General features: G+C 43.5%; 1 protein-coding gene across 1 annotated transcript; it reads left to right on the top strand.

Moving 5' to 3' along the window:
• The first annotated feature begins 33,331 nt into the window (after nucleotides 1–33,331).
• LOC100136379 (thyrotropin receptor) lies at nucleotides 33,332–69,570 on the top strand. The gene is made up of 12 exons (XM_014206059.2): nucleotides 33,332–33,529; nucleotides 42,271–42,342; nucleotides 45,655–45,729; nucleotides 47,100–47,174; nucleotides 47,388–47,462; nucleotides 47,735–47,812; nucleotides 48,315–48,383; nucleotides 50,919–50,996; nucleotides 61,605–61,793; nucleotides 65,896–66,145; nucleotides 68,038–68,619; nucleotides 68,744–69,570. The coding sequence occupies exons 1-12, from the start codon at nucleotides 33,336–33,338 to the stop codon at nucleotides 69,362–69,364; spliced, it is 2,358 nt and encodes a 785-aa protein (XP_014061534.2). The 5' UTR covers nucleotides 33,332–33,335; the 3' UTR covers nucleotides 69,365–69,570.
• Nucleotides 69,571–72,089: the final 2,519 nt, after the last annotated feature.

The following is a 72,089-nucleotide window of genomic DNA, read 5'->3' as shown; positions in this document are numbered from 1 at the left end:
AAATGAAATTCAAAGATTCAGAGAATGTACAGCAATATATGCATTCATCTCTCCATCTTTTCCCAATGCCAAGCCAGTATTTATTATTTGCTATGAAAATATCGCTGTTTGCAAATAATTCAATCTCAGACTAATTATGAATCTAAGCATAGAACTTTCAGTGGCCTTCCCGCCCCATATAGAGGCCCGATGCAGAAACATTGAATCGTTAACTGCAAGTTGCAAACACAGCTTTTTTCGCAGACATATTGTGTAACTTAAACGGGTTAAATCTGCAGTTAGAAGGAAGAGGGAAACAGACGTGGACATGGTGGAGAAATGTGAGGCCTTTACTAGGAAGCTTGAGTTGTTCGATTTTGATTTGTCATCTGGAAGGCTACTGCACTTCAGCACACTGAAGAAACGACAGGCAGAGGGACCAGGCCGCAGCATTGTCACAGAGGTGATGTAAGATTTCATCAAGCAGCTGAGGGACAACTTCTCCACCAGATTTGAAGACTACAGCATGCCCAAGGATATCATTGCGTTTGTACATGATCCTCTCACAGTCCGCCCAGGTAGAGAATTCTCCTACCTAGCTAAGAAAACAATACCTTCCCTGGATGAGGTTTTTTCAATTTCAATATAACCATTATTTAATAAAATGCCTCCAGCTGTCTATCACTACTGTGAATAAAAACAGAATAAGGGTCTTTTATATAATTATAATGCAGGGTTAATAAAAATATTATTCATACTTTTTCCCCCTTCCACTTGTTAAAGGTTTCAATTGATAAAGTTATTTTTTATGAATTAGTATATCTGAGTTGAACCACAATATTTGTTGTATTATTTGTCTTTTCTGGTGGATTAAACTGAAATTGCAACCAACTTTCTATGACATGTTAAAAAACTAAGATATTTTGGAAATAATTTTGTTTTAAAATAACCGAAAGTGAGCAAGAAAAAGGCCATTCTTGAACATGGGGTGAGACATTATTACTGATTTGTAAATAAAGACAGTTTGTTATTACTGGAGCGACGAACCACCCTTGCTGTCTCTGCCTAGCCAGTTCCCCTCTCTCTATTAGGATTCTCTGCTTCTAACCCTATTACAGGGCCTGAGTCACTGGCTTACTGGTGCTCTTCCATGCCGTCCCTAGGAGGGGTGCATCACTTGAGTGGGTTGAGTCACTGATGTGATCTTCCTGTCCTGGTTGGCACCCCCCTCGGATTTGTGCCATGGGGGAGATCTTCGTGGGCTATACTCAGCCTTGTCTCAGGGTAGTAAGTTGGTGGTTGAAGATATCCCTCTTGTGGTGTGGGGGCTGTGCTTTGGCAAAGTGGGTGGGGTTATATCCTGCCCGGTTGGCCATGTCCAGGGGTATCATCGGATGGGGCCACAGTGTCTCCCAACCCTTCCTGTCTCAGCCTCCAGTAATTATGCTGCAATAGTTTATGTGTCGGGGGGCTACAGTTAGTCTGTTATATCTGGAGTATTTCTCCTGTCTTATCCGGTGTCCTGTGTGAATTTAAATATGCTCCATCTAATTCTTCTCTCTCTTTCTCTCTTTCTTTCTTTCTTTCTTTCTCGCTCTCTCTTTCTCTTTTTCTTCTCTTGGAGGACCTGAGCCCTAGGACCATGCCTCAAGACTACCTGGCCTGATGACTCCTTGATGTCCCCAGTCCACCTGGTCGTGCTGCTGCTCCAGTTTCAACTCTTCTGCCTGCAGCTATGGAACCCTGACCTGTTCACCGGACATGCTACCTTGTCTCGGACCTGCTGTTTTCAACTCTCTCTCTCTACCACACCTGCTGTCTAACTCTGAATGATGAGCTATGAAAAGCCAACTGACATTTACTCCTGAGGTGCTGACCTGTTGCACCCTCTACAACCACTGGGATTATTATTATTTCACCCTGCTGGTCATCTATGAACATTTAAACATCTTGGCCATGTACTGTTATAATCTCCACCCAGCACAGCCAGAAGAGGACTGACCACCCCTCAGAGCCTGGTTCCTCTCTAAGTTTCTTCCCAGGTTCCTGCCTTTCTTGGGTGTGTTTCCTAGCCACCATGCTTCTACATCTGCATTGCTTGCAGTTTGGGGTTTTAGGCTGGGGTTCTGTATTGCACTTTGTGACATAGTTGATGTAAAAAAGGGCTTTATAAATAAATTTGATTGATTGATTTATTTCTGTTTTTAGAGGGAGAGAAACCAAAAGCCCACCGTCACATCATGGGTCTCCCGGTCGCGTAACAACACAGTTTGCACTGTGATGCAGTGTCTTAGACCACTGCGCCAATCGGGAGGCCCCATCCTGAAAGTTTTTAATGTTGATCAATTGCCTTGCACAAAGTATCTACTGTCCTGCTAATAGCCCATAATGGCGCTGTACAACGTGGCCGGTAGGAAGTAGGCTACAGTACTACAGTAAGAGCAAAATAATCCTAACATTTCCACGCCCTAATTATAGTCTAACTAATACCCAAACGGAGATTCAGTGAAAATAAAAATCTCATTGATTTATCAAGACCAGTCCCCATGCTTGTCTCAGAGCAGCGCTGTCTTGACCTCTGAATGCTGTCTTTTCCCCCTTCCACTTCAAATCAAATCAAATTTTATTTGTCACATACACATGGTTAGCAGATGGTAATGTGAGTGTAGCGAAATGCTTGTGCTTCTAGTTCCGACAATGCAGTAATATCCAACGAGTAATCTAACCTAACAATTTCACCACAATTACCTTATACACACAAGTGTAAAGGAATGAATAAGAATATGTACATTAAAAACATATGAATGAGTGATGGTATAGAACGGCATAGGCAAGATGCAGTGGATGGTATAGAGTACAGTATATACATATGAGATGAGTAATGTAGGATATGTAAACATATAAAAGCGGCATTGTTTAAAGTGGCTAGTGATACATTACATCAAGATGGCAAGATGCAGCAGATGGTATAGAGTACAGTTTATACATATGAGATGAGTAATGTAGGGTATGTAAACATTATATGAAGTGGCATTGTTTAAAGTGGCTAGTGATACATTTATTACATACATTTTTCCATTATTAAAGTGGCTGGAGTTGAGTCAGTATGTTGGTAGCAGGCACTCAATGTTAGTGATGGCTGTTTAACAGTCTGATGGCCTTGAGATAGAAGCTGTTTTTCAGTCTCTCGGTCCCTGCTTTGACGCACCAACTCAATCATCAAGTTTGCAGACTACACAACAGTAGTAGGCCTGATTACCAACAATGACGAGATAGCCTACAGGGAGGAGGTGAGGGCCCTGGGAGTGTGGTGCCAGGAAAATAACCTCTCACTCAACGTCAACAAATTGAAGGAGTTGATCGTGGACTTTAGGAAACAGCAGAGGGAGTACGCCCCTATCCACATCGATGGGACCGCAGTGGAGAAGGTGTAAAGCTACAAGTTCCTCGATGTACAATGAGGGAAAAAAGTATTTCATCCCCTGCTGATTTTGTACATTTTCCCACTAACAAAGAAATAATCAGTCTATAATTTTAATGGTAGGTTTATTTGAAAGGTGAGAGACAGAATAACAACAAAAAAATCCAGAAAAACGCAAGTCAAAAATGTTATAAATTGATTTGCATTTTAATGAGGGAAATGAGTATTTGACCCCTCTGCAAAACATGACTTAGTACTTGGTGGCAAAACCCAGAGGTCAGACGTTTCTTGTAGTTGGCCACCAGGTTTGCACACATCTCAGGAGGGATTTTGTCCCACTCCTCTTTGCAGATCTTCTCCAAGTCATTAAGGTTTCGAGGGTGACGTTTGGCAACTCGAACCTTCAGCTCCCTTCACTGATTTTCCATTGGATTAAGGTCTGGAGACTGGCTAGGTCACTCCAGGACCTTAATGTGCTTCTTCTTGAGCCACTCCTTTGTTGCCTTGGCTGTGTGTTTTGGGGTCATTGTCATGCTGGAATACCCATCCACGACCCATTTTCAATGCCCTGGCTGAGGGAAGGAGGTTCTCACCCAAGATTTGATGGTACATGGCCCCGTCCATCGTCCCTTTGATGCGGTGAAGTTGTCATGTCCCCTTAACAGAAAAACACCCCCAAAGCATAATGTTTCCACCTCCATGTTTGATGGTGGGGATGGCATTCTTGGGGTCATAGGCAGCATTCCTCCTCCTCCGAACACGGCGAGTTGAGTTGATGCCAAAGAGCTCCATTTTGGTCTCATCTGACCACAACACTTTCACCCAGTTGTCCTCTGTATCATTCAGATGTTCATTGGCAAACTTCAGATGGGCATGAATATGTGCTTTCTTGAGCAGGGGGACCTTGCGGGCGCTGCAGGATTTCAGTCCTTCACGGCATAGTGTGTTACCAATTGTTTTCTTGGTGACATGGTCCCAGCTGCCTTGAGATCATTGACAAGATCATCCCGTGTAGTTCTGGGCTGATTCCTCACTGTTCTCATCATCATTGCAACTCCACGAGGTGAGATCTTGCATGGAGCCCCAGGCCGAGGGAGATTGACAGTTCTTTTGTGTTTCTTCCATTTGCGAATAATCGCACCAACTGTTGTCACCTTCTCACCAAGCTGCTTGGCGATGGTCTTGTAGCCCATTCCAGCCTTGTGTAGGTCTACAATCTTGTCCCTGACATCCTTGGGGAGCTCTTTGTTCTTGGCCATGGTGGAGAGTTTGGAATCTGATTGATTGATTGCTTCTGTGGACAGGTGTCTTTTATACAGGAAACAAACTGAGATTAGGAGCACTCCCTTTAAGAGTGTGCTCCTAATCTCAGCTCGTTACCTGTGTAAAAGACACCTGGGAGCCAGAAATCTTTCTGATTGAGAGGGGGTCAAATACTTATTTCCCTCATTAAAATGCAAATCAATTTATAACATTTTTGACATGTGTTTTTCTGGATTTTTTTTGTTGTTATTCTGTCTCTCACTGTTCAAATAAACCTACCATTAAAATTATAGACTGACAATTTCTTTGTCAGTGGGCAAATGTACAAAATCAGCAGGGGATCAAATAATTTTTTCCCTCACTGTATACATCACTGACGATCTGACATGGTCCACCCACACAGACAGGAGGCCTCAGGAGGCTGACGAAATTTGGCTTGGCCCCTAAAACCCTCACAAACTTTTACAGATGCACAACTGCACTGCCCGCAACTGCAGGGCTCTCCAAAGGGTGGTGTGGTCTGACCAATGCATCACCGGGGTCAAACTACCAGCCCTGCAGAACACCTACAGCACCCGATGTCACAGGAAAGCCAAAAAGATCATCAAGGACCTCAACCACCCGAGCCGTGGCCTATTAACCCCTTTATCATCCAGAAGGCGAGGTCAGTACAGATGCATCAAATCTTGAACCAAGAGACTGAAATACAGGTTATATATCAAGGCCATCAGACTGTTAAATGGCCATCACTAGCCGGCTTCCACCCGGTTATGTAACCCTGCACCTTAGAGGCTGCTGCCCTATAGACACTGCTCCAAAAAATAAAGGGAACACTAAAATAACACATCCTAGATCTGAATGAATGAAATAATCTTATTAAATACTTTTTTCTTTACATAGTTGAATGTGCTGACAACAAAATCACACAAAAATAATCAATGGAAATCCAATTTATCAACCCATGGAGGTCTGGATTTGGAGTCACACTCAAAATTAAAGTGGAAAACCACACTACAGGCTGATCCAACTTTGATGTAATGTCCTTAAAACAAGTCAAATGAGGCTCAGTAGTGTGTGTGGCCTCCACGTGCCTGTATGACCTCCCTACAACGCCTGGGCATGCTCCTGATGAGGTGGCGGATGGTCTCCTGAGGGATCTCCTCCCAGACCTGGACTAAAGCATCCGCCAACTCCTGGACAGTCTGTGGTGCAACGTGGCGTTGGTGGATTCAGGTCTGGGGAACGGGCGGGCCAGTCCATATCATCAATGCCTTCCTCTTGCAGGAACTGCTGACACACTCCAGCCACATGAGGTCTAGCATTGTCTTGCATTAGGAGGAACCCAGGGCCAACCGCACCAGCATATGGTCTCACAAGGGGTCTGAGGATCTCATCTCGGTACCTAATGGCAGTCAGGCTACCTCTGGCGAGCACATGGAGGGCTGTGCGGCCCCCCAAAGAAATGCCACCCCACACCATGACTGACCCACCGCCAAACCGGTCATGCTGGAGGATGTTGCAGGCAGCAGAACGTTCTCCACGGCGTCTCCAGACTCTGTCACGTCTGTCACATGTGCTCAGTGTGAACCTGCTTTCATCTGTGAAGAGCACAGGGCGCCAGTGGCGAATTTGCCAATCTTGGTGTTCTCTGGCAAATGCCAAACGTCCTGCACGGTGTTGGGCTGTCAGCACAACCCCCACCTGTGGACGTTGGGCCCTCATACCACCCTCATGGAGTCTGTTTCTGACCGTTTGAGTAGACACATGCACATTTGTGGCCTGCTGGAGGTCATTTTGCAGGGCTCTGGCAGTGCTCCTCCTGCTCCTCCTTGCACAAAGGCGGCGGTAGCGGTCCTGCTGCTGGGTTGTTGCCCTCCTACGGCCTCCTCCACGTCTCCTGATGTACTGGCCTGTCTTCTGGTAGCGCCTCCATGCTCTGGACACTACGCTGACAGACACAGCAAACCTTCTTGCCACAGCTCGCATTGATGTGCCATCCTGGATGAGCTGCACTACCTGAGCCACTTGTGTGGGTTGTAGACTCCGTCTCATGCTACCACTAGAGTGAAAGCACCGCCAGCATTCAAAAGTGACCAAAACATCAGCCAGGAAGCATAGGAACTGAGAAGTGGTCTGTGGTCACCACCTGCAGAACCACTCCTTTATTGGGGGTATCTTGCTAATTGCCTATAATTTCCACCTGTTGTCTATTCCATTTGCACAACAGCATGTGAAATGTATTGTCCATCAGTGTTGCTTCCTAAGTGGACAGTTTGATTTCACAGAAGTGTGATTGACTTGGAGTTACATTGTGTTGTTTAAGTGTTCCCTTTATTTTTTTGAGCAGTGTGCATAGACTTGGAATCAGTGGTCAATTTAATAATGTAATACTAGTCACTTTAATAATGTTTAAATTATGTTTACATACTGCTTTACTCATCTCATATGTGTATACTGTATTCTATTCTACTGTATTTTAGTCAATGCCACTCTGACACTGCTCAATCTAATATTTATCTATTTCTTAATTCAATTTTTTTACTTTTAGATTTGTGTGTATTGTTGTGAACTGTTAGATACTACTGCACTGTTAGAGGCCTCAGGCTCAGACACCTCCTCACACAGCCAACACAGCTTTGTCTGGAACACACACACAAAACACTCAAGGCGTCCGCATGCTTTCCAGCCAAAACATTTCAGAAGAGTTTGTGCATATATTATGATGACATTTTGTGATGTTTTTGTAAGTTTTGAACTTCGGTAACAGTTTTTCATCTGTTTGGGCACACAAAGTTGGTAGCCGAAGTCTACACCCCTTTGTATGTGATTTGTAGGGATTCTTCAATAAAGTCTATGTTGTCATTCAATGAGGGATAACTCGTTTCATGCACATTTTTTCATTGTTAAAAACAGCACCAAACATTTAAAAAAAATGTAATGGGTAGATGGGCTTTAATAATGTAGATAGATTGTAGCTTCTATCAATGTAGTTTCGACAGATTCAAAATTAAACTTTTTTGCTAAGAGTATTATTATATTATTGTTCGATTGACTATGACTTTTCAAATCACCCAGCAGTGCTATTTGCAGAGTTAGCTCCAAGTAAATGTTGAAATTTGTCAGCCAGTACTGAATCTGCAACCAAAACCAAGACACATATGGACAGTGCTCCTTCGCACCCCAGTATCTTTACTTGCACATTGATCTTCTGCACATCTATCACTCCAGTGTTTAATTGCTCAATTGTAATTACTTCGCCACCATGGCCTATTTATTGCCTTACCTCCCTTATCTTAGCTCATTCGCACACACTGTATATAGACCTTTTTTCCTATTGTGTTATAGACTGTACGTTTGTTTATTTCATGTGTAACTCTGTGTTGTTGTTTGTGTCGCACTGATTTGCTTTATCTTGGCCAGGTCACAGTTGTAAATGAGAACTTGTTCTCAACTGGCCTACCTGGTTAAATAAAGGTGAAATAAAAAAAATGTAAATAAAAAAATTCATCCCAAACCATCTCAATTGGGTTGAGATTGGGTGATTGTGATTGTGGAGGCCAGGTCATCTGATGCAGTACTCCATCACTCTCCTTCTTGGTCAAATAGCCCTTACACAGCCTGGAGGTGTGTTGGGTCATTGTCCTGTTGAAAAACAAATGATTGTCCCACTAAGTGCAAACCAGATGCGGCGTATGGCGGCAGAATGCTGTGGTAGCCTTGAACAAAAAAAAATCACAGACAGTGTCACCAGCAAGGCACCCCCACACCATCACACCTCATCAATCTGCCGTTGTTCACAAAACATCTTAGTTAGATCTTAGTAAAATTTCACGACTACGATGTCCTCAGCAAAAATGTACAAATTAATGACGGATTTCTTGAGTTATCTATTTTGAGGAAGTGGCTATGGTGTCTCAAAATGGGCAAACGGTGCTATTGGAATAGAATATTGGAATAGGTCAAAGTTAATGTGTTTGTACAGAATAGGTAAAGGTTAAAGTGTTTGTATGGAATAGGTGTGTGTGTAGAAGTGTGTGTGTGTGTGTGTGTGTGTGTGTGTGTGTGTGTGTGTGTGTGTGTGTGTGTGTGTGTGTGTGTGTGTGTGTGTGTGTGTTTTTGTGTGCCTTACCTTGAGTTTGTCATGTGCGTCCTTGGGGAGTGCTCTATGTCCTATCCTACAGAGGTGAGGATGAACTCCTGTTCTGCTTCTAGATGAGACAGTCTGTCCTCTAGACCAGCTACAGCCTCCTCAGACCCTCTACTACACTCTCTCGCAGCCACACACTTCACCTGGAGAGAGAGAGAAGAGAGAAAAGAGAAAGAATTAAAATGTGCACATCTTTGGAACCCCAGGACCAGGATTGAGAAACACTGTTCTAGACCAGCCACAACTTTCTCTGTCCTTTGGTCCTCTTCTCTGACCCTGTTCTTTGGCCCTGTCTTTTGACCCCCTGCTTTGGTCCTCTCCTCTGACCCCCTCCTTTAGTCCTCTACTCTGACCCCCTCCTTTGGTCCTCTCCTCTGACCCCCTCCTTTGGTCCTCTACTCTGACCCCCTCCTTTGGTCCCCACTCTGACCCCCTCCTTTGGTCCTCTCCTCTGACCCCCTCCTTTGGTCCTCTCCTCTGACCCCCTCCTTTGGGCCTCTCCTCTGACCCCCTCCTATGGTCCTCTCCTCTGGCCACCTATTTTGGTCCTCTCTTCTGACCCCCTCCTTTGGTCCTCTCCTCTGACCCCCTCCTTTGGTCCTCTCCTCTGACCCTCTCCTTTGGTCCTCTCCTCTGACCCCCTATTTTGGTCCTCTCCTCTGAACCCCTATTTTGGTCCTCTCCTCTGACCCTCTCCTTTGGTCCTCTCCTCTGACCCCCTATTTTGGTCCTCTCCTCTGACCCCCTCCTTTTGTCCTCTCCTCTGATCCCCTCCTATGGTCCTCTACTCTGACCACTTATTTTGGTCCTCTCCTCTGACCCCCTCCTTTGGTCCTCTCCTCTGACCCCCTCCTTTGGTCCTCTCCTCTGACCCCCTCCTTTGGTCCTCTCCTCTGATCCCCTCCTATGGTCCTCTACTCTGACCACTTATTTTGGTCCTCTCCTTCTGACCCTCTCCTTTGGTCCTCTCCCTCTGACCCTCTCTTTTGGTCCTCTTCTCTGACCCCCTCCTTTCGTTCTCTCCTAGAGCCATGCACTTCACCTGGAGGGTGACAGAGTCAGAGTCAGAACAACTCTATGGCAACAGCATTATCAGTCAGAACAACTCCATGGCAACAGCATTATCAGTCAGAACAACTCTATGACAACAGCATTATCAGTCAGAACAACTCCATGGCAACAGCATTATCAGTCAGAACAACTCTATGACAACAGCATTATCAGTCAGAACAACTCTATGGCAACAGCATTATCAGTCAGAACAACTCTATGGCAACAGCATTATCAGTCAGAACAACTCTATGGCAACAGCATTATCAGTCAGAACAACTCTATGGCAACAGCATTATCAGTCAGAACAACTCTATGGCAACAGCATTATCAGTCAGAACAACTCTATGGCAACAGCATTATCAGTCAGAACAACTCTATGGCAACAGCATTATCAGTCAGAACAACTCTATGGCAACAGCATTATCAGCTGCAGTTCATTATCTAAAGCTACTAATCCAAGGCATTGTGACTATTTCATTGTGATCAATATCTCTATCGATTCAAAACTGTGGAAGAAGATTCAAGAAGAGGTTAGGCTATGCTCCCAGTTACAATAACGTTCCAGTCATAATAGACCAGAGACTGACCATCTTACCGAGAGCTAGACACACAACCTTAAACGTCTGACCTCTCTCTCTTTTCCATTTAACCCCCTTCTGAACCATTCTAGTGTCAACTCTTCTTCCCCTCCATAGTGAACTGAATCCATACTCTCAGGGTCTCTATGGGGACACATGAATCAATACAGACATGTGTGTGTATCTATCTGGGACAATACATGGAGTGTGGTAAGGGCTAATAAGGCCTGGAGCGCTCAGTCAGTACATTGACCTTGAGATAGTTCAGTCAGATAAATAAACTGAGGCCCTGACAGAGGGGTTCTTTTGTACACTGTATAATACAGCGGTCATCAAGGGTGTGTAACCCAGCACGGACACATCTGATTCAGCCACTCAGCTGATGGAGTCAGGTGTGTTAGTGCTGGGCTGGAAGAAATGCCTGCACACCATGTAGTTCTCTAGGGGCCTCATTTAGAAACCTTTTGCTACGTACAAAATATGCCCCAAAACATGCGTGTGTGTAATGCCCTGGCCATAGAGAGGGATTTTTGTTCTTTATTTTGGTTAGGCCAGGGTGTTACATTGGGTGGGCGTTCTATGTTCCTTTTTCTATGTTTTTGTATTTCTTTGTTTTGGGCCGTGTGTGTGGCTCCCAATCAGGCACAGCTGAAGCTCGTTGTTGCTGATTGGGAGTCACACATAAGGAGCATGTTTTTCCTTTGGGTTTTGTGGGTAATTGTTTCTGTTTAGAGTAATTTCCAACAGGACTGTTCTGCTGTCGTGTATTTGTTATTTTTGTAGTGTTCTCTTCATTGTAATTAAAATTCTAATGATGAACACATCCTCTGCTGCACCTTGGTCTAATTCTGACGACGGCCGTTACAGTGTGCCAGTTCACGCAAAAGTTGGCATCTATTAAAACTAAACTTGACGTGAGGATGTACTTATCCTCCCGCTAACTTTAGACCATGCATGCACACCGTTTCCAGTGGTTGAAGTATTGCATTGCAAGATGGGCAAAATCAGCCCAAAAGCCTTGAGCAGGAGTATATGGTGACACTATACATATACAGAACAAAAGGACAGGAATCCTAACTAAATATAATAACAAGATGCATTCATTTGCCGTTATCGAGAAGAGCAAGCGTTCTAAAATAACTAAAAACAGCGATCTATTTCTATCGTTTATTTAATTCACATGATCATTGCAGAATAAATTCCTCACCTTTTCTGACTGTGATGGTTTCATCCTGGTGAAATAGCTTATAGGCCTATAACAAGGTAAGATAGGCTACCATTCATCCCACCTGTCATTTAATTGGACCCACTTCACAGTAGTAAATAGATAAACTATTTCAAGCAGCCTATTTTGCTTGATCCGAAGTACCGTTTAGAACAGACAGTTCACCTTTTCCATAGACGTTTGTAGGCTACGTCTGAATACTGAAGTAGAAATTACCATCAGCATCTCTCATTATATTGTGCCCATTAGAAGGGCTATTATAATTTCAAGCTTTTTCTCTATGCAGATGACAGGGTGAGCCGTTTATAACATACAGGTGAACAGAGTTGATATTTTGCATTGAAGTGTGTAGGCTACCACTACAAGCAGACCTACTGTAGTAAAACATTTTCAGAGTAGACAATGTTTCGGAATTCATGGCAGTGCAGCATACAGGAAAAGGAGGAAGGAGCACGCCCCCATTCTCATCGACGGGGCTGTAGTGGAGCAGGTTGAGAGCTTGAAGTTCCTTGGCTTCCACATCACCAACAAACTAACATAGCCCAAGCACACCAAGACAGTCTTGAAGAGAGCACGACAAAACCTATTCCCCCTCAGGAGACTGAAAAGATTTGTCATGGGTCCTCAGATCCTCAAAAGGTTTTACAGCTGCACCATCGAGAGCATCCTGACGGGTTGCATCACAGCCTGGTATGGTAAACGCTCAGCCTCCAATCGCGAGGCACTACAGAGGGCAGTGGGTATGGCCCAGTACATCACTGGGGCCAAGCTTCCTGCCATCCAGGACCTTTATACCAGACGGTGTCAGAGGAAGGCCCTAAAAATTGTCAAAGACTCCAGTCACCCTAGTCATAGACTGTTCTCTCTGCTACTGCATGGTAAGCGGTACCGGAGCGCCAAGTCTAGGTCCAAGAGGCTTCTAAACTGCTTCTACCCCCAAACCATAAGACTCCTGAACAGCTAATCAAATGGCTACCCAGACTATTTGCATTGCCCCCCCCCCCCCCCAATGCTGCTGCTACTCTCTGTTATTATCTTTGCATAGTCACTTTAATAATTCCTACATGTAGATATTACCTCAATTACCTCGACACCGGTGCCCCGGCACATTGACACTGTACCGGTACCGCCTGTACATAGCCCCGCTATTGTTGTTTACTGCTACTCTTTAATTATTTGTTATTCTTAGCTTGAATTTTTTTATTTTGGTATTTTCTTAAAACTGCATTGTTGGTTAAGGGCTTAAGGGAAGTAAGCATTTCACTGATAGGTCTACACTTGTTGTATTCGGCGCATGTGACAAATACGATTTGATTTGATTTGATCTACGTTCGGGAAATAGTGAATGCAAAACATTGCATTAAACAATCTGTTCAATGGTCCACAACAATTTGTCTTGGCCTAATTCCAATATTTCCAAAGTATTCAGCAAATAAGGGCCTACGGTACGTGTAGAAAGGGGCGTGTGTGTTCTGTGCTGTCCATGCATGTATGCATACCTTGTCTTCCATTTCCTGTTTGAGCAGTGTGTACTTCCTGTTGAGGTGTGAGTGTTGCTCCTGTCCTCCGCTCAGTTCCACTGTCATCCTGTTCAGCTTCCCACACAGAGCCCTCACCAGCTCCTTGTCCCCCTTGGAGAGGACCACGCAGGGCCATACCATAGATGGAGGATGGGAGAACACTATGTCCAGATAGTGTTTTATAACCCAGGCTAATGTTGGCTGAAGGGTGCTCCATTAATTCACAGAGATGTGTTCACATTTAAATCACCTAGGATGTGAACATGAACCAATTTAAACAGAAGAAAAGGAAGGAGTTCTCTTACAGCTAAAAGATTGAAGAGTTTGAATGAGGCTCATTGGACAATAGAGAGATGTGTTCAAATTGGATGAGGTGGGCCACTGCGTCTGGAGTGGACCATGAAGATGGAATTGTTTTATCACTATGGTCTGGAAATCTGTCTTCCAAGGCGTGTTCTAAGGAAGATTCCAGCCTTGTTCTAGGGGAGATTTCAACCTTGCCCTAAGGCAGATTTCAGCCTTTTTGTAAGGGACATTTCAGCCTTGTTCTAAGGTACATTTCAGCCTTGTTCTAAGGAACATTTTAGCCTTGTTCTAAGGGACATTCCAGCCTTGTTCTAAGGGACATTCCAGCCTTGTTCTAAGGAACATTTCAGCCTTATTCTAAGGTACATTTCAGCCTTGTTCTAAGGGACATTCCAGCCTTGTTCTAAGGAACATTTCAGCCTTGTTCTAAGGAACATTTTAGCCTTGTTCTAAGGGACATTCCAGCCTTGTTCTAAGGGACATTATAGCCTTGTTCTAAGGAACATTTCAGCCTTGTTCTAAGGGACATTCCAGCCTTGTTCTAAGGGACATTTTAGCCTTGTTCTAAGGGACATTCCAGCCTTGTTATAAAGAACATTTCAGCCTTGTTCTAAGAGAGATTTCAGCCTTGTTCTAAGGGAGTTCAGCTTTGTTCAAAGGGAGATTTCAGCCTTGTTCTAAGGGATTTCAGGTTTGTTCTAATGGCGATTTCAGCCTTGTTCTAAGGAAGATTTCAGCCTTGTTCTAAGTGAGTTCAGCTTTGTTCTAAGTGAGATTTAAGCTTTACTCTACAGGAGATTTAATCTTTGCTCTAAGAGAGGTTTCAGCATTGCTCTAAGAAAGATTTCAGCTTTGCTCTAAGAGAGATTTGCTCTAAGGGAGATTTAAGCTTTGCCCTAAGGGAGATTTCAGCTTTGCTCTAAGGGAGTTTTCAGCCTTGGTGTGTGTGTGTGTGTGTGTGTGTGTGTGTGTGTGTGTGTGTGTGTGTGTGTGTGTGTGTGTGTGTGTATTCAGGGTGCCCAAGCACCTATCTGAGCAGCCTTGCCCTGATAAGCCAGTCACACTGAAGGGAAGGGAGATAGGAGTAGTGTTTAAATATTCAGGCCTGGAGGGAGCCCCCCTGTCAATCTCTAACCTGTAGGAGCCTACTGGGTTAGCTAACCACATTAGGAGAGAGGGGAGGCTGTCCTAGATTCACCCTAGCTCAAAGCACTTTGAGGTCTGGGACTGCATGGGTAGAGGAGTAAATTGAAATGACAATAAAGGAAAAGGGAGCCGAACATTTTCCTTGAGAAATTCCCACTTCCACCTCATGGGACCAATGCCAGATAATTATTAAAAACTTTACAGTTGGGTTACTTACCTTTACTTTTTCATAAAACATTTTTGAACCACCAAGTTCCACCAAGGTTAATTACATGGACTCTTAGATGTTAAATAAAAATACTGCTGCATACAACCCCAATCCCAATGTACTTGAAAATGTATCAATTTACCAATTAGGCACATTTAGGCAGACTTGATACAAAATATTGTCCAGTATTGCCATGCTTTACTGGATCGAGCTGACACTTTGCACACACACTGCTTCCATCTAGTGGAAACATCTATATTGCGCCTAAACGGCAATATTATATTATGGCCTTTCTCTTGCATTTCAAAGATGATGGAACAAAAAATTTTTTGTTTGTATTATCTTTTACCAGATCTAATGTGTTATATTCTCCTACATTCATTTCACATTTACACAATCTTCAAAATCAAATCAAATCAAATGTATTTATATAGCCCTTCGTACATCAGCTGATATCTCAAAGTGCTGTACAGAAACCCAGCCTAACACCCCAAACAGCAAGCAATGCATGTGAAAGAAGCACGGTGGCTAGGAAAAACTCCCTAGGAAAAACTCCCTAGAAAGGCAAAAACCTAGGAAGAAACCTAGAGAGGAACCAGGCTATGAGGGGTGGCCAGTCCTCTTCTGGCTGTGCCGGGTGGATATTATAACAGAACATGGTCAAGATGTTAAAATGTTCATAAATGACCAGCATGGTCAAATAATAATAATCATAGTAGTTGTCGAGGGTGCAACAAGCACGTCCGGTGAACAGGTCAGGGTTCCATAGCCGAGGGCAGAACAGTTTAAACTGGAGCAGCAGCACGGCCAGGTGGACTGGGGACAGCAAGGAGTCATCATGCCAGGTAGTCCTGAGGCATGGTCCTAGGGCTCAGGTCCTCGGAGAGAAAGACAGAAAGAGAGAAAGAGAGAATCAGAGAGAGCATATTTAAATTCACACAGGACACCGGATAAGACAAGAGAAATACTCCAGATGTAACAGACTGACCCTAGCCCCCCGACACATAAACTACTGCAGCATAAATACTGGAGGCTGAGACAGGAGAGATCAGAAGACACTGTGGCCCAATCCGATGATACCCCCGGACAGGGCCAAACAGGCAGGATATAACCCCACCCACTTTGCCAAAGCACAGCCCCCACACCACTAGAGGGATGTCTACAACCACCAACTTACCGTCCTAGGACAAGGCCGAGTATAGCCCACAAAGATCTCCGCCATGGCACAACCCAAGGGGGGGCGCCAACCCAGACAGGAAGACCACGTCAGTGACTCAACCCACTCAAGTGACGCACCCCTCCCATGGACGGCATGGAAGAACACCAGTAAGCCAGTGACTCAGCCCCTGTAATAGGGTTAGAGGCAGAGAATCCCAGTGGAAAGAGGGGAACCGGCAAGGCAGAGACAGCAAGGGCGGTTCGTTGCTCCAGCCTTTCTGTTCACATTCACACTCCTGGGACAGACTATACTTAATCATAGGACCTACTGAAGAGATAAGTCTTCAGTAAAGACTTAAAGGTTGAGACTGAGTCTGCGTCTCTCACATGGGTAGGCAGACCATTCCATAAAAATGGAGCTCTATAGGAGAAAGCCCTACCTCCAGCCATTTGCTTAGAAATTTTAGGGACAATTAGGAGGCCTGCGTCTTGTGATCATAGCGTACGTGTAGGTATGTACGGCAGGACCAAATCGGAAAGATAGGTAGGAGCAAGCCCATGTAATGCTTTGTAGGTTTAGCAGTAAAACCTTGAAATCAGCCCTTGCCTTAACAGGAAGCCAGTGTAGGGAGGCTAGCACTGGAGTAATATGATAACAATTTTGGTTCTAGTCAGGATTCTAGCAGCCGTATTTAGCACTAACTGAAGTTTGTTTAGTGCTTTATCCGGGTAGCCGGAAAGTAGAGCATTGCAGTAGTCCAGCCTAGAAGTAACAAAAGCATGGATTAATTTTTCTGCGTCACTTTTGGACAGAAAGTTTCTGATTTTTGCAATGTTACGTAGATGGAAAAAAGCTGTCCTTGAAACAGTCTTGATATGTTCTTCAAAGGAGAGATCAGGGTCCAGAGTAACGCCGAGGTCCTTCACAGTTTTATTTGAGACGACTGTACAACCATCCAGATTAATTGTCAGATTCAACAGAAGATCTCTTTGTTTCTTGGGACCTAGAACAAGCATCTCTGTTTTGTCCGAGTTTAAAAGTAGAAAGTTTGCAGCCATCCACTTCTTTATGTCTGAAACACAGGCTTCTAGCGAAATTTACAATTGATTTGTCAGAGGACAAACCATTCACAGAGAAAAACTGATATCTTTCCGACAGATAAGATCTAAACCAGGCCAGAACTTGTCCATGTAGACCAATTTGGGTTTCCAATCTCTCCAAAAGAATGTGGTGATCGATGGTATCAAAAGCGGCACTAAGATCTAGGAGCACGAGGACAGATGCAGAGCCTCGGTCTGACGTCATTAAAAGGTATTTTACCACCTTCACAAGTGCAGTCTCAGTGCTATGATGGGGTCTAAAACCAGACTGAAGCGTTTCGTATACATTGTTTGTCTTCAGGAAGGCAGTGATGTTTCCTTTCAAATGGTACCAAGAATATGCATATCCTTGCTTCAGGTCCTGAGCTACAGGCAGTTAGATTTGGGTATGTCATTTCAGGCGAAAATTGAAAAAAAGGGTCCGATCCTTAAGCCTAATTTCTGCTCTGAAAATTGACCCCTGACCATAAGCGCTCAGAAATATCCACAGCTATTATAAGCTAAAAAGGAGAAATGGAGAGTACAGTATACATGAACTATGAGATTAACCCCTACCTCTATCACATCCCTCTCCTTCTTACAGAGCCGTAGTGTCTCCTGTATCTCTCTGTCCTTATTGGCCCTGCCATCCTGCATCCTGGCTCTGAGACTGGCCAGCTCTCTCTGGTGCACCTCCCACTCCAGCTGCTACCCCAGGGAAGTCCTCCGCCCCACTCCTATGCAGCTCCCTATAGGTCGCCTCCTCTACGGCCAGCCTGGAGGTTAGCTGGCCGTAGTTGAAAATGCGGGGAAAACACAGAGGCAGGGAGAAAGGACTTCGGATCTTTTCCTCCAATGCGATTTTAGAAATTGTAGAAGAGATGGGCGCAATGAATCGTGGAAAGATGAATTGAGAATAAGCAAGTACCTCCTCGTGCCATGGCCTCAGTTTTCTCCTACCGACCCTGGTTCTACTCTCTGAGCCAGGCCTGCAGGACAGACTGCCGCTGGGCCTCCTCTTCCAGGGCCTCCTCCATTACCTCCTGCTTCAGGCCCAGGTTGCCCACGTCTCCGACAGCTCGACGTCTTTACGATGCACCTCCTTCCTTGCATTAGGCCAGATGCCCTAGCAACTCTGCAAGCTCCCTACACACCCCCTCAGCCTGCTGGGTGAGGTCCTTCAGCTGGGCCTGGGACAGCTCTATGTCCTTACACACCTGGGGGATGGAGAGGGAGGAGAGGAAGGGAGAGAGAAAAGAAGGAGACGAGAGTAGGAGAAGATGGAGGGAGGGAGGACAGGAAGGGAGGAGAGGGAGGAGAAGGAGGAGGAGGAAGAGGAAGAGGAGGGCAATGAGAGCAGGAGGCAAGGAGAAAGATGAGGAGGAGGAGGGCAGTGAAAGCAGGAGGCGAGGAGAAAGGCAGAGGAGGGAAGTGAAAGCAGGAGTCAAGGAGAAAGAGGAGGAGGAAGAGGAGGGCAGTGAGAGCAAGAGGCAAAAATAAAGGAGGAGGAAGAAGAGGGCAGTGAGAGCAGGAGGCGAGGAGAAAGGAGGAGGAAGAGATGAAGAGAGGAATGAGAAAATTAAGAAAGGTATGTGAAGAGGACAAACACCAGATTGAACATAGATAGTAAAAAGCCAGGTCTCAGTTCAGCTCAGTATTAAGGATATAGTCCAGGTTTGTTTAAGGCAGATTGCTTCTCATTGCCTTTGCTGATACCACTCTAAGCCTGCTGTCTAGCCTACGAGGGACTGACTCCGCAAGGCTTTGTCCCAGCTCAGAGCTCTACGTCTAATCAGTTAATTGAGCACTTAATTCTTTGCATCCTAATTTATTATTTTAGAGGACAAATTATTTGGGGTATTCATTCACATCACATAGTCAGAGAGCCAGGTGTGAGTCAGTCAGTCAGTCAGCTGCTGCTGATGGGAAGAGAGTTTGGAGGTGACAGACTCATTTAGCAGAAACAACAGGGAGGTGACTTTCACACTAATAATGACTGGATGACTGACTACAGCTAATCACTTGTTAACCTTTTTAACAGTCACTGAGAGGAGTACATTTTATCACCTTTCAACTCGCCAACACGTCACCCACAATAGATACTTTCAAGTATCTTTACATACCTCTCACAGTACATCTCACTGCCACTGTCCTCAGTTCCTCCATCTCCCTCTCCATCCTCTTACACTTGGCCCTCCACCGTGGGCCCTCTCCGCAGAACCCTGATCAGGGCATGGGCCCTCTCCGCAGCACCCTGAGCAGGGCATGGGCCCTCTCCGCAGCACCCTGAGCAGGGCATGGGCCCTCTCCGGCGCACCCTGAGCAGGGCATGGGCCCTCTCCGAAGCACCCTGAGCAGGGCATGGGCCCTCTCCGCAGCACCCTGTGCCGGGCATGGAAAACAGATATTTCTGTATACTGTTAAACAGTATACAGTGCATTCGTAAAGTATTCAGACCCCAAGAAATTTTCAAAATTTTGTTAGGTTCCTGCCTTATTTTAAAATTAGATTAAATTGTTTTTTTCCCTCATCAATCTACACAGAATACCCCATAATGACCAAGCAAAAACATTTTTTTTTACATTTGTGCTAATTTACAAAAAACATGTAAACAGAAATATCACATTTACATAAGTATTCAGACGATTTACTCAGTACTTTGTTGAAGCACCTTTGGCAGTGATTACAACATCAAGTCTTCTTGGGTATGATGCTACAAGCTTGGCACACCTGTATTTGGTGAGTTTCTCCCATTCTTCTCTGCAGATCCTCTCAAGCTCTGTCAGTTTGGATGGGGAGCGTCGCTGCACAGCTATTTTCAGGTCTCTCCAGAGATGTTCGATTGGGTTAAAGTCCGGGCTCTGGCTGGGCCACTCAAGGACATTCAGAAACTTGTCCAAAAGCCACTCCTGCATTGTCTTGGCTGTGTGCTTAGGGTCACTGTCATGTTGGAAGGGGAACCTTCACCCCAGTCTGAGGTCCTGAGCGCTCTGGAGCAGGTTTTCATCAAAGATCTCTCTGTACTTTGTTCCGTTCATCTTTCCCTCAAATGGAGTATTGTGTGTAGATTAATGATGAAAAAAAATATTTAATCATTTTTAGAATAAGGCTGTAACGTAACAAAATGTGGAAAAAGTCAAGGGTTCTGAATGCTTTCCAAATGCACTGTATATAAATGTATATACTATATATACACACAACTGTTCAAAAGTTTTGAGTCACTTAGAAATGTCCTTGTTTTTTTAAGAAAAAAAAAATGTTGTCCATTAAAATAACACCAAATTGATCATCAAATTGAACATTGTTAATGTTGTAAATTACTATTGTAACTGGAAATGGCTGATTTTTTACAGAATATCTACATAGGCGTACAGAGGCCCATTATCAGCAACCATCACTCCTGTGTTCCAATGGCATGTTGTGTTAGCTAATCCAAGTTTATAATTTTAAGAGGCTAATTGATCATTAGAAAACCCTTTTGCAATTATGTTAAAACAGCAAAAATATTTTGTTCTGATTAAAGAAGCAATAAAACTGGCCTTCTTTAGACTAGTTGAGTATCTGGAGCATCAGCATTTGTGGGTTCGATTACAGACTCAGAATGGCCAGAAACAAATAACTTTCTTCTGAAACTCGTCAGTCTATTCTTGTTCTGAGAAATGAACGCTATTCCATGCAAGAAATTGACAAGAAACTGAAGATCTCATACAACTCTGTGTACTACTCCCTTCAGAGCGCAAACTGGCTCTAACCCGAATAGAAGGAGGAGTGGGAGGCCACGGTGCACAACTGAGCAAGAGGACAAGTACATTGGAGTGTCTAGTTTGAGAAACAGACGTCTCACAAGTCCTCAACTGACAGCTTCATGAAATAGTACACGCAAAACACCAATCTCAAAGTCGACAGTGAAGAGGCGACTCTGTGATGCTGGCCTTCTAGGCAGAGTTCCTCTGTCCAGTGTCTGTGTTCTTCTGCCCATCTTAATATTTAATTTTTATTGGCCAGTCTGACATATGTATTTTTCTTTGCATCTCTGCCTAGAAGGCACATTCATGAGATCCCTTTAGGAAGAAAGTACCTCAGCTCTTGTGTGGTGTCTGGTCAGAAAACCTTTGGCTTTGAAAAGGAAGGAAGTTGAATACAGAATACATGACTAAGGAAGAATTCACATGCACACACTTCAAAGCGTTCCAGGGCTCTACAGTGCTAGCATTTTGGGGGAATATGCATCTAAACATGTTGCTGCGCTACCTGGAATTATAATTTGGGAGCACAAGTGCCCCTAAATAAATTAAATAATAATCACCAAGGTAATAATTATTGTAATTTATTCGCTGTCCCACAGCCTCAGTAGTATCCAAACAGAAAGAAAGGAAAAGGGAGAGCTTCTTCAGGACATGAGCTCCAAAGTAGTTAGGATTCATATAGGGCCAATTTTAAAAATAAATTTTTCTGGTGCTCCTAAACCCTGTATTTTGTAATTGGTGGCAATTATTATTATTAAAAGGAGCAATCTGCAATTACTACATACATTTTTTGACTTATAAATTAATAATATAAACCCATTGATTCCTGAAGAGTATAACTTATAAATGCCCCATGGACTTAGTGCCATGGACTTAGTACCCCATCAGAAGCAAATATATAAAATACTGTTTTTCCAATGTTTGTAAACAAAATAAATGTAAACAAACACTGTATAGCCTCAAAACATGGCTAAAACTATAACTTTCATATTATGATGGTCAGTCCCTGCATCCATAGTTCTGTCTTTTTACCGAAACAGTGGCGACGATGATGCTTTGTTATCAATTTCAACAGCAGATTGATGCCTTATTGCCTCAAATTTTTCAATCTGGTTCTAAATGTATTTGTGTTCTCTTAGATTTTTCAATTTAGGAGCACATATGCTCATTGTAAAAAATGTCACTGTAGAGCTCTGCATTTGCACACACACACACACACACACACACACACACACACACACACACACACACACACACACACACCTTAATCTTCTCAATCTCTGATCTCAGCAGTTTGTTCTTGAGGGCCTCCTCAGTGTCCAGGGCCTGAGCATCCTGTCTCATCAGGGAACACACAAAGACACACACACATACAGAGTAATGAATGATACATACACACATCCCATCCTGCAGCACTCTACATGTAGTATGTACCACATTCAAACTACATGAGTCTTTAGGTCAGTTGATAAGCGAACACAGGAGGAGAATATGACTAATGATGTTACAGTAGCTAGCGGCAGGTAGCCTAGTGGTTAGAGCGTTGGGCCAGTAACCAAAAGGTTGCTGCATCGGTTCCCCAAGCTGACAAGGTAAAAATCTGTCGTTCTGCCCATGAACACGGTAGTTAACCCACTGTTCCCTGGTAGGCCATCATTGTATATAAGAATTTGTTCTTAACTGACTTGCCTAGTTATAAAGGTTACATTCCATCTCCTCTCAAATAGATCTTTGGGTTTCTAATAGGGCTTAGCATCCAATCCCACACACTCCTGTTACTGGTCTGTCCTGTGAAGGCTTAGTGATGTATTACTGGCTTGTAAGACACCGTCCATCATTTCCATCCATTCATATCATCACTCTAAGTCGAGTAGACCCACCGGATTGGAGCCTCAGAATCAAACTAACCAGGACCTCTCCCTTCAGTAGTAAAAGAGATGATTTCCATCTTCCTTTCCTCTTTTATTTAGCCTTAATTTGGGAAAAAATGACATTATTTCCCATAGCCCCGAGGGCAGCCTGGATTCTCAATTGAAGAAGCTCCCTGCTCAGTGGATAAAGATACACATGACTTAAACACCTCTCGTGTCACTGCTTCTCTCAGTGGAGAGGAGAGAGGAGGGGATGGCTAGAGTTGAAACTCAGCTAAACGCTGCATCCCGGTGGTAGCTTTCTGAACTGGTCGTAAAGAACAAAATAATCAAATCATGACATGGATAATTGCAAGTGGGATGAGTTGATGTGAGAACAGCTAACGTGGTTTGTGTTAATGATAAGAGCAGTGGTGGAAAAAGCACTTAATTGTAATACTTGAGTAAAAGTAAAGACGCCTTAATAGAAAATGACAAGTAAAAGTGAAAGTCACCCAGTGAGTACTTGAGTAAAAGTCTAAAAGTATTTGGTTTTAAATATATTTAATTATCAAAAGTAAATGGAATTGCTAAAATGTACTTAAGTATCAAAAGTACAAGTAAAAATAATTTCAAATTCCTTATATAAAGCAAACCAGATGGCACAATTTTCTTGTATTTATTGTTGACGGATAGCCAGGGGCACACTCCAACACTCAGACATAATTTACAAACAAAGCATTTGTGTTTAATGAGTCTGCCAGATCAGAGGCAGTAGGGATGACCAGGGATGTTCTCTTGATAAGTTTGTGAATTGGACCATTTTCCTGTCAAAATGTAACTTACTTTTGGGTGTCAGAGAAAATATATGGAGTAAAAAGTACATTATTTTCTTTAGGAATGTAGTGAAGTAAAAGTAGGCAAAAATATAAATAGTAAAGTAAAGTACAAAAAACACTTCAAGTGGTGCTTTAAACAATTTTTACTTAAGAACCATACACCACTGTATAAGAGGGTGAGATGGGGTTAATATTGGAGAATGGTGGAGGTGGAGTTGGTGGGACGGTGCGATGTGGGATGAATGAGGGTTATGTCAGGGAATGTTAGCAGAGGTTTACTGTGTGTGGGTATGTATTAGCTAGCGAGTAGGTGGTGGTGGTGTGAGGATGATAACTATAATGAAGGTTCCGTTAGAGAAGGGTAGAAGAGGTGGGGTGGGTGTGGGCATGTATTAACCAAAGAGAGAGGGATGGGACTGGGAGAAGTGTCACCTCCTGCAGTTTGTCAGACATGTTCCCACACTGTTCTGGTCGTCTCGCTGACACGCTCTGTCGCTACGAACTCATCTCCCTCTCAATCTCCTGCAGACACTTCTCCACATGAGGCGACACCTGGAGGGCGACGGGGGGGGGGGGGGGGGGGTCACTGTAGGTTACAGCACTAAGCTTTCATCTTCAGAGTGCAGCAGCTAAGGTTAGAGTCATGTTTTATGGTAACTTATGTAATGTGGAAGTAAAGTATTTAAAGTGATGTAGATAACTCACTGAGTCCTGTCTCTGAAGTCGACAGCAGCTTTGAGTGATTCTCCATGACTCAGACCTTAGAAAGAGAAAAATAGAAATGAATGAATGAATACACACACAACATATTTGCACAGTCTACCTGTTCCTCCTGAGGATCTCTGTCCATGTCATCTCCCAGTCTCAGCTGGTCACTGCGCAGGTCTCTGAATGACTGGTGTAGGACGAGGGCCTGAGAAGGAGGTGAGGGGCACAGGGAGTACAATCACTACTTGAAACATCGACAAGGACTGAATAATGCTGTTATAACACAGGCATAACTGTTTTAAACTGTCACTGTGAAAATGGACCCAAAGGGCCCTCTACTGGTTAAAGTCTCTAACTGCACTACAATGGTGAGTTGAACGTTTTAAAGATAGCATAGCTTTGACAGGTCTTACATCCTATTCTGGCAGACTGGGGTCTCTGCAGCGGACTGTAGCCGATCTGGCCCTCCTCCTATCTCCTCCTCCAGCAGACTCAGCGCTCCCACAGACCTTCAGGAGAGACGTGGGGTCAAAGCGCTGGCCCTCTACACAAACCTACACAGATATGTAATAAACTATGTAACTGTTTTAGAACTGTAGCCCACCACCATCTCTTGACCATCTGACAGAGGAGCAAGGTGTACGGGTACAGTTGCTTATAGTGTTGGACAACTGACTAGATGTTTTTTATAGTTGAGATCAAGTTTATAACTTCCCTGCCTGGGCTGATAAGACAGTGGATTGATCAGTCAGATGGAACAGAGTAAATAGGCATTTTAACGTCATAGATTTAGCCGGTGGTAACTTGTGGAATAGACACCAGCAGGAATGCGCTTTTAACCAATCAACATTCAGGATTAGACCCACCCATTGTATAAAGCTTCATAGACATTATACATTGTATTGGACAGACATGATTGTTCTCACCTGATCCATAGCCAGCCTCCAGGTCGCTGGTGTGCAGGGTGGAGGCTGACACCCTACGGGCTCCTGAGGACCTACGCAGCCTCTGGCTCCTCCAGATTCTCCTCTTAGCTTAGGGACAGAGACGGAGAGGGAAGATGAGCTTGAAATGGGTCTAATTGACTCAACAACCAAAAACTCATATCTAAGTTTAGCTTTCTTAATGAACCAGAACATCTTTAGTTATTTCTTCTTTTTTTGTCAAAGTTAGCTGGCTAACTCATTGATTCTGCTTTGTAGTATACCCCTCTGGGAAGAGAAGACTAGCCTACCTGTAGTGCTTCCCAGTGGGTTAATTTTCTCTGAGATGCCTGCAGCATCAGGACCTGTGCTCACAGTTTAAGGTTTGCATCCCGTCCTCATGACCGTGATCTTGATTTTAGCTCCAAACAGAGGCATGCATTGAAGAAGAATTATGCGGTTCTCTTTTTTATGTTCGATACTCAAACAATTATTCTCTGGTATGTCAACTTGAACTGGCCGCCAAGAAGAGGAAAATAAATTACCGCCGTGTTAATGACGTTGGGAGTTGTAGTTTTTAAACTCACAGCAGTGATGGAATTATTTTTGAATAAAATGCCTGAGCACTACATTTTCCAAAACTTGCTTCGGGGACATGTATTTTGCGCCACTGGGACTACTCTTTCGATTAGAGCACAGGTGTCAAACTCATTCCACAAAGGGCAGAGTGTCTGCGGGTTTTTCGCTCTTCCCTTGCACTTTATTGATGAATTAAGGTCACTAATTAGTAAGGACCTCCCCACACCTGGTTTTCTAGGGCTTAATTGAAAGGAAAAAACCTGCAGAGGCCCTGCAGAGGCCCTCCCTCCTCGCCGCCCGGATGTACTCCAGATTGCGGTGGTCAGTCCAGATGAGTAAAGGGTGTTTAGCCCCCTCAAGCCAGTGTCTCCACGCCTTCAGAGCCTTGACAACAGCCAACAGCTCCCGGTCCCCCACATCATAGTTTCGCTCCGCCGGGCTGAACTTCTTCGAAAGGAATGCACAGGGGCAGAGCTTTGGTGGTGTGCCCGAGCGCTGAGAGAGCACGGCTCCTATCCCAGCCTCGGACGCGTCCACCTCCACTATGAACGCCAAAGAGGGATCCGGATGAGCCAGCACGGGAGCCGAGGTAAACAGAGCCTTCAGGTGACCAAAAGCCCTGTCCGCCTCAGCTGACCACTGCAGCCGCACCGGTCCCCCCTTCAGCAGTGAGGTAATGGGAGCTGCTACCTGACCAAAACCCCCGATAAACCTCCGGTAGTAGTTGGCAAACCCTAGAAACAGCTGCACTTCCTTTACCGTGGTGGGAGTCGGCCAATTATGCACGGCTGAAATGCGGTCACTCTCCATCTCCACCCCTGACGTGGAAATGCGGTACCCTAGGAAGGAGACGGACTGTTGGAAGAACAGACATTTCTCAGCCTTGACGTACAGGTCATGCTCCAACAGTCGACCAAGCACCCTGCGCACCAGGGACACATGCTCGGCGCGTGTAGCGGAGTATATCAGAATGTCGTCGATATACACCACTACACCCTGCCCGTGCAGGTCCCGGAAAATCTCGTCAACAAAGGCCTGGAAGACTGATGGAGCATTCATCAACCCATACGGCATGACGAGGTACTCATAGTGCCCAGAGGTGGTACTAAATGCCGTCTTCCACTCGTCCCCCTCCCGGATACGCAGCAGGTTGTAAGCGCTTCCTGAGATCCAATTTTGTGAAGAAGCGCGCCCCGTGCATTGACTCGATCGCACTGGTGATGAGAGGCAGCGGGTAGCTATACCTCACAGTGAGCTGATTGATACCTCGATAGTCAATACACGGGCGCAGACCCCCATCCTTCTTCACAAAAAAGAAACTCGAGGAGGCAGGTGAAGTGGAGGGCCGAATGTATTCCTGCCCCAGGGATTCGGCAACATATGTTTCCATAGCCACCATCTCCTCCTGTGACAGAGGATACACGTCACTCCTGGGAAGTGCTGCGTCTACCAGGAGATTTATCGCACAATCCCTCCATCGATGAGGTGGTAATTTAGTCGCCGTCTTCTTACAGAAGGCGAGAGCCAAATCGGCATATTCTGAGGGGATGCGCACGGTGGAGACCTGGTCTGGGCTTTCCACCATAGTCGCACCGATGGAAACCCCCACACACCTCCCTGAGCACTCTCGTGACCACCCCTTGAGAGCCCTCTGTTGCCACGAAATAGTGGGGTCATGACAGGCCAACCAGGGCAGGCCCAGCACCACGGGAAACATAGGAGAATCAATAAGGAAGAGACTGATTCTCTCCTTATGACCCTCCTGCGTAACCATGTCTAGTGGAGCGGTGGCCTCCCTAATCAGCCCTGACCCTAATGGTCAACTATCTAGGGCATGCACAGGGAAGGGCATATCCACAGAAACAAGAGGGATCCCTAAACTATGGGCAAATGAACGGTCAACAAAATTCCCATGGTTCACACTCCGTTGGCTAATAGGTTTTACCTTCCAATTCCTCTACTGAAAGTGAACCATACCACGTGGTTAACCTCTATGGGCTAGGCGGGACGAATTCGTCCCACCTACGTAACAGCCACTTGAAGCCTGTGGCGCGATTTTCAAAACCTTAAAAATCCTAATACTTCAATTTCTCAAACATATGACTATTTTACAGCTATTTAAAGACAAGACTCTCGTTAATCTAACCACACTGTCCGATTTCAAAAAGGCTTTACAACGAAAGCAAAACATTAGATTATGTCAGCAGAGTACCAAGCCAGAAATAATCAGACACCCATTTTTCAAGCTAGCATTTAATGTCACCAAAACCCAGAAGACAGCTAAATGCAGCACTCACCTTTGATGATCTTCATCAGATGACATCCCTAGGACATTATGTTATACAATACATGCATGTTTTCTTCAATCAAGTTCATATTTATATCAAAAACCAGCTTTTTACATTAGCATGTGACGTTCAGAACTAGCATACCCCCCGCAAACTTCCGGGGAATTCGCTAACATTTTACTAAATTACTCACGATAAACGTTCACAAAAAGCATAACAATTATTTTAAGAATTATAGATACAGACCTCCTCTATGCACTCGATATGTCCGATTTTAAAATAGCTTTTTGGTGAAAGCACATTTTGCAATATTCTAAGTACATAGCCCAGGCATCACGGGCTAGCTATTTAGACACCCGGCAAGTTTAGCACTCACCATAATCATATTTACTATTATAAAAGTTTGATTACCTTTTGTTGTCTTCGTCAGAATGCACTCCCAGGACTGCTACTTCAATAACAAATGTTGGTTTGGTCCAAAATAATCCATCGTTATATCCGAATAGCGGCGTTTTGTTCGTATGCGTTCCAGACACTATCCGAAATGGTAAAGAAGGGTCGTGCGCATGGCGCAATTCGTGACAAAAAAATTCTAAATATTCCATTACCGTACTTTCGAAGCATGTCAACCGCTGTTTAAAATCAATTTTTACGCCATTTTTCTCGTAGAAAAGCGATAATATTCCGACAGGGAATCTCCTTTTCGGCAAACAGAGGAAAAAAATCACAAAAAGGCGGGGGCGGTCGGGTCACGCGCCTAAGCCCAGAGTCCCTTGATCGGCCACTTGAGAAAGGCGATAATGTGTTTCAGCCTGGGGCTGGGATGACGACATTCTGTTTTTTCCCGGGCTCTGAGCGCCTATGGATGACGTAGGAAGTGTCACGTTAGAGCAGAGATCCTTAGTAAAAGATAGAGATGGAAAAGAAGTTCAAGAAATGGTCAGACAGGCCACTTCCTGTAAAGGAATCTCTCAGGTTTTGACCTGCCATTTGAGTTCTGTTATACTCACAGACACCATTCAAACAGTTTTAGAAACTTTAGGGTGTTTTCTATCCATATGTAATAAGTATATGCATATTCTAGTTACTGGGTAGGAGTGGTAACCAGATTAAATCGGGTATGTTTTTTATCCAGCCGTGTCAATACTGCCCCCTAGCCCTAACAGGTTAACTTTTAGACTATCGATACTGACAGAATAAGAACAAGTCTTTGATATTAATTATTAGTCTGCAGCTAAGTAAATTATATCATTGGACGCGAAGACCAACGAAACAACCATTCGATGACGACATTAATGAATGTCGCTCTGAAAGATGCATTCTAACCGAGAGAGAGAACGCGGACAAAACTTCCCAACAGAACCGAACTCTCCAACAAGAATCAGAACGACACACTGAGCGTAAATATATATTGATTGCAATTGTTCCCGAATGAGTGAGCCTTCAATTGTCAATTGTTAATATTAATGAACCCTGTGTAACTTCTCAGCCGACCTTTTATGATCCATTGTTCAACAGGCCGACCTGCCTGTTTAGCCAGTAGGGCACATTCCGATACCAATCCTTTGTGACGATAATTACTGTTTGTATGTTTTTCTGTTAATTACTTAGTGTAGTAAATAAATGATTTTAAGACAATTGATGTATGGATGATTTTAGTAAAGACTGGGTTCGTGCAGATACAACAATTTACGACGTTTTGGAATGAGACTGGACTAGAGGTAAATACACCATTTAAACTAGAAGATAATCGACCTATACTATAATAGAATATAATATTATAGTACAGGAAAGTTATATTAGGAAAATTATAGCTTTGTAATCTGAATATTCTCCTTGGTGCCCCGATCTCCTAGTTAATTACAATTAAACGATTAATCAGTTTAATCGCGTGATAATAATTACAGGGAGCTAATTGATAAACATATCTTCCGTTTAATGGTACCCCCAAAGACACGACATACTCCTTCGGGAGCGCTGGTCGAATCCCGCTGGGACCGGGTGAAGGAGGGGTGGACAGTGGGACCTGCTGTAGTGGGGCTGGTGGAGGTCCTGGAAAACCTCCTCCTCTCTCCCAACGATCCATCGTCTGCAGCACGCGATCCATGGCGGTGCCCAGACGTTGCAACATGGTTGCGTACTGCTGAACGCGCTCCTCCACTGCAACACTGCTCCTGTTGACTCCATTCTTAAGGTGAGTGATTCTGTAAGGGTCCTGTGTGTAGCTGGTGTAGAGAGTCAGGCGCAGGACAGCAGATATGAGTAGAACAACACCAGGTCTGTAAGGGTCCTGTGTGTAGCTGGTGTAGAGAGTCAGGCGCAGGACAGCAGATATGAGTAGAACAACACCAGGTCTGTAAGGGTCCTGTGTGTAGCTGGTGTAGAGAGTCAGGCGCAGGACAGCAGATATGAGTAGAACAACACCAGGTCTGTAAGGGTCCTGTGTGTAGCTGGTGTAGAGAGTCAGGCGCAGGACAGCAGATATGAGTAGAACAACACCAGGTCTGTAAGGGTCCTGTGTGTAGCTGGTGTAGAGAGTCAGGTGCAGGACAGCAGATATGAGTAGAACAACACCAGGTCTGTAAGGTCCTGTGTGTAGCTGGTGTAGAGAGTCAGGCGCAGGACAGCAGATATGAGTAGAACAACACCAGGTCTGTAAGGGTCCTGTGTGTAGCTGGTGTAGAGAGTCAGGTGCAGGACAGCAGATATGAGTAGAACAACACCAGGTCTGTAAGGGTCCTGTGTGTAGCTGGTGTAGAGAGTCAGGCGCAGGACAGCAGATATGAGTAGAACAACACCAGGTCTGTAAGGGTCCTGTGTGTAGCTGGTGTAGAGAGTCAGGCGCAGGACAGCAGATATGAGTAGAACAACACCAGGTCTGTAAGGGTCCTGTGTGTAGCTGGTGTAGAGAGTCAGGCGCAGGACAGCAGATATGAGTAGAACAACACCAGGTCTGTAAAGGTCCTGTGTGTAGCTGGTGTAGAGAGTCAGGCGCAGGACAGCAGATATGAGTAGAACAACACCAGGTCTGTAAGGTTCCTGTGTGTAGCTGGTGTAGAGAGTCAGGCGCAGGACAGCAGATATGAGTAGAACAACACCAGGTCTGTAAGGTTCCTGTGTGTAGCTGGTGTAGAGAGTCAGGCGCAGGACAGCAGATATGAGTAGAACAACACCAGGTCTGTAAGGGTCCTGTGTGTAGCTGGTGTAGAGAGTCAGGCGCAGGACAGCAGATATGAGTAGAACAACACCAGGTCTGTAAGGGTCCTGTGTGTAGCTGGTGTAGAGAGTCAGGCGCAGGACAGCAGATATGAGTAGAACAACACCAGGTCTGTAAGGGTCCTGTGTGTAGCTGGTGTAGAGAGTCAGGTGCAGGACAGCAGATATGAGTAGAACAACACCAGGTCTGTAAGGGTCCTGTGTGTAGCTGGTGTAGAGAGTCAGGCGCAGGACAGCAGATATGAGTAGAACAACACCAGGTCTGTAAGGGTCCTGTGTGTAGCTGGTGTAGAGAGTCAGGCGCAGGACAGCAGATATGAGTAGAACAACACCAGGTCTGTAAGGGTCCTGTGTGTAGCTGGTGTAGAGAGTCAGGCGCAGGACAGCAGATATGAGTAGAACAACACCAGGTCTGTAAGGGTCCTGTGTGTAGCTGGTGTAGAGAGTCAGGCGCAGGACAGCAGATATGAGTAGAACAACACCAGGTCTGTAAGGGTCCTGTGTGTAGCTGGTGTAGAGAGTCAGGCGCAGGACAGCAGATATGAGTAGAACAACACCAGGTCTGTAAGGGTCCTGTGTGTAGCTGGTGTAGAGAGTCAGGCGCAGGACAGCAGATATGAGTAGAACAACACCAGGTCTGTAAGGGTCCTGTGTGTAGCTGGTGTAGAGAGTCAGGTGCAGGACAGCAGATATGAGTAGAACAACACCAGGTCTGTAAGGGTCCTGTGTGTAGCTGGTGTAGAGAGTCAGGCGCAGGACAGCAGATATGAGTAGAACAAAACCAGGTCTGTAAGGTTCCTGTGTGTAGCTGGTGTAGAGAGTCAGGCGCAGGACAGCAGATATGAGTAGAACAACACCAGGTCTGTAAGGGTCCTGTGTGTAGCTGGTGTAGAGAGTCAGGCGCAGGACAGCAGATATGAGTAGAACAACACCAGGTCTGTAAGGTTCCTGTGTGTAGCTGGTGTAGAGAGTCAGGCGCAGGACAGCAGATATGAGTAGAACAACACCAGGTCTGTAAGGGTCCTGTGTGTAGCTGGTGTAGAGAGTCAGGCGCAGGACAGCAGATATGAGTAGAACAACACCAGGTCTGTAAGGGTCCTGTGTGTAGCTGGTGTAGAGAGTCAGGCGCAGGACAGCAGATATGAGTAGAACAACACCAGGTCTGTAAGGTCCTGTGTGTAGCTGGTGTAGAGAGTCAGGCGCAGGACAGCAGAATTGACTAATCAACGTACTTTACTCAAAAAGACAATTATACAAAGTAAACTCACGAGCCCACAAAGACGGACCGAATTACAATAAACAATCACTCACAAACACAACATGGGGGAACAGAGGGTTAAATAAATAACAAGTCACTGGTTGAGTGAAGCCAGGGGTGTAAGACAAAGACAAACAAATGGAAAATGAAAAGTAGATCGGCGGTGGCTAGAAAGCTGGTGACGTCGACCGCCGAACGCCGCCTGAACAGGGAGAGGGACAGTTTGACACCCCTGCATTACAGCCAAGCTGTCTAGGGGGTTACTGATAATAAAGAATACAAGAAATACAATTTTGACTTTGTTTATTTTATGTAGGGTATTAGGGCTGGTATCTATAGCCTAAAACATGATTATAACTTGACAATATACTAGTTTAATTGAATAATAATACTGATTAGCAACACATTTCACTGTTAAGCCTATATTTTAAATTGATTAATGATTTTAACGTTATGTTTTTATATAGCTTTATGATGTTAGGAAGTTGGATTTATAGGATACATTTCATAAAATAGCCTACATTCCATAAACGAGTTAAAGAAAATCCAAAATCTTTCATTCTCCTGCCTGACACAAGAGTGCCTCAGAAGTCCACCGTGAAACTCTACTCCTGAAGCAAGACCACCTCCACACCGCAAAGTATCCCCAAGCATCTCCTCTCACCGCTCTCTCAAACGGTCAGTATTATTGCGCTAGGACAAGTTCATGTGCTGAAGTTTATGACATAAAGAAAGTAGCGGGCTTCAACTTCAATTTGCCACGGGCGTCCGGTGAGAAGGAAGCCGTCAGAATCTCAGCGTTATCAATAGGCGCATCATTGGGGATACTTAAAAAAAAAAAGAGATGACTGAAAACGACAGACACAGCTTGCAGGTGATAACATGGGCGCTGTTTACCCTCGTCACGTTACCGATCGAAACCTTGGTTGACTTCGACTCCTGTCCCACTGTTTGTGATTGCTCAGAACGGAAGACCTACACAATCTCCTGCTTTGACATTGATGTCATTCCCACATTTCCTGCAAGCACAGATACCCTGTAAGTATCTGTTTACATTAATGTCCCTTTGTTGTATGGATTGATATCGGATTAATGTGTGTGTGTGCGTGCGTGTGATTATTTATTTATTTATAGGCGTTCATTCAGTCGATTGTGATGGCTCATGTAGGCTATGGGTGATGCTCTCTGTAATGAGTTGATCCTGTAACGAATCTTGTCTGAGTGAGCCAAGGGCCTCTTTTCTGCCTGTTTATCAGACAGTCTTGGTCCTTGGAGCTTTGAGTGTGTGTGTTTTGATGGAACATTGTGAAAATGTACGCAGATGCTCTGCTAAATGACTAAAATTGAAAAATGTAAATATGCCTACATGCATGATGATGAGAACAGGAACGGCTATGAAAATGACAGTGTAAAACGTTTTGAAACAGAGGCATCCATTGAAGAAAAATTATGAAGTTATCTCTTTTTTATGTTCTATACTCAAACAATTCTACAAATGCATATAGACAAAACTAAAACATCATGAATTAACAATTTTAGGATAAATATTGCAAGTGCACAAATCAGTTTCTTCCAATAAGCATTATAAAATGGTATTGTTTGTCATCAGAACAAACATCTCCAAAATGCTGTGACACTGAACGTCTGTCTGGGCTCGAGGGAGAGAGAGAGCGAGAGAGAGAGAGAGAGAGAGAGAGAGAGAGAGAGAGATAAATAAATATCGCAGAACACAGATCCCAAGATCAGTGGGCTTTGGGTAAAGAGTCAGGATTTGGAGATCTCTGGCACTGGGCGCCGTTTTTAAATGGCACCCTATTCCCCATAGCGTGTTACTGTTGACCAGATGGATTTCTGCCAAAAGTAGTGGACTAGACTTATATAAGGAACAGAGTGCCATTTCGGACACAGCCCTGGTTCTGACCCAGGTGAGAACCAAAGGGTGAACAGTAAGAATGTCCAATTGTCATATTTGAGTAAAAGTAAAGAAAATTACTTAATAGAAAATTACTCAACTAAAAGTTCAAGTTACCCAGTAAACACTACTTTAGTAAAAGTCTAAAATATTTTCAAATTCCTTATATTAAGCAAACCAGAAAACACGATTTTCTGTTTTTTTTTCATTTACGCATCGTCAGAGGCACACTCCAACACTCAGACATCATTTACAAACGAAGCATGTGTGTTTAGATCAGAGGCAGTAGGGATGACCAAGGATGTTCTCTTGATAAGTGAGTGAATTGGACCATTTTCAGGTCCTGCTAAGCATTCAAAATTGAAGGAGTACTTTTGGGTGTCAGGGAAAATGTATGCAGTAAAAAGTACATTATTTTCATTAGGAATGTAGTGAAGTAAAAGTTGTAAAAAATATTATTAAAGTATTTTTACTTGAGCACTATACACCACTGTAAAAGTACCATTGTCTGGAGATTCACTCATAAGCAGCAGATGTCACAACACTGAGTAGGAGGACTCTGGTAGGCTTACAGAAAAAGAAATCAACACAGTTTTTTTCGGTTGGGAAGGACCTATTCCAGTATGTTCCATTACATAGCAACATGAGGAGTCTGTAAGTTCACATGATGTCCCATGATGTCAGGGTTGCCAACAAAGGACCCTGAGAATTAAGGGGGAATGGGATTTCTTGTGATTTATTTTTTATTGAATCTTTATTTAACTAAGTCAGTTAAGTACGAATTCTTATTTACAATGACGGCCTAGGAACAGTGGGTTAACTGCCTTGTTCAAGGGCAGAACGACTCGGCTCGGGGATTCGATCTAGCAACATTTCAGGTAATGGCCCAATGCTCTAACGACTAGGCTACCTGCCACCCCAAAATGATGGAGAGACTGCCATCAGGTTCTGAGAGTGGTGGATGTTTCAAGACATCCACTATGGGACCCAGAGGGTTTTCTGGTTATATACACTGCTCAAAAAAATAAAGGGAACACTTAAACAACAAAATGTAACTCCAAGTCAATCTCACTTCTGTGAAATCAAACTGAACACTTAGGAAGTAACACTGATTGACAATAAATTTCACATGCTGTTGTGCAAATGGAATAGACAACAGGTGGAAATTATAGGCAATTAGCAAGACACCCCCAATAAAGGAGTGGTTCTGCAGGTGGGGACCACAGACCACTTCTCAGTTCCTATGCTTCCTGGCTGATGTTTTGGTCACTTTTGAATGCTGGTGGTGCTTTCACTCTAGTGGTAGCATGAGACAGAGTCTACAACCCACACAAGTGGCTCAGGTAGTGCAGCTCATCCAGGATGGCACATCAATGCGAGCTGTGGCAAGAAGGTTTGCTGTGTCTGTCAGCGTAGTGTCCAGAGCATGGAGGCACTACCAGGAGACAGGCCAGTACATCAGGAGACGTGGAGGAGGCCGTAGGAGGGCAACAACCCAGCAGCAGGACCGCTACCCCCGCCTTTGTGCAAGGAGGAGCAGGAGAAGCACTACCAGAGCCCTGCAAAATGACCTCCAGCAGGCCACAAATGTGCATGTGTCTGCTCAAACGGTCAGAAACAGACTCCATGAGGGTGGTATGAGGGCCCGACGTCCACAGGTGTGGGTTGTGCTTACAGCCCAACACCGTGCAGGGCGTTTGGCATTTGCCAGAGAACACCAAGATTGGCAAATTCGCCACTGGCGCCCTGTGCTCTTCACAGATGAAAGCAGGTTCACACTGAGCACGTGACAGACGTGACAGAGTCTGGAGACGCCGTGGAGAACGTTCTACTGCCTGCAACATCCTCCAGCATGACCGGTTTGGCGGTGGGTCAGTCATGGTGTGGGGTGGCATTTCTTTGGGGGGCCACACAGCCCTCCATGTGCTCGCCAGAGGTAGCCTGACTGCCATTAGGTACCGAGATGAGATCCTCACACCCCTTGTGAGACCATATGCTGGTGCGGTTGGCCCTGGGTTCCTCCTAATGCAAGACAATGCTAGACCTCATGTGGCTGGAGTGTGTCAGCAGTTCCTGCAAGAGGAAGGCATTGATGCTATGGACTGGCCCGCCCGTTCCCCAGACCTGAATCCAATTGAGCACATCTGGGACATCATGTCTCGCTCCATCCACCAATGCCACGTTGCACCACAGACTGTCCAGGAGTTGGCGGATGCTTTAGTCCAGGTCTGGGAGGAGATCCCTCAGGAGACCATCTGCCACCTCATCAGGAGCATGCCCAGGCATTGTAGGGAGGTCATACAGGCACGTGGAGGCCACACACACTACTGAGCCTCATTTTTACTTGTTTTAAGGACATTACATCAAAGTTGGATCAGCCTGTAGTGTGGTTTTCCACTTTAATTTTGAGTGTGACTCCAAATCCAGACCTCCATGGGTTGATAAATTGGATTTCCATTGATTATTTTTGTGTGATTTTGTTGTCAACACATTCAACTATGTAAAGAAAAAAGTATTTAATAAGATTATTTATTTCATTCAGATCTAGGATGTGTTGTTTAAGTGTTCCCTTTATTTTTTTGAGCAGTATATATTTTTTTTTAAGAGAAAATTATGTCACGTGATCAGGTTAAATTCATCATAAATTACTGCTGCATTCTGTACTCTCTCTTGGCCAATAGGGACAGGGGCATCTGTGTATGGGCACGGGTAGGCTTCAGAGAGGGTCATGGTGGGTCTACAGCCCTCCTCCGGCTGTGGAGGTTCAAAACGTGTGATAATGCACATTCTCCTTCTGTTTGTTCAACCTACTGGGAACATTCCATTGCCCACCCTACAACCGGACCTCCCCCCTCCCTCATCCACCGTCTCTTCTCCCAGGACACCCATCACATGGTATTAGCCCCCAATCAGTGCCCCAATTCATCTGCCCAGACGCATCCGTGATGCCACCGCATTCTTCATCCTCGCATAGTTTGCCCAGCACCCACCAGGAAACAAAAGAAAAGGAAAAATATCTCCCCAAAATATCTCAAGTCCAAAACAACCCAGCTCGAAATAGCCATCTGGCATCCTGTATTTTAGGGATGTTCTGATAGTTGAGGTGTGAAGGTGTTGTACTGTACTGACTGGGGAACAACAGTGGAGGACTGACCTGAGCCTAGGGCAAGGTCCCTGTCGCTTTGTGTTAACACAGTGGCTAGATATCTCTCTCTCTGTCTCTTTGTCTCTTTCTCTCTGTGTCTGTCTCTCTCTGTGTGTGTGTTTCACAAGCAGACTACCATAGTCCCTGTGCCCAAGATGTCCAAGGTAACCTGTCTAAATGACGTTCACATCTATATCTTTGAAGGGCCGGTCATGCCTCACATCAACACCATTATACCAGAAACCCTAGACCCACTGCAATTTGCATACCGCCCCAACAGATCCACAGATGGCGCAATCTCTATTGCACTCCACACTGCCCTTTCCTACCTGGAGAAGAGGAACACCTATGTGAGAATGCTGTTCATTGACTACTACTCAGCATTCAACACCATACTGGCCTCAAAGCTCAACACTAAGCTAATGACCCTGGAACTGAAAACCCTCTGCAACTGGACTTCCTGACGGGCCGCCCCCAGGTGGTGAGGGTAGGCAACAACACATCCGACAAGTTGACTCTCAACACGATGCCACTCAGGGGTGCGTGTTTAGTCCCCTACTGAACTTCCTGTTCACCCACGACTGCATGGACAAAGAAGCTGATCGTAGAATACAGGAAACGGAGCCCTGAGCACACCCCCATCTACATCGACAGGGCTGTAGTAGAGTGGGTCGAGAGCTTCAACTTCCTCTGTGTCCACATCACTAAGAATCTATCATGGTCTAAACACACCAACACAGTCGTGAAGAAGGCACGACAACACCTCTTCCCCCTCAGAAGGCTGAAAAGATTCAGCACGTGTCCTCACATCCTCAAAATGTTCTACAGATGCACCATTAGGAGCATCCTGACTGGTTGCATCACCGCCTGGTATGGGAACTGCTCGGCATCCGACCGCAAGGTGCTACAGAGGGTAGTGCATACGGCCCAGTACATCACTGGAGCCGAGCTCCCTGCCATCCAGGACCTCAGAGGAAGGCCCTAAAAATTGTCAAAGACTCCAGCTACCCAAGTCATAGACTCTTCTCTCAGCTAGCGCAACGCAAGTCTGGATCAACAGGACCCTGAACAGCTTCCACCCCCAAGCCATAAGACTTCTAAATAGTTAGTCTGGGTAGCTATTTGGTTCATTGTTTAACTATCTGCATTGACTCTTTTTGAACTAACTGTTTTTGTCTCATCACATATGCTGCTGCTACTCTTTATTATCTATCACTTTATTCCTAGTTTTTTGTACGTATCTACACTACCGATCAAAAGTTTTAGAACACCTACTCATTCAAGGGTTTTGGCAGCAATTCGACCATGAAGGCCTGATTCAAACAGTCTGAACAGTTGATATTGAGATGTGTCTGTTACTTGAACTCTGTGAAGCATTTATTTGGGCTGCAATTTCTGAGGCTGGTAACTATACCTCTGTAGCAGAGGTAACTCTCGGTCTTCCATTACTGTGGTGGTCCTCATGAGAGCCAGTTTCATCATAGTGCATGATGGTTTTTGCAACTGCACTTGAAGAAACGTTCAAAGTTCTTGACATTTTCTGTGTTGACTGACCTTCATGTCTTAAAATAATGATGGACTGTTGTTTCTCTTTGCTTCTTTGAGCTGTTCTTGCCATAATATGGAGTTGGTCTTTTACCAAATAGGGCTATCTTCTGTATACCCCCCTACCTTGTCACAACACAACTGAATGGCTCAAATGCATTAAGAAGGAAATCAATTCCACAAATTAACTTTTAAGAAAGCACACCTGTTAATTGAAATGCTTTCCAGGTGACTACCTCATGAAGCTGGTTGAGAAAATGCCAAGAGTGTGCAAAGCTGTCATCAAGAGTGACACTGAAGAATGTCAAATATAAAATATATTTTGATTTGTTTAACACTTTCTTTGGTTACTACATGATTCCATATGTGTTATTTCATAGTTTTGATGTCTTCACTATTATTCTACAATGTAGAAAATAGTAAAAATAAAGCAAAACCCTTGAATGAGTAGGTGTTCTAAAACTAAAACTTCTCACCGATAGTGCACCTCAAGTACCTCTGCACATCGAGTCGGTACTAGTAACCTGTGTATATAGCCAAGTTATCATTACTCATTTTGTATTATTATTATGTGTTTTACTTTTCTATTATTTCTCAATTGTCTGTATTGTTGGGAAGGGCCTGTAAGTAGGCATTTCACTATTAGTCTACACCTGTTGTTTACCAAACATTTGACAAATATCATTTTATTTGAATGATTTGTTCTCTCTCTCTCTCTGTAGTGCTGCTGGTTACATACACAAGGTTGACATATCAGCTCAGTGTATAAGGACAATAGATATGGCAATTTCATTTCTTGTAGTGCGTACCGTATCTTTGTGAGTGGATATGTAGATGGGTGTGCCAGAGTGGTGTGTGTGTGTGTGTGTGTGTGTGTGTGCTGTAATGGCCCAACAGCGTGATGGTGTATGGTGACAAGGGTCTACTCTGTGTCCCTCTGTTGGAATTCATCAAAGAGCTGCCACGTACTACTCTACCATTGACGAATCACCTGACTAACTGCTAGCTCTCAGCTCTATATTAGCAGTGGTGTAAAGTACTTAATAAATATTACTTTAAAGTATTTTTACTTAAGTCGTTTTTTTGTGGTATCTGTACTTTACTTTACTATTCATATTTTTGCCTACTTTTACTTCATTACAATCCAAAAGAAAATAATGTACTTTTTACTCCATACATTTTCCCTGACACCCAAAAGTACTCGTTACATTTTGAATGCTTAGCAGGATGGGACAATTCACGCACTTATCAAGACAACATGCCTGGTCATCCCTACTGCCTCTGATCTGGCTGACTGACTAAACACAAAACTGCCTTTGTAAATTATGTTGCATTGTTGACGTGTGTCCCTGGCTATCCGTGAATTCAAAAAACAAGAAAATGCTGCAGCCTGGTTTGCTTAATATAAGGAATTTAAAATTATTTATACTTTTAATTTTACTATAGATACTCAAGTACATTTTGCAATGACATTTACTCTTGATACTTAAGTATATTTAAAACCAAATACTTTTAGTTCCATCAATGCGGAGAAATGCAGGTGTTCCGAGCAGACACAGGAAGCAGTTCCATGGAGGATGCTGCCCCATTACTGAGTCAGAAGTCTAAAGTGGATCTCTCTCTTTTCATTGGCTGAAACTTATGCTAGGTCCAACAGCTCTCTCAACTACCTCCACTACGATTAACTATTGCCCTCCCCCCAACAATAACAAAAAACACCTATGGATTGATATTCATAACAATACCACCAGTGGTGATTTCTAGTAATAAACCATTATAACTCAAGCGTTTTTATGTTCCCGCTAGCCCCCAGGCCGTAGGTGTACGTTAGCAGGGCCAGACCTTGTTTGGTTTGGCTCAGGGCTGAGAGGTTAGGTCCAGGTCCACTCCTACACACTCAGAACCGGCGTTATGTTTTCCCTTCATGTTCCTGTGACAGGGTTTACACCATACACTTCAAAGGAGTTATTTCATCCAGACAGCAATGCACTGCATGGGGATAGAACCTAGTTACCAGAAATATATCCACCTATCAATGTTGGGTCAGAGCTGACCTGACCAGAGCTGACCTGGCAGACGCTGTAAGTTGAGGATTTTGTTCGATTCGATAGTTAATGTGTAATACCAAATTACCAACAATTGTGAAAGCAATGGATAGGCTGTTGAGGGCCTCATACCCTCACTTGCCCTCTCTTTGTCTCCAGTCCATCTCTACAGCTCTCGTTCTTATGGCTTTTTTTGGAAGGGGGGGGCTAACTCAATATAATAACTAAAACCAAATCCAAACTGTTGACAACTGATAATGTACCTACATTCATACTGTTTGTTGACTGTGTCCAGCTCGCTAACAATCATGTTTATTGACTGTGTCCAGCTCGCTAACAATCACGCTTATTGACTGTGTCCAGATCGCTAACAATCACCGAAATGAAAGCTAGATTATTTGTTACTTTTAATTCTTACTTTGTTAGGTATTTTTCTTAGCTGCATTGTTGGTTAAGGGCTTGTAGGTAAGCATTTCACTGAAAGGTCTACATCTGTTGTACTCGGCACGTGACAAATAACATTTTGATTTGATTTAGACAGTCAGGGAGCATTGAAAATCCCCCAAACTTTTGATAGAGGACTATTATTAGCACATTTTCTCGTTGAAGATTGAATACGGCCTCCGGGGTAAAATTAGTTTGACACCCCTGTCCTAGAGGAATCCATGTCTTCAGTGATCGTCGGTCTGCTTTTCAACTCCTAGAGGAATCCATGTCTTCAGTGATCTTGGGTCTGCTTTTTAACTCTAAGATTTGCATCATGCACAGTTTACCTTACACACTGTAAGGTGGATGAGTGTCTCCAGGGCAGGCATGTAACCCCTGCACACTGACTGAACTAAACCAGCACAAGGAGACCTCAGGATCTCAACATTACATCCAGGGATTTGGATAAATTAGTACAGAATGCATAACTGGCCGAAATGGGTATGTATCTTATCAGTTGTTACAGATATGATAGAGACTCTGGAGGAGGAAGGTCCAATGCTTTTCTTATGAATGGGGTTAAAACAACTACATGTTGATCTGTACACTTCATAAATCTGTAAACTGTACATAAATCTGTAAACTGTACATAAATCTGTAAACTTTATGTTGATCTGTAAACTTAATCCTCTATCTTCTCTTCCAGATGGCTTCTGGAGACGCGTCTGAAATCAGTGCCAGGAGATGTCTTCTCCAACCTGGTAAACATATCAAGGATGTGAGTGAATCACAATCAGCACGATCACATTCACCAGCTTCTCGTTAAAGTCCTAAGGCTTTGTATTTAAATTCCTGTGAATCACACAATCATCAGGATGATACACTTGTTTCTCACTGTTATTCCCTACCTTTGGCTCTCACTTCTGCTCTTCTCTTTCTCTCTCTAGTTCTCTTCTCTCTCCCCCCCCCTCTCTCTCTCTCTCTCGCTTCTCTCCCCCCTCTCTTCTCTCTTCCCCACCTCTCTCTCTTCTCTCTCTCGCACCTCTCTTCCCCTCTCTCTTTTCTGTTCTCACCACTCTCTCTCTTTTCTCTTCCCCCTCTCCTCTCTTCCCCTCTCTCTTCTGTCTTCACCACTCTCTATCTCTCCTCTCTTCCCCCTCTCTTCTCTCTCTCTTCCCCTCTTTCCTCTCTTCCCTACTCTTTCTATCTCTCTCTTTTCTCTTCTCTCTTTCGCTCTCTCCTCTCTCTCTCTTCCCCCTCTCTCTCTCTCTCTTCTCTCTTCCCCCCTATCTCTCTCGTCCCTTTCCTTTTTCATCATCAGTATGATCACATGTTTCTTGTTAAAGCCACAAAGCTCTATAAAGCTATATTTAAATTCCAGCGACTTACTAAACCACCTGTTGCATGTCTCTTATTCTCCAGAGGGGGAAAAACATCAGATCCAAGCCTCTCTCTCTCTCTCTCCATCTGATCTGTTTTCTGTTTGGTATCACTGCTGTCTGCTAATCACAGTTAATGCCATCCTAGAATAGGAATGTCGGCATTCCCACCGCAAGGGCCTAGGCATCAGCAAGGTATTCAGTAGAGCTGTTCTATGGATTGGTGCTTTTTTAGGATTTTAGTTTTTGGTCAAAAAAGACTGTAAAATCAACAGAAATTCAGCTGAAAATAATTTTGGACATCTGTTCCCAAGTATGAAAAAAATATACAATAATAGACAGTGTCTGAATTTAATCAAAGTATGTAATTGAAAATAACAATCATTTCAATCTCTTTTTTTGGGCTTAGTTGTGGTCATTTTGCAGTGTACACATTTTGATCATTACAGTATGTTCCTGCCGCGGCTGAATCTAGTTGCCTACCCCTGGTTTAGTTATTGTGGTAAAATATACACTAGGTACATAAAGGTGGAAAGGGGCATCACCAAGCTAAAACGCAAGATGAAAATGAGAAACCAAGTCATTTTTTAGACACTTAATCTGAAAATAAACATTCTGCCAAGCCTTGATCTCAGCCTGTGAGGCCAATGGCAATGTCCAAGTCAGCTACGAGGAAAGAGAGAGAAAGCAAAGAGTATTATTTTCTTCTGCCTCAGCCAGTACATAGTAGCCTGGTGCTTCTATATTGGAAAATAGGATACTGTAATGGAGACACTTTTTCATCTGTAATCAGTTTTTGAGATCAACCCCCTTAATTAGGGAGCAGTGAAATATCATTGATTAGCTACTATCTACTATACTATAGTCTACTGAACTTTAAACACTAAGCCTGCTTTCTCCCAGTGAACAGACTGATTCCATTTATCATATAGATTCAGTCTAAGTCTCTGTTTATTTTATATGCCATTAAATCACGCTAACTACACACTAGTTACTCAGTAATAACAAATGAAACTAATACTGATGACTAAGGTGAAAATGTTGCATACTGTACATACCTGTTAATTGATTGTATTTAGAGGCTATGTGAGAGGTGGGTAGTTGAGTAGATTGGACATTAGAATGGAGTCAACAGACAGTAGATTGGACATTAGAATGGAGTCAACAGACTGTAGATTGGACATTAGAATGGAGTCAACAGACAGTAGATTGGAGTCAACAGACAGTAGATTGGACATTAGAATGGAGTCAACAGACTGTAGATTGGACATTAGAATGGAGTCAACAGACAGTAGATTGGAGTCAACAGACAGTAGATTGGACATTAGAATGGAGTCAACAGACAATAGATTGGACATTAGAATGGAGTCAACAGACAGTAGATCTTGGAGTCAACAGACAGTAGATTGGACATTAGAATGGAGTCAACAGACAGTAGATTGGACATTAGAATGGAATCAACAGACAGTAGATTGGACATTAGAATGGAATCAACAGACAGTAGATTGGACATTAGAATGGAATCAACAGACAGTAGATTGGACATTAGAATGGAGTCAACAGACAGTAGAATGGAGTCAACAGACCGTAGATTGGACATTAGAATGGAGTCAACAGACAGTAGATTGGACATTAGAATGGAATCAACAGACAGTAGATTGGACATTAGAATGGAGTCAACAGAGAGTAGATTGGACATTAGAATGGAGTCAACAGAGAGTAGATTGGACATTAGAATGGAGTCAACAGAGAGTAGATTGGACATTAGAATGGAGTCAACAGACAGTAGATTGGACATTAGAATGGAGTCAACAGACAGTAGATTGGACATTAGAATGGAGTCAACAGACAGTAGATTGGACATTAGAATGGAGTCAACAGACAGTAGATTGGACATTAGAATGGAGTCAACAGACAGTAGATTGGACATTAGAATGGAGTCAACAGACAGTAGATTCGACATTAGAATGGAGTCAACAGACTGTAGATTGGACATTAGAATGGAGTCAACAGACTGTAGATTGGACATTAGAATGGAATCAACAGACAGTAGATTGGACATTAGAAAGGAATCAACAGACAGTAGGTTGGACATTAGAATGGAATCAACAGACAGTAGATTGGACATTAGAATGGAGTCAACAGACAGTAGATTGGACATTAGAATGGAGTCAACAGACAGTAGAATGGAGTCAACAGACCGTAGATTGGACATTAGAATGGAATCAACAGACAGTAGATTGGACATTAGAATGGAGTCAACAGACAGTAGATTGGACATTAGAATGGAGTCAACAGACAGTAGATTGGACATTAGAATGGAGTCAACAGACAGTAGATTGGACATTAGAATGGAGTCAACAGACAGTAGATTGGACATTAGAATGGAGTTAACAGACAGTAGATTGGACATTAGAATGGAGTCAACAGACAGTAGATTGGACATTAGAATGGAGTCAACAGACAGTAGATTGGACATTAGAATGGAGTCAGCAGACTGTAGATTGGACATTAGAATGGAGTCAACAGACAGTAGATTGGACATTAGAATGGAGTCAACAGACAGTAGATTGGACATTAGAATGGAGTCAGCAGACTGTAGATTGGACATTAGAATGGAGTCAACAGACAGTAGATTGGACATGTGTGGCCATTAGAATGGAATCAACAGACAGTAGATTGGCCATATTAAAGTATTGTTTTTTTCCCAGATATATATCAGTGGATCTGACGCTGAAGAGGCTGGAGAGGCATTCATTCTATAACCTGAAGAAAATCACCCACATGTGAGTGACTTACTAATGTAATATAGGCCATTTAGCAGATGCTTTGATCCAAAGTGCCAAAAGTTATGCGTGCATACATTTTTACGTATTGGTTGCCCCAGGAAACGAACCCACAATCCTGGTGTTGCAAGCGCCATGCTCTACCAACTATGCTCTAACAACTGAGTCATACAGGACCACCATTACCAATGGGTAAATTCTCTTGATTTCCATCACTGGCTATAACATGAAGTGTATTTCCCCTTGACAAAATGCCAGTTTGTAGGCATTTGAGTATAGTTGTATCAACTAAATTATTATTAAGTAACTGGTTCCACAGACTTGTTTTAGTTTACACAACTTTTTGGTCAAAGTGTTACCAGGACTTTACATTTTTAGTTGTCCCAAACTTTCAGTCAACTTAAAATGTGTTCACTCAATTAGGCTCATGTTCATTCAACTAGAAAGTATTATTTATGGCATCTTACCTATAAAAAAAGTATTTGGAGCTAATTACACACACAGCACTTTTAACATACAACTTCACATACATGATTACATGTTAATTGAAACAGTTATTATTATTCAACATGCCCTCACCTGGGATTTGTACTCACAATCTCTTGATTGGATTCCATCTACTTCCCCAGAGTCAGATGAACTTGTGGAAACCATTTTTATGTCTGTGTCCAGTATGAATGAAATTAGAGGTAGTTTTGCAAGCCATTGCTAACTAGCATTTGTGCAATGGCTAGACGTCTATGTGCATCTTGCTAGCGTTAGCGCAACTACCTTCAACTTATTTCTTACTGGACACAGAGACATAAATATCCTAAAAAATGGTATCCACAAGTTCATCTGACTCTTTGCCAAAATCCCAAAGTATCCCTGTAATCCTAAAATACACAGAAATACATCTCAAACTGGAAAACATTATGTTTACCTTGTCGTTCACTTTCAAGTGTGTGTGTGTGTAGCTACCCCTTTCCTGCAGTCAAATGATCTAGTGGCCTCATGGGTGGAATGTTACAAGCATTTTGCTACACACACACAATAACATCTGCTAAATGTGTGTATGTGCCCAATAACATTTGATTCATTAATAGTTTTCATAATTAGTACACTTTTTTTTTACGCTGAAAACCTGGTGACAAATGTTTTGTAATATTTTTCAGTCTTCTGTGATGTATAGAAAGTGTAATATTAATATGCAAACTCAAAATTGAATGCATTTTAAATCTGTATCTGAAGTGGTACAGGTGTCTTCTTTTTTTAAAGCCCATAACCATGTGTGTGAGGTGTATACCTTTGTTTCAAAGTATGTAGGTAAGTAGGTAACACTCTGTGCACACTGCAGTAAAAGGTTAAGCATTTTCTGTTTTCCATTTCAGAGAGATCCGGAATGCGAGGAGTCTGTCATACATAGACCCAGAAGCATTTAAAAACCTTCCAAACCTGAAATACCTGTGAGCACTTTTAGACATCATATACAATGTATTAAAAGCATCATTCTGACAGCATTGAAAACGCTATTGTGAGTCCTCCTAACCACTGACAATGCTACTTTAACACAAGATGCAAGAGATGAGACTTGTCTTCAAATATTTGGCTTGGACAAAGGACCCATAATTGATCAATATATATATATTTAAGTCTTTTTTTTTGTTGGTTCCTTCTAGGGGTATTTTCAATACTGGCCTCACCATCTTTCCTGATCTCACCAACATTCACTCAGATGACATGAACTTCATACTGTAAGAAAACTAGTAGGCAGAACTTTTGTTATTTGTCACTCAGGTCTTACAAGTCTATTACAATCCACCAACCATAGTATTCTATATCTAAAATCCCATACTCAAAACCTCCTTTCTTCAGTAATAGGGAGGGTTTTCCAACCCAACATGCCTTGGCTAGTCTGGTGTCAGTGGTTACTGTAGTACCTGGAGATGTACTTAGCTGTTTCCCACTCTGACAACGTTTTCTATATTTGCGACGCCACCTCAATTCCTCTTGTTTCTCCCCACAGTGAGATCACTGATCATCCTTACATCTCTGAGGTCCCAGCCAACTCATTCCGCGGTATTACCAACCAAGTGCTGACAGTGTGAGTACACGGCCCTAGCTCTAGTGTTTCACTGGTGTTGTCACTATAAGGGATAGGCCATTACATTACCCTCACTTGCAGTCTCAGAGTGTGCTGTGGCCAGCCCAGAGAGGATTTCCCTAACGTCTACCGGCGAGAAACTACCATTACATTAGATGCCAAAGCTATGGGCACATTGGTCACATTGGAAAAGAGATTCATGAGACCACAAGCTCAATAAGCTAAGTAGTTGGTTTTGAAGGGGAGAAAATAATATCGAAAATGTTGTAGTGATTTTGATCACTAAATTGCATACACAGGCAAATCCCTCAGCACAAAAGTATGCATGTTGTTCACCACCTACTGTAGCATTGTCATTACTGATTTTAATATGACCTGTACAACCAGAAACACATTGAAAGTTAGTCAGTGGGTTGGTGCTTAATAACTCAATTACCCAGTGATTACTTCAGTAAAAATGTCACCTTTATGAATATTTTCTAATGTTGTTATTCTCTTACAGGATGTTGTACAGTAACGGCTTCACAGACATCCAACATCATGCTTTCAACGGGACCAAACTGGATGCTGTGTAAGTCATTTAGCTGATATCATTAACACAGTAGAATGGAATAGACTATGGAATGTAATAGAATGTAGAATATACAATATAGAATAGTCCCAGTCAGTATTAGATAGAACGTTGCAGCCCTGCCTGCCTGTGGGGAAAACAACCTGTTGCTTTCTAGGTTACCCCATTGGCTCACAGCAAATACTTGACCATGCAGTTTTCTTGATGTCTGCTTGTTTTAGCCAATTACAAATCTTAATTTAATAAAAGTACAACATGTCTAAAGATTACTTTTCAACATTGCCTGCTCCAGAGTTTTCTCACTACTTAGAAAAACATCATATTGTAGGGCTTCCCTCACGCCCCTTTTCATGACGGTGCTAGCAGCCAGGTGAATGAATGAGGGCTAGCTAGTTACCGACCAGAACATTAAGCTAGCCAAGACAAACAATGCAAACAAATGGACTATACAGCTACAAGTAGTGAGTGGAGTTACAAACGGACTATACTAAACAAGTTAAATGTCTTACCTGTGATAAAATGTTTTCCACACACAGAGCTACGTGTAGCCTACTTGGACATCCGGCTCCCCACATTTCCCACTCTCCCACATCGGATATCCTGAAGCCACAGGGCTCTTCTCGCAGGCTCTATTTTCCTACATGGGAGCATTGGGAACCTTTCCTGTAGGTCTGGATTTTTGACCTGGTTACAAATACCTTAAACAACACAGCAGCTTTTCGTTTTGTTATCTCTGTGTAACAAAATTATGTTACTTAATATTTTGACTTGAGTAAACCATTTTTGATGTCTGGCATGTATATTTCCTTACTCAAAATTACACTTACCCTACACAAGCAGTAGGATCACTGCTACATCTGAACTAGTTCTCTCAGATCACGGCTACATCTGAACTAGTTCTCTCAGATCACGGCTACATCTGAACTAGTTCTCTCAGACGTGCTTAGAGCGAGATTAACCCCAGCCTTGATTAGGAAGCTCTAGTTGTCATGGGATAAAAAGGATATTTTAGGAGGGTGATTTCAGGAAGTCCGCATCAAAGCATCAAATTACCTCTATTTCCCTATCCTGGGTACCAGTCTCTTTAGAACTCTGTGTTGTTGTCTGTGTCACACTGCTTTGCTTTATCTTGGTCAGGTCGCAGTTGTAAATGAGAACTTGTTCTCAACTAGCCTACCTGGTTAAATAAAGGTGCATTTTTTTTTTTTTTTTTTTAAGAACAGGTGTGTCAAACGCATTCCACGGAGGGCCTAGTGTCGCAGGGTTTTGGTTTAAATTATTAATTAGTGACCTTAATTCATCAACCAAGTACAAGGGAGGAGACACCCGCAGACACTCAGCCTTCTGTGGAATAAGTTTGACACCTGTGCTTTAGATAATCCACTGCATGTACTCCTGTGCCAAAGATACTGGCCTTTCTGCTATCTTCAAATATCAACAGTCTATCATTAATGAGCTCGAGGAGAACAGTGGATATGATCCTGATTTGATGACCCTCACAGCTATCCTCCAAGCACAACGATTATGCAAATATTGGAACTCTATCACTTTTTCTCTCTCCACAGAACACCTTGGTATCCAGTTGCTAAGCAACCATTTTTTGTTAGTCCAGAGGAAACCAGTCTGACAAAAGTTGCTAGTTTAAGGTTAAATTCCCAAACTAAATACATACTGCAATTCCAACCACAGAATGTCTTAGTTTTTAGCCTGAAAATACAACAACTTGCCTAGCTAAGGAGTGTAATGTTAGCTAAAGAGACTGATACTCAGACTACTATTTACCAAGGGAGAAAAGCACTATAAAGGGTCTCGTTTTTAAATGTAGATTTCATCTTACTGGGGACTGACCTGGATTTGCATTCAATTAAGTTTTAATAATACATTATTTTATATGTAGAGCACTTCTCATTAAATGCAGAAATCACAAAGCTCTGAAATGGGGATAAAACCAAGCACTGCTTTCTGTGTCACAATTTCAACTCCCCTCTTCCTTTTGGGCACCTCTCTGTTCCCTTTCCAGTCAGGATATGAAACATTAATATGTCTCTGACCCTCTCATCCCTCTATCCCTCCATTTAACCATTTACCCCAAGTCAACCCTAGCTGGTCCTTATGTAGTTGTAATTAAACCAATGGGCAGTCACTTTAGTCAGTCTTACCACACTGCTGTTTGTGTTGGAAGGAGCGCGCTCAGAGAGAGAACTGATCCTGGAGTGTGTGTGTGTGTGCGTTTGTGTGCCACTGTGTGTATAGATGTCTGTGTGTGAGTTGATCCCTGGGTCTGTAATACCAAGACCAACACTCCCCCCACACATTTATTATCATGTAGGGATTCTACAATATGTTTCTGAAGTACCTTCTCCGATGGCTAATTTAAAACAACACTCAGGATAAGATCTGATCCATCCGAAGTCAGTGTTGCTTCAGAAAGCGGTGAAAATATTAGGTGTTTTTGAGCTATCAGGATGATTACAGTGATTGAAGTGTGTCGGTTACATTCTTGTGTGTGTGTGTGTGTGTGTGTTCTCTCTCCAGGTACCTCCATAGAAACAGGCGTCTGACCAGGATGGATGAAAGGATGTTTTCTGGCACTGTCAGTGGCCCAATGCTTCTGTGAGTATTAATTAGTCCTTTATTTAACCAAGGAAATCCCATTCCTTTTTTATTTAACCAGGGAAATCCCATTCCTTTTTTATTTAACCAGGGAAATCCCATTCCTTTATTTAACCAGGGAAATCCCATTCCTTTTTTATTTAACCAGGGAAATCCCATTCCTTTATTTAACCAGTTCATTCGTTTTTATTTAATCAGGGAAGTCACATTGAGAATGATATTTCTTTTTCAGGTGTGCGCTGGACAAATGTATTTCTCACTGCATTGCCCAACACTTTCAGTTAATATCTGATGTTAGTCGCTCAAACACATTTGACAGATTGGTGGACTGGTACAAATGTCATGTACAGTTGAAGTGAGAAGTTTACATACACCTTAGCCAAATACATTTAAACTCAGTTTTTCCTAGTAAAAATTCACTGTCTTAGGTCAGTTAGGATCACCACTTTATTTTAAGAATGTGAAATGTCAGAATAATAGTAGAGAGAATGATTTATTTCAGCTTTTATTTATTTCATCACATTCCCAGTGGGTCAGAAGTTTACATACACTCAATTAGTATTTGTCAGCATTGCCTTTAAATTGTTTAACTTGGGTCAAACGTTTCAGGTAGCCTTCCACAAGCTTCCCACAATAAGTTGGGTGAATTTTGGCCCATTCCTCCTGACAGAGCTGGTGTAACTGAGTCAGGTTTGTAGGCCTCCTTGCTCGCACATGCTTTTTCAGTTCTGCCCACAAATGTTCTATGGGATTGAGGTCAGGGCTTTGTGATGGCCACTCCAATACCTTGACTTTGTTGTCCTTAAGCCATTTTGCAACAACCTTTGAAGTATGCTTGGGGTCATTGTCCATTTGGAAGACCCGTTTGCGACCAAGCTTTAGCTTCCTGACTGATGTCTTGAGATGTTGCTTCAATATATCCACATAACTTTCCTCCCTCATGATGCCATCAATTTTATGAAGTGCACCAGTCCCTCCTGCAGCAAGGCACCACCACAACATGATGCTGCCTCCCCCGTGCTTCACGGTCGGGATGGTATTCTTAGGCTTGCAAGCCTCCCCCTTTTTCCTCCAAACATAACGATGGTCATTATGGACAAACAGTTATATTTTTGTTTCATCAGACCAGAGGACATTTCTCCAAAAAGTACAATCTTTGTCCTCATGTGCAGTTTCAAACCGTAGTCTGGACTCGTTTTACCGTGGATATAGATACTTTTGTTCCGGTTTCCTCCAGCATCTTCACAAGGTCCTTTGCTGTTGTTCTGGGATTGATTTGCACTTTTCGCACCAAAGTACGTTCATCTCTAGGAGACAGAACGCGCCTCCTTCCTGAGCGGTATGATGGCTGCATGGTCCCATGGTGTTTATACTTGCGTACTATTGTTTGTACAGATGGACGTGGTACCTTCAGGCGTTTGGAAATTGCTCCCAAGGATGAACCAGACTTGTGGAGGTCTAAAATTGTTTTTCTGAGGTCTTGGCTGATTTCTTTAGATTTTCACATGATGTAAAGCAAAGAGGCACTGAGTTTGAAGGTAGGCCTTGAAATACATCCACAGGTACACCTCCAATTGACTCAGAAGATGTCAATTAGCCTATCAGAAGCTTCTAAACGCCATGACATAATTTTCTTGAATTTTCCAAGCTCTTTAAAGGCACAGTCAACTTATCGTATGTAAAATTCTGACCCACTGGAATTGTGATACAGTGAATTATAAGTGAAATAATCTGTTTGTAAGCAATTGTTGGAAAAATGACTTGTGTCATGCACAAAGTAGATGTCCTAACTGACTTGCCAAAACTATAGTTTGATTAACAATACATTTGTGGAGTGGTTGAAAAATGAGTTTTAATGACTCCAACCTAAGTGTATGTAAACTTCCAACCTAAACTGTATCCAATGTTCCAGTTTTAAATGTCAACTATTTTACATTTTTTGTTAAAAGAAATTAAGATCCATTAATGTTGGATTAATCAAGAGAGTTATACAATATGTGGTTTGTTTTGAACTTTTACAGCAAAAGTTTATATTGCAGTATAATATAATCAGATTATTATTAGTCAATATCTAAATTAGTAAAAAAAGAAATAAAAAACATGAATTTCCTGATTTACAATGTCATTTCCTAACTGCCATGAATAATTAATGGTTAAGTTATATTTTTTTGTCCCTCCATTTTCCTATTCATAAATACGGAGGAGGAGGAGAAACATGTCTGTGAGAAACACAATAGATCAGCTTAAAGGCCCAGTGCAGTCAAAAACGAGATTTCTTTCCTGTGTTTTATATATATTTCCACACTGAGGTTGGAATAATATTGTGAAAATGATGATAATCAAATTAAATTGTATTAGTCACATGTGCCGAATACAACAGGTGTAGACCTTACAGTGAAATGCTTACTTACAAGCCCCTTACCAACAATGTAGTTTAGAAATACAAAATAGAATAATTGAGTTAATATGTACATGTAGGTGGAGTTATTAATAAAGTGACTATGCATAGATAATAACAGAGTAGCAGCGGCGTAAAAGGGGGGGGGGGCAATGCAAATAGTCTGGGTAGCCATTTGATTAGATGTTCAGGAGTCCTATGGCTTGGGGGAAGAAGCTGTTTAGAAGCCTCTTGGACCTAGACTTGGCGCTCCGGTACCGCTTGCCGTGCAGTAGCAGAGAGAACAGTCTAAGACAAGGGTGGCTGGAGTTTTTGACAATTTTTAGGGCCTTCCTCTGACACCGCCTGATTTTGAGGTCCTGGATGGCAGGAAGCTTGGCCCCAGTGATGTACTGGGCCACACACACTGCCATCTGTAGTGCCTTGCAGTCGAAGGCTGAGCAGTTGCCATACCAGGCAGTGATGCAACCAGTCAGGATGCTCTCGATGGTGCAACTGTAGAACCTTTTGAGGATTTGAGGACCCATGCCAAGTCTTTTCAGTCTTCTGAGGGGGAATAGGTTTTGTCGTGCCCTCTTCACGACTGTCTTGGTGTGCTTGGACCATGTTGGTGGTGTTGGTGATGTGGACACCAAGGAACTTGAAGCTCTCAACCTGCTCCAATACAGACCTGTCGATGGGAATGGGAGCGTGCTCTGTCCTCCTTTTCCTGTAGTCCACAATAATCTCCTTTGTCTTGATCACGTTGAGGGAAAGGTTGTTGTCCTGGCACCACACGGCCAGGTGTCTGACCACCGCCCTATAGGCTGTCTAGTCATTGTCGGTGATCAGGCCTACCACTGTTATGTCATTGGCAAACTTAATGATGGTGTTGGAGTCAGTTTGACCGTGCAGTCATGAGTGAACAGGGAGTACAGGAGGGGACTGAGCACGTACCCCTGAGGGGACCCTGTGTTGAGGATCAGCGTGGCGGATGTGTTGTTACCTACCCTTACCACTTGGGGATGACCTGTCAGGAATTCTAGGATCCAGTTGCAGAGGGAGGTGTTTGGTCCCAGGGTCCTTAGCTTATTGATGAGCTTTCAGGTTACTATGGTGTTGAATACTGAGCTGTAGTTAATGAATAGCATTCTCACATAGGTGTTCCTTTTGTCCAGGTGGGAAAGGGCAGTGTGGAGTGCAATAGAGATTGCATCATCTGTGGATCTGTTGGGGCGGTATGCAAATTGGAGTGGGTCTAGGGTTTCTGGGATAATGGTGTTGATGTGGGCCATGACCAGCCTTTGAAAGCACTTAATGGCTACAGACATGAGTGCTACGGGTCGGTAGTCATTTAGGCAGGTTACCTTAGTGATCTTGGGACAGGGACAATGGTGGTCTGCTTAAAATATGTTGGTATTACAGACTCGGACAGGGAGAGGTTGAAAATATCAGTGAAGACACTTTCCAGTTGGTCAGCACCTGCTCGCAGTGCACATCCTGTTAATCCATCTGGCCCTACGGCCTTGTGAATGTTGACCTGTATAAATATTTTACTCACATCGGGTGCGAAGAGCGTGATGACACAGTCATCCCGAACAGCTGGTGCTCTCATGCATGTTTCAGTGTTATTTTCCTCGAAGCGAGCATAGAATAAGTTTAGCTCATCTGGTAGGCTCGTGTCACTGGGCAGCTCTCAGCTGTGCTTCTCTTTGTAGTCTATAATGGTTTGCATGCCCTGCCACATCCAACGAGCATCAGAGCCGGTGTAGTACGACTCGATCTTAGTCCTGTATATAAACTTTGACTGTTTGATGGTTCGTCAGCAGGCATAGCGGGATTTCTTATTTGCTTCCTGGTTCAAGTCCTGCTCCTTGAAAGCAGCAGCTCTAGCCTTTAGCTCAGTGCGGATGTTGCCTGTAATCTATGGCTTCTGGTTGGGGTATGTACGTACGGTCACTGTGGGGACGACGTCATCGACGCACTTATTGATGAAGCCAATGACTGATGTGGTGTACTCCATCATGCCATAGGAAGAATCCCGGAACATATTCCAGTCTGTGCTAGCAAAACAGTCCTTTAGTTTAGCATCTGCTTCAGTTGACCACTTTATTGACCGAGTCACTGGTGCTTCCTGCTTTAATTTTTGCTTGTAAGCAGGAATCAGGAGGGTATAATTATTGTCAGATTTGCCAAATGGAGGGAGAGCATAGTATGCATCTCTGTGTGTGGCGTAAAGGTGGTCCAGAGTTTTTTTCCCTCTGGTTGTATATTTAACATGCTGATAGAAATTCGGTAAGACCAATTTAAGTTTCCCTGCATTAAAGTCCCCGGACACTAGGAGCGCCGCCTCTGGATGAGCGTTTTCCTGTTTACTTATGGCGGAATACAGCTCATTGAGTGCGGTCTTAGTGCCAGCATCAGTCTGTGGTGGTATGTAGACAGCTATGAAAAATACAGATAAACTCTCTAGGTAGATAGTATGGTCTACAGCTTATCATGAGATACTCTACCTCAGCCGAGCAAAACCTTGAGAATTCCTTAGATAGCTAACTATCTAGTTAGGTGTCATATCCCTAATTAATAAATAAGACATTTTCGTATTTTCTCAGACCCAGTCCGGTCAAGGCACACTTGCCATGCTTATAACGTTAACTTGGGGCAACAGGGTTAGGTAGCTGGCTAGCTTGTTTAGTTCTTTATCTAGCTAGCTGGCTAGTTCATGATCTGAAGTTCGATTTCAATAGTATAACAACAAGTGGTTGCCTAGCTAAGAATATTACAAATGATTGTCAGGTATACTCAGGGAGTCAGGAAGCAGGTGCAGAAGTAGAGTTTTATAACAATGATGCAAGGCAGATTAACAAAACAAGGGATGCTATTGAACATGAAAGCAAACCAATACTGCCTGTTGACTGAGGCTACTGAGGGATATATAAAGGGATGGTAATCAAGGTGATGATGAGATCCAGGTGTGCGTAATGATGGGGAGCAGGTGTACGTAATAAAGGTTGCCAGGGCCGGTGGTTAGTAGACCGGCGACATCGAGCTCTGGAGAGAGGGAGCGGGAGTAGGCATGACAATGATTGCAGTTTATTTTTTTCTCAACACCCGCCTCCTTAATCCAGAAGCCAGCCGCACCAATGTGTCGGAGGAAGCACTGTTCAACTGACGACCAAGGTCAGCCTGCAGGCACCTGGCAAGCGATAAGGAGTCGCGAGAGCGTGATGAGCCAAGTAAAGGCCCCCAGGCCAAACCCTCCCCAAACCCGGACGACATTGGGCCAATTGTGTGCCGCCCTATGGAACTCCGGATCACGGTCGGTTGTGATACAGCCCGAGATCGAACCTAGGTCTGTAGTGATGACTCAAGCACTGTGATGCAGTGCCTTAGACCGCTGCGCCACTCGGGAAGCCCCATGATTGCAGTTTCTGGTATTTTGGACGCAGTATTTGCAGCATACTGCAGTCAGATTGCAGTACACTGTTGTATGACTGTAGTTAGAGTGCAGTATAACAGCGTATGCTGCAAATACCACTTTTCTTTACTGCAGTAATGTTGCAGTGTAACTGCAGTTACAGTGCAGGATAACTGCAGATCAAATGCAGTACACTGCAGTTATTCTGCAATTATTGCATCCAAAATACCACAGTCGACTACAGTTACTGCACTTTTACTGCGCTATCAAAACTGCAATAGCTACCCCAGAAGTTGCTAAAAACATCTGTATCAAAGATGTTTGTGAGGGACTTTATCATACAGCAAACGGAAGTCAATGTAGTAGGGAGAAAGCCTATCTCCAGTTTCAAAACGGTCATCACTGTTGACAAAATGCTTGATTGTTATTCTGTATTTTGCCTAGCTAGGATAAAACAAGTGCAACTGCGTGGGAAGTTGGGATGTGGCTGGCTGGCAGGCAGCAGCAGCATGATCGCCATCCTTTTTCTGCCTCTGAGATGGTTGCATGTCGGGGAGAATGGTGGACTACATAGCCCTCTCAGGACTAAGGCCTTGTTTCAAGTACTTCAGAAATCCTTCTTCCCTTCCTTCCGTGACATAATCACTGACCTGGATTGGTGAAAGTAATAATTATACCCATCTAATCACTTATCTCTATGTTTACTTAAGAAAGGAAGGATGGGTGACTATTTCTATTCTATAAATATTGGAGCAGGGCCCATGTCCTAGGCCTGGCTGAGTGGTGAGGTCAACCACATGAGGTCATGGCTTAAACATCTCTGATTGACAATCGGCCAGTCTTCGACCCACACTGTTATTCTCCAGTGCTGCTCTGTGTCGTCTGTGTGTGTGTGTGTGTGTGTGAGAGAGAGTCTGATTTATTTGATGCGTTGTTTGGCTTACCTTTTTATTGTAATATTGTTAAGTCATTTAACTCGTATGCTAGAAGAGGAAACATCTTGTTAATGTTCTGTCCCTCACCCACGTTCCAGCCTTATTCTAAAATCGATTAAATTAATACAAAAATACCATCACTCAATACCCCATAATTACAAAGCGAGAACAGGTTTTTCAAAATGCTTGCAAATGTATTACAAATAAACATGAATACCTTATTTACATAAGTCTTCAGACCCTTTGCTATGAGACTCGAAATTGAGCTCAGGTGCATCCTGTTTCCATTGATCATCCTTGAGATGTTTCTACAACTTGATTGGAGTCCACCTGTGGTAAATTCAATTGATTGGCCATGATTTGGAAAGGCACACATTTGTCTAAATAAGGTCCCACAGTTGACAGTGCATGTCAGAGCAAAAAACAAGCCATGAGGTTGAAGGAATTGTCCGTAGAGCTCCAAGACAGGATTGTGTCGAGGCAAGGATCTGGTGAAGGATACCAAAAAATGTCTGCATTGAATGTCCCCAAGAACACAGTGGCCTCCATTTTTAAATGGAAAAAGATTGGAACCACCAAGACTCTTCCTAACTGAGCAGTTTGGCCTGGCCAACCTGAGCAGTCGGGGGAGAAGGGCTTTGGTCAGGGAGGTGATCAAGAACCCGATGGTCACTCTGACAGAGCTCCAGAGTTCCTCTGTGGAGATGGGAGAACCTTCCAGAAGGACAACCATCTCTGCAGCACTCCACCAATCAGGCCTTTGTGGTAGAGTGGCCAGATGGAAGCCACTCCTCAGTAAAAGGCACATGACAGCCCGCTTAGAGTTTGCGAAAAGGCACCTAAAGGACTCTCAGACCATGAGAAACAAGATTCTCTGGTCTGATGAAACCAAGATTGAACTCTTTGGCCTGAGTACCAAGCGTCACGTCTGGAGGAAACCTGGCACTATCCCTACTGTGAAGCACGGTGGTGAAAGTGTCATGCTGTGGGGATGTATTTCAGCAGCAGGGACTGGGAGACTAGTCAAGCTCATGGGAAATAGGAATGGAGCAAAGTACAGAGAGATCCTTGATGAAAACCTGCTCAAGAGACCTCAAACTGGGGTGAAGGTTCACCTTCCAATAGGACAACAACCCTAAGCACACAGCCAAAACAACGCAGGAGTAACTTAGGGACAAGTCTCTGAATGTCCTTGAGTTGCCCAGCCGACCCCACACTTGAACCCGATTGAACATCTCTGGAGAGACGCTCCCCATCCAAACTGACAGAGCTTGAGAGGATCTGCAGAGAATGTGAGAAACTCCCCAAATAAATGTGTGCCAAGCTTGTAGCGTCATATCCAAGAAGACTCAAGGCTGTAAACGCTGCCGAAGGTGCTTTAACAAAGTACTGAGTACTTACAGTATGTAAATGTGATATTTCAGTTTCATTATTGGGTATTGTGTATAGATTGAAGAGGGGGAAAAAACTATTTAGTCCATTTTAGAATAAGGCTGTAACGTAACAAAATATGGAAAAAGTCAAGGGGTCTGAATATTTTCTGAATGCGCTGTATGTAGTGGTAATCACACAGGATGCTTTAGGAGAAATGGATGTAACGTAGCTGTGAATATCCCAGTGAGATTCTGTCTTTGTCATGGCGACGGTGGACAATGAAAAACAGCATGTTTAATTAGTTAAAGACGATGGAAGAGTAGTGGACACTATTGCAGGAACCAGATGTAGGTTTGGTATTTTGCATTCCATTTCAGAGATGTCACTAGTCTAACAATTGGCGAATAAATAAGCATTTGGCAAAAATGTTTATCCCAGATTTGGAGGTTTGGCAAAACATGTAGCCATGCATATCAAAACAACTAAAAGGGGAGGAGGTGTTGCTGTCATAAACAGGGCAAACATAAACTATCACTTGGTGTAATCTGCTTTAGTGAAGTTTATGAACCATCTTGGCCTATGATTCCGAATACCATTCCAGCACTTTTACGCACAAACACACATTGACACACACAAACTGACTCATGCACACACACACCGACACACACGCTGGCACACAGGCACCCACACTGACAGACACGTGACACACACACACTCTCCCATGTTAGAGGGGACCAAATATGTGTGACCCCAGCTATATAAACTCTATGACCCTGTGTGACCTCCAGCTGTCATCTCAATTTCCTGGCAGTGGTGTGAACTGTTATTTACTGTTAATGAACTCTGTATGAACTCTACTTGTCCTCTGTGTATGAACTATTGTGAACTGTTATGACCTCTTAATAACTCTCTATGAACCCTGCATGTCAGGAGTAGAGGTTGACCGATTCATCGGAATGGCCGATTTAATTAGGGCCGATTTCAAGTTTTCATAACAATCGGTAATCGGCATTTTTGGACGCCGATTATGGCTGATTACATTGCACTCCACGAGGAGACTGCGTGGCAGGCTGACTACCTGTTACGCGAGTGCAGCAAGGAGCCAAGGTAAGTTGCTAGCTAGCATTCAACTTATCTTATTAAAAAAATTATCAATCTTAACATAATCACTAGTTAACTACACATGGTTGATATTACTCATTTATCTAGCTTGTCCTGCATTGCAAATAATTGATGCGGTGCCTGTTAATTTCTCATTGAATCACAACCTACTTCGCCAAAAGGGTGATAATGAAACAAGCGTATTCGCGAAAAAAGCACTGTCGTTGCACCAATGTGTACCTAACCATAAACATCAATGCCTTTCTTAAAATCAATACACAAGTATATATTTTTAAACCTGCATATTTAGTTAATATTGCCTGCTAACATGAATTTCTTTTAACTAGGGAAATTGTGTCACTTCTCTTGCGTTCTGTGCAAGCAGAGTCAGGGTATATGCAGCAGTTTGGGCCGCCTGGCCCATTGCGAACTGTGTGAAAACCATTTCTTCCTAACAAAGACCGTAATTCATTTGCCAGAATTGTACATAATTATGACATAACATTGAAGGTTGTGCAATGTAACAGCAATATTTAGACTTAAGGATGCCACCTGTTAGATAAAATACGGAACGGTTCCGTATTTTACTGAAAGAATAAACGTTTTGTTTTCGAAATGATAGTTTCCGGATTTGACCATATTAATGACCTAAGGCTCGTATTTCTGTGTGTTTATTATGATTAAGTCTATGATTTGATAGAGCAGTCTGACTGAGCAGTGGTAGGCAGCAGCAGGCTCGTAAGCATTCATTCAAATTGCACTTTCCTGCATTTGCCAGCAGCTCTTCGCTATGCTTCAAGCATTGCGCTGTTTATGACTTCAAGCCTATCAACTCCCGAGATTAGGCTGGCAATACTATAGTGCCTATGAGAACATCCAATAGTCAAAGGTATATGAAATACAAATGGTATAGAGAGAAATAGTCCTGTAATTCCTACAATAACTACAACCTAAAACTTTTTACCTGGGAATATTGAAGGCTCATGTTAAAAGGAACCACCAGCTTTCCTGTGTTCATGTTCTGAGCAAGGAACTTATTAAACGTTTTTTTTACATTGCACTTTTACTTTCTTCTCCAACACTGGGTTTCTGCATTATTTAATCCAAATTGAACATGTTTCATTATTTATTTGAGACTAAATTGATTTTATTATGTATTATATTAAGTTCAAATAAGTGTTAATTTAATATTGTTGTAATTGTCATAATAATGACTATATATATATATATATATATATATATAAAGATATATATCTTATAAGTCAATTAATCAGTATCAGCTTTTTTTGGTCCTCCAATAGTCGGTATCGGCGTTGAAAAATCATAATCGGTCGACCTCTAGTCAGGACCCCCTTTATGAGCCCTCAGTAACCTCCAGCTGTCGTGTCTGTCTTCCCTAACAGTGACGTGTCCCTGACGGCCGTGTCGTCCCTCCCCACGGCAGGGCTGGAGTCTCTCAGGGAGCTGATGGCCCGCAGCGCCTGGAACCTCAAGAAGCTTCCGCCAATCAAAACCTTCAAACACCTGACCACCGCTGACCTCACCTACCCCTCTCACTGCTGCGGCTTCAAGAACCTCAAGAAGAAACGAGGGTGAGTTAGAATAGAGATTCTATTATAGAGGCTATGTCATACATTTTAGAGGCTATTTATACAGAACATTTGAATAAAAGCTATACAAAGTATACAAATGTTCTGTGTAAATAGAAAGTAAGCATTTCACTGTTGTATTCAGCGCATGTAACAAATACAATTTTATTTGAATAGCCTCTACAATATATTATATGGATTATACATGTTTTATATTTTAGTCTAAATATATTTATCTTTTTAGAGGCTATTCATACAGAACATTTGTATTTAACCTTTTATAAACTGTATAGTTTATACATATTATGTTAACAGACCATAAATGTCTACATTATAGTTTTCTTGGGAAGTGTTATTATATGATACAAGATCAGTACTTGTTGCATTTACAACTTGTCTAAGTCCTGTCATCTGTGGCTCGACTGCATTCTTTGTATGGAATGTTGGCATATTGGCAGTTAATTTGAAAATGCACGTAATCATTGCAGTAAAACTGGCTGGCTGGCTAGCTAGCTAATAAACTTACTGTGCACAATATCTTCAAATTCATTGTTTTACACAATATCTTATCACAGCACTGAGTGACCAACTCCCTTATCAAAATGGCTAACCTTTTATACCGTCATAAAAAGGTTCATGTCCATTCTAATTCCTAACTCTATGCGAGTTCATTTATATGGGAGATGTGAAAGGCCTTAGCCTGGTCCCAGACCTGTTTGTGCTTTCTTGCCAACAACTATGGTCATTGTCATTCCAAACATGATAACAACTATATAAATTGACTATACAGCACAAACAGATCTGGGACCAGGCTAGAAAGGCTTGCAACGTGTGTTTGGTGATGTTTTTGTTGAGTTGCTGTTTGTGTGGTTAACACATGATAATTTGTTATTCTGTCTAGGAGTTTGTAAATAAATAACACTTGGATCCTTAAACTGTAGACACATGAACCAGTAAACTTGATGATAATGATGGTTTGGTAAATGAAAAGCAAATTATAGAGTGAAGTAGGCTTACAACCCTGGTACTGTAGTGTAGTAGTGTGTATTGTAGACTTACCAACCCTGGTAGTGTAGTAGTGTGTATTGTAGACTTACCAACCCAGGTAGTGTAGTAGTGTGTATTGTAGACTTACCAACCCAGGTAGTGTAGTAGTGTGTATTGTAGACTTACCAACCCTGGTACTGTAGTGTAGTAGTGTGTATTGTAGACTTACCCACCCTGGTACTGTAGTGTAGTGTGTATTGTAGACTTACCAACCCTGGTACTGTAGTGTAGTAGTGTGTATTGTAGACTTACCAACCCTGGTACTGTAGTGTAGTAGTGTGCCTTGTAGACTTACCAACCCTGGTACTGTACTGTACTGTAGTAGTGTGTATTGTGGACTTGCCACCCTGGTACTGTACTGTAGTAGTGTGTATTGTGGACTTGCCACCCTGGTACTGTACTGTAGTGTAGTAGTGTGTATTGTAGACTTACCAACCCTGGTACTGTAGTGTAGTAGTGTGTATTGTAGGCTTACCAACCCTGGTGCTGTAGTGTAGTAGTGTGTATTGTAGACTTACCAACCCTGGTACTGTAGTGTAGTAGTGTGTATTGTAGACTTACCCACCCTGGTACTGTAGTGTAGTGTGTATTGTAGACTTACCAACCCTGGTACTGTACTGTAGTAGTGTGTATTTTAGACTTACCAACCCTGGTACTGTACTGTAGTGTAGTAGTGTGTATTGTAGACTTACCAACCCTGGTACTGTAGTGTAGTAGTGTGTATTGTAGGCTTACCAACCCTGGTGCTGTAGTGTAGTAGTGTGTATTGTAGACTTACCAACCCTGGTACTGTAGTGTAGTAGTGTGTATTGTAGACTTACCCACCCTGGTACTGTAGTGTAGTGTGTATTGTAGACTTACCAACCCTGGTACTGTAGTGTAGTAGTGTGTATTGTAGACTTACCAACCCTGGTACTGTAGTGTAGTAGTGTGCATTGTAGACTTACCAACCCTGGTACTGTACTGTACTGTAGTAGTGTGTATTGTGGACTTGCCACCCTGGTACTGTACTGTAGTAGTGTGTATTGTAGACTTACCAACCCTGGTACTGTAGTGTAGTAGTGTGTATTGTAGACTTACCAACCCTGGTACTGTACTGTAGTAGTGTGTATTGTAGACTTATCAACCCTGGTACTGTAGTGTAGTAGTGTGTATTGTAGACTTACCAACCCTGGTACTGTACTGTAGTGTAGTAGTGTGTATTGTAGACTTACCAACCCTGGTACTGTAGTGTAGTAGTGTGTATTGTAGACTTACCAACCCTGGTACTGTAGTGTACTGTAGTAGTGTGTATTGTAGACTTACCAACCCTGGTACTGTAGTGTAGTAGTGTGTATTGTAGGCTTACCAACCCTGGTACTGTAGTGTAGTAGTGTGTATTGTAGACTTACCAACCCTGGTACTGTACTGTAGTAGTGTGTATTGAAGACTTACCCACCCTGGTACTGTAGTGTAGTGTGCCTTGTAGACTTACCAACCCTGGTACTGTAGTGTACTGTAGTAGTGTGTATTGTGGACTTGCCACCCTGGTACTGTACTGTAGTAGTGTGTATTGTGGACTTGCCACCCTGGTACTGTAGTGTAGTAGTGTGTATTGTAGACTTACCAACCCTGGTACTGTACTGTAGTAGTGTGTATTGTAGACTTATCAACCCTGGTACTGTAGTGTAGTAGTGTGTATTGTAGACTTATCAACCCTGGTACTGTACTGTAGTGTAGTAGTGTGTATTGTAGACTTACCAACCCTGGTACTGTACTGTAGTAGTGTGTATTGTAGACTTACCAACCCTGGTACTGTAGTGTACTGTAGTAGTGTGTATTGTAGACTTACCAACCCTGGTACTGTACTGTAGTAGTGTGTATTGTAGACTTACCAACCCTGGTACTATACTGTACTGTAGTGTAGTAATGTGTATTGTAGACTTACCAACTCTGGTACTGTACTGTAGTAGTGTGTATTGTAGACTTACCAACCCTGGTACTGTAGTGTACTGTAGTAGTGTGTATTGTGGACTTGCCACCCTGGTACTGTACTGTAGTAGTGTGTATTGTAGACTTACCAACCCTGGTACTGTACTGTAGTGTAGGAGTGTGTATTGTAGACTTACCAACCCTGGTACTATACTGTAGTGTAGTAGTGTGTATTGTAGACTTACCAACCCTGGTACTGTAGTGCAGTAGTGTGTATTGTAGACTTACCAACCCTGGTACTGTACTGTAGTGTAGTAGTGTGTATTGTAGGCTTACCAACCCTGGTACTATACTGTAGTAGTGTGTATTGTAGACTTACCAACCCTGGTACTGTAGTGTAGTGTGTATTTTAGACTTACCAACCCTGGTACTGTACTGTACTGTAGTAGTGTGTATTGTAGACTTACCAACCCTGGTACTGTACTGTAGTGTAGTAGTGTGTATTGTAGACTTACCAACCCTGGTACTGTACTGTAGTGTAGTAGTGTGTATTGTAGACTTACCAACCCTGGTACTGTACTGTAGTGTAGTAGTGTGTATTGTAGACTTACCAACCCTGGTACTGTACTGTATTGTGCATTGAGTAAAGTTACAGTATGATGAATGGCTGTTCAATGGCACAGCTGTACTACTTCAGTGTGGATGTTATTGGCGTGAATTCAACTCTGACGCGTTTACCTACACTTTTTTATTATGCAGCTTTAATTACTGTCAGTCAACACTGTTATTGTAGGAAGGCCAACGTCTGAGCAAGACTAATGACCCTCTCAAAATATTCATACGTTTTTCTTATTTAACTGGGTATATAATTAATATGATTGCCGGACCCAGGAGTGTATGAAGAGGTATTTTGCATTTATTTGTTTTCACTCAACTTCAACTTACCGACATTCACCATTTTTAATGTTGCAACTTACAATGTCCGTCACATACTCAACTGATTCTTTCACATACAATAATTATTGCTCACAAAAACACATTCATCTATCAATCAAATTTGATCTCAATCAAACCGAATTCAGAAAGCCCTTCGTCAAAGTCACGCGTCACAAAAGGCTTTTTCAGTAACCCGGCCTGGATATTGCAGATACCTGGAGTACATCATCTGTAACCTGACAGCATTCTACGACCAGCAGCAGAAGAGGTCCATAGGTCCTCTCACAGTCCCATCCCTTCAGGGAGAGCCCACTGCAGACACAGCCGACCAGGAGCCCAGTGAGGGGGGCTTCAGAGATACCCAGGGAGACCCCTGGAAAGACTTCCACAGCAGCCTCAACTACCACGCCTACTTCGGTGGGCAGCCGGACGATGACGTGGGCTTCGGGGAGACGCTGAAGGTAAGAGGGGATCACCTGTTTCAATCCCAGCACTGACTGTGGGAAAATCTGGTGGGGGTCGGAAACCAGAGGGATCGTGGGTGGGCGGAAACCAGAGGGTATCTGGTGGGGGTGGGCCGGAAAAAGGTATTGGCCGGAAACCAGAGGGTATCTGGTGGGGGTGGGCCGGAAAAGAGGGTATTGGTGGGCCGGAAACCAGAGGTATCTTGGGGAAACCAGAGGTATTGTGGGGGAAACAGAGGGTATCTGGTGGGGGGTGGGCCGGAAACCAGAGGGTATCTTTAATACTTAAAAGTTACATATCACTAAAATTTAGACTTGAAATCTTTTGGACATCAGAGCAACCTTGAGGGAATCATATTTGAGTCAGAAAAGGATGTTCATATAATAGGTAAGATATACAAAACCTCGCAGAGAGCATATCCAACTGACAATCTCTCAGAAAAAAATATGAACTATTGGAACCAAGACTTAAAAATAACTTGTTAGCACAAGATGGACAGACAGTTGGAGCATATCTAACCAAATTACAGTTAAAGAAAATGTACGCTTAATCTAGTATAAACTAATGTTTAGAATGTATTATACAAGAGACAAAATTCACAAATGTCCTAAGTGTAAAACTAGTATGATCCATGCTTTCTGGGAATGCTTTAAGGTCTGGAAGTTGTGGGTGGAGCTAGAAAGTTGGCTGTCAGAAGTATTACAATATAAACGTACTTTTATTCCGTCTGGACATTTCAAGACATACGTAGACACTGGGGACGGGAGTGTGAGCAGGTGTAGTGAGATACGTATACTAAAAACTTGGAAAGCAATCAATCTGCCATCATTAACATAATTTAAGGCCAAATGGAAAACAATAATGCAGGCACAAGGGATGGGAATGTGACCAGGCACTAGGGATGGGAATGTGACCAGGCACTAGGGACGGGAGTGTGACCAGGCACTAGGGACGGGAGTGTGACCAGGCACTAGGGACGGGAGTGTGACCAGGCACTAGGGACGGGAGTGTGACCAGGCACTAGGGACGGGAATGTGACCAGGCACTAGGGACGGGAGTGTGACCAGGCACTAGGGACGGGAGTGTGACCAGGCACTAGGGACGGGAGTGTGACCAGGCACAAGGGACGGGAGTGTGACCAGGCACAAGGGACGGGAGTGTGACCAGGCACAAGGGACGGGAGTGTGACCAGGCACAAGGGACGGGAGTGTGACCAGGCACAAGGGACGGGAGTGTGACCAGGCACAAGGGACGGGAGTGTGACCAGGCACAAGGGACGGGAGTGTGACCAGGCACAAGGGACGGGAGTGTGACCGGGCACAGGGGACGGGAGTGTGACCAGGCACAAGGGACGGAGTGTGACCAGGCACAAGGGACGGGAGTGTGACCAGGAGGGAGAGTGTGACAGGCACAGGGGACGGGAGTGTGACCGGGCACAGGGGACGGGAGTGTGACCGGGCACAGGGGACGGGAGTGTGACCGGGCAGGCACTGGGGACGGGAGCGTGACCGGGCAGGCACTGGGGACGGGAGCGTGACCGGGCACGCACTGGGGACGGGAGCGTGACCGGGCACGCACTGGGGACGGGAGCGTGACCGGGCACGCACTGGGGACGGGAGCGTGACCGGGCAGGCACTGGGGACGGGAGCGTGACCGGGCAGGCACTGGGGACGGGAGCGTGACCGGGCAGACACTGGGGACGGGAGTGTGAGCATGCGGGTCTGGGCAGATGAGATGTAGCCATTGTGTGCATCTGTAAGTTGTTCGTAGTATAACTTTGTATGTGGAGTGGAAAGGAATGAAAAATCAAATATATATTTTTTTAAATTTCTTTGATACCATGTCCTGCCGTTGTGCACTTGAGCAAGGCAATTGTCTCATCTTACAGAACCCGCAGGAGGACACCAGCCAGGACTTTGACAATCGCTATGACTACGTGGTCTGTGAGGAGGGCGAGGAGGTGACCTGCGCCCCTGCACCCGACGATTTCAACCCGTGCGAGGACATCATGGGCTTCAGCTTCCTGCGTGTGTCTGTGTGGTTTGTGTCTCTGCTGGCTGTAGTAGGTAACATGGTGGTGCTACTGGTCCTCCTCACCTCCCACTACAAGCTCTCCGTCTCACGCTTCCTCATGTGTCACCTGGCCTTCGCTGACCTCTGCATGGGGATATATCTCCTCCTCATCGCCTCAGTGGACCTTCACACCCAGGCGGAGTACTACAACCACGCCATCGACTGGCAGACGGGGCCGGGCTGCGGGTTGGCGGGGTTCTTCACGGTGTTCGCCAGCGAGCTGTCGGTGTATACGCTGACGGTGATTACACTAGAGAGGTGGTACGCAATAACGTTCGCCATGAGGCTGGACAGGAAGTTGCGTCTGCCACACGCCACTGCTGTGATGCTGGCTGGATGGTTGTTCTGCCTCCTCCTAGCGATGCTCCCCCTAGTGGGTGTTAGCAGCTACCAGAAGGTCAGTATTGATTAATTGATTGGTTGATTCAAGGATCCATCCCCCCAAAAATCTTTGTTTTCTTTCTTTATGTATTAATTGATTGATGTATTGATTGGTGATTTATTTGATCTTTATCTATCAGGTCAGTATCTGCCTGCCCATGGATACCCAGTCCACCATGGCCCAGGTCTACATTGTCTCAGTCTTGATCCTAAACATCCTGGCATTCCTGGTGATCTGTACCTGTTACATGAAGATCTACTACGCCGTGCACAACCCTTACTACTGCTCAGGGTCTAAAGACACCAACATTGCCAAACGCATGGCCATCCTCATCTTCACTGACTTCCTGTGTATGGCGCCCATCTCGTTTTACGCCATGTCGGCCGTTGTTGACCGGCCGCTTATCACCGTGTCCAACTCTAAGATCCTACTGGTGCTCTTCTACCCTCTCAACTCCTGTGCCAACCCCTTCCTGTACGCCATCTTCACCAAGGCTTTTAGGGGGGATGTCTTTATCCTGCTCAGTAAGGTGGGGCTGTGCCAGCGTCGGGCGCAGCTCTTCAGAGGGCAAGCAGTCAGTTCGAAGGGTAGCAGTAGGGTGTGCCAGGGGGGTAAAAAGAGAGACACTGACAGGAAGAGGACAGGAGGACCAGAGGAGGTACCCATTCACCTGCAGGAGTATTCTGGGTCTGGTCACACATACATTCAGCCGGCCTCACAACAGCCCAGTCCTGAGGAAAGCCATAGCCTGGAAACGTGAGCCCTAACTCAGCCGGGGGGATCAGAGAGGACCACGGTGGTCCCAGTGGCGGTTTGATTGGTTAGGGGAGAGGAGCCACAGTGTTGCAGCTGGATGTTAGAAGTGAACTGTTGGGATACTTTACAGCAATCTAGTATTTTCTCTGCACTTTTACACGTGTTTGAATGTTTTCATCATTTCGGCTGTGATATTGTTTTTGCAATTAATCTGTTGCGGAATATTATGTGTCGGTGAGATATTCTTGTCAATTGCACCGAAACTTCTTTAGGATATGATATCCTGTTTGGGCACTTCTGTTGTTGTTTATTCTAAAGATTAAGTGGGTGTTGAAACTGTTGCTAAATATCAGTTTCATCAGAAAGCTAAGTTTATTTACATGTTTGATTAAACTTGAGATGAACCAGAGTTGGGTCCAAAAAATAATAATCTCTGGTGGATTATGGTTATCATTGATATATCACATTTATTAAATTGATTAATCATACATACCAGACCAAAAATTATATATATTTTTTTGACAGTAACTGGAACTCTAAAATATCTTCACTACTTACAGAGCTAAAGAAAAAGGAGAACTTTGACATAGGTCTGAAATGTGATATTTTAATTCTCAAACTTCACACCTATGGAAGTAAAAAGTACCAGAGATTCCTGTGAGACTCCTGGATATTGTCCTGGCACTGTATTACAGATCAGCCCCAGTGCGATTTAAAAACGACACCCGACTTCAGACAGGGAAATACTGCATTCCTAAATGCTCCACAATAGCTGTGTACACTGAGTATACAAAACATTAGGAACTGAATAATGAGTTGCATCCCCCCCCAGAACAGCCTGAATTCATCAGGACATGGACTCCACAAAGTCCATGTGGTCCACAGGGATGCTGGCCCATGTTGACTCCAATGCTTCACACAGTTGTGTCAAGTTGGCTGGATGTTCTTTGGTTGGTGGACCATTCTTGATACATGGGAAACTGAGTGTAAAAAGCCCAGCAGCGTTGCAGTTCTTGATACACTCAAACCTGTGCGCCTGGCACCTACTATCGTACCCTGTTCAAAGGCACTTAAATCTTTTGTCTTGCCCATTCACCCTCTGAATGGCACACACACAATCCAGGTCTCAATTGTCTCAAGGCTTAAAAATCATCTACACTGATTTGAAGTGGACTTAACAAGTGACATCAAGAAGGGATCATAGCTTTCACCTGGATTCACCTGGTCAGTCTGTCATGGAAAGAGCAGGTGTCCTTAATGTTTTGTACACAGTGTGTGTATACTGTACATAAATTAGAAGTGTAATTCATGTACAAAGACATCAAACTGGGATATATTTGTAGTGTGCCTTCAAAATGTTGATAACAAACCAGCCCCCCCCCCCCAATGTTGTTGATCTATCTTCAGTTTTCTCCTATCACAGCCATTAAACGCTGTAACTTTTAAAGTCACCATTGGCCTCATGGTGAAATCCCTGAGTGGTTTCCTTCCTCTCCGGCAAATGAGTTAGGAAGGAAGCCTGTATCTTTGTAGTGATTGGGTGTATTGATACACCATCCAAAGTGTAATTAATAACTTCACCATGCTCAAAGGGATATTCAATGTCTGCTTTTTTTATTTTTACACATCTACCTATAGTAGCCCTTCTTCGCGAGGGATTGGAAAACTTCCCTGGTCTTTGTAATTGAATCTGTGTTTGAAATGCACTGCTCGACTGGGGGACCATACTGATAATTATATGTGTGGGGTACAGAGATGAGGTAGTCATTCAGAAATCATTTAAACACTATTATTGCACACAGTCCATGCAACTTATTATGTGACTTGTTAAGCAACATTTTACACCTGAACTTATTTAGGCTTGCCATAACAAAAGGGTTGAATACTTATTGATTCAAGACATTTCAGCTTTTCATTTTTAATTCATTTGTAAAAATGCTGAAAAAAAGATTTCCGCTTTTACATTATGGGGTGTTGTGTGTGTGTGTGTGTAGGCCAGTGCCAAAATATCTCAATTGAATAAATTTTTTTAATTCAGGCTGTAACACAACAAAATGTAAAAAAAAGACAAGGGGTGTGAATAACAAATGTATACTTACATCTATGTCAACCTTTTGTTGTGTGGTGGTGATATTTTCCCATGCTCAAGACGTAATGTGACTTTCAGAAAATAACAGAGAAGTTAGTAGTAGATAATAAAAAAAGAAATACTGACTATTTTAGATAGGGAAAAACATTTGGAAAAATTGAGAAGCTTTCCACCAAACCAAACACTGACGTGTAAAGCAGGCTGTAGCTATAGAGAGGGATTAAGGGACACCTTCTGCTAATGACCGCCCGCTTGCCATCTGTACAGCATTTGAACTGCGCTGCGACATCTTCAGAGAAATGCTAGGGAATAAACCTTGCTGGAAAAAGGGATAATTTTGTACTTTTTTTCTTTCTTCGAGGAGGCCAAAGTAATTTGCAACTCTTCAGTTGAGCTAAAAAGAGGTTCTTGGCCTTTTGTTAGATTTTGATGGATTTCCAAATGTTCTGTTTTTTTCTTTCATAGAATGAGAAAAATAATTTATTGATACAATAAGGTTACTAGTCTTTGATACGGATGGACTGTGGTATAATAAAACAAAATACAGCCATCAAACCCATTAGAGGGGTGAGACAGATCTTGAATTCACCAGAGTACATAATGATATAACACAATTACAGTATGTTCTCCCATGGCACAA

This window comes from Salmo salar, chromosome ssa06, assembly GCF_905237065.1.
Source record: "Salmo salar chromosome ssa06, Ssal_v3.1, whole genome shotgun sequence".
Classification (NCBI taxonomy): domain Eukaryota; kingdom Metazoa; phylum Chordata; class Actinopteri; order Salmoniformes; family Salmonidae; genus Salmo; species Salmo salar.
Note: the sequence above shows the minus strand (reverse complement) of the source record. Positions and strands in the feature narration are given on the sequence as shown.

What these genes read in the sequence shown, in the direction of transcription:
- LOC100136379 (XM_014206059.2), top strand. Translation starts at nt 33,336, where the DNA reads ATGACTGAAAACGACAGACACAGCTTGCAGGTGATAACATGGGCGCTG. An exon ending in CTGAAGAAAATCACCCACAT is followed by an intron (nt 45,730 to 47,099) that starts GTGAGTGACTTA and finishes TTTCCATTTCAG; the next exon opens with AGAGATCCGGAATGCGAGGA. An exon ending in ACCAACCAAGTGCTGACAGT is followed by an intron (nt 47,813 to 48,314) that starts GTGAGTACACGG and finishes ATTCTCTTACAG; the next exon opens with GATGTTGTACAGTAACGGCT.